We start from the raw sequence: 72,089 nt of genomic DNA, 5'->3' as shown, positions 1-72,089 counted from the left end.
TTGCCTTCACTACCACCAATGCTAGCTCATTCCAGACACCCAACACAACTCTGTTAATAACTTGCATTGCACATCTCCTTTGAAATTTTCCCGTTACCTTAAATGCATGCCCTCTAGTATTAGATATTTTGACCCTGGGAAAAATGTACCAGCAGCATACCCTAACTCCACCTCTCATAATCTTATCAGGTCTCCTCTCAGTTTCCACCACTCCAGAGAAAACAACCTTGGTTTGTCCCAACCTCTCTAATACACATGACATCCAATCCGAGAGGTCCTGGCAAACCTCTTCTGCACTCACTTAAAAGCCTCCACATCCTCCCTATAACGGGTAAATCAAAAATGAATACAATACTCCAAATGTCTCCTAACCACAATTCTATCAAGCTGAACATACCTTCCTGACTCCTGAACTCCATATGTTAAAGATATGTTCAAGAATCTGACAACAGAAAGATAAAAACTGGCCTTGAGCTTTCTTGGAGATCAATGTTCTGAGCTTAGGAAGAGCTTGGATCAGCCTGGGCAACAGTGGTCCACTAACAGTGATGGGAGGGAATGTTTCCGGTATCAGATAGGTTGCTGATCATAGCACTTCATTCCTTTCCTCACAAGTGTATCCTGCCCCATCTGAGTTTACTGAAATATGGCTCATTAATCCAATGCCAAGTTTCAAATTGCCGTTGCTCTTCAATGCCAAGAGATGATGGAGGTAAAGGCCAGCTGATGTAGTCAAAATGTATATACGTAGTCAAGATGTTCTGAGGTTTTATACCATCAGCCAAAATTTGATGAACACCTAAATCCTAATGTTAACAGATCAGTGAGAAATCAGCCAGTACTTAATATTCAACTTTTTAATTCCACTTGTGAACTAGCTTAAGTCCTGTCTTATAGCTAATTTCATTTTTTGACTTGGCTCCAATCGCTATGAAGACAGAGATAATGATTTAATCATGAAATAATAGGTGGGAAATTGTTATCGAGTCCCTTTAGTCATTCATTTGCATGAATAAAGAATTAATTGTTAAGATGAGGATCTCAATATAAATTATAAATATATATCTCAGTATACTACATGAATTTCTTCAGCATTCTTAATTGCCTCAGTGCTTCAATTAACAATACAATTACTTCATTTCCATATTTCTTATGACATAGAAGTTTGACCCTTTGGGTCCATGCTAGCTAACTGAACAATCCTATTCCTTCACTGGAAAGTGACTGCAGATGCTGGGATCTGGAGCAAAAGGAACTGCAGTTCCTCCACCAGCTTGCTTTATGCTCCATCCCTCCTCTAATTTTCACTGTACCCTACTCTCCTTACATTTCCAACTTCTCCTTCCAGATTCCATCACTTGCCTATACTGGGGCAACTTATATTAGGTCAATTAATCTACAAATGATCAGGTCTTTGGCATGTGGGAGGAAACCACATTGGAAATAGGTGAGAATCCAAGGGGGGAGAGGGTGGGCCTCATCCCCACAGAACTAACCTTTCATCTCATATGAAAAGGTCAAACATGGCAGAAACATTGCACTGTCTCATAGATGCCAAGTCTGGCTTCCCATGCACATGGCACTAGATGCTAGAATCTGTACTGATGTTGCTCTCAATTACGATGTTCGGGGTATACCAGTCTTCACATGACATCAAAGGTTCCTGCTCAATATGTGAACATCTTTGGGCCTCAGCCACAATGCCCAATTCATCAGGATGCTCACAGTCTGGGTAGATGTGCAGACTGAGTAGAGAACTGCATAGAATCCTATAAGAGCAGCGAACTGCAACTGTGATATCAAGAACATTGACTCTGAAAATGATCCATTGGGTAAGATCGCGAGCTTAACCCTGACGGGCAACCATGTCCAGACATTTGTTCCCACAAATCCCAAAAGCCAAAACCATTGGATTCATTTCTCCTTGTTCATTTGAAGGTCAGAGGATTGCTCCTGGAAAGCTTGAGTGATAAGCTCTTCTTTTGGCAGGGGGTGGGGATATACTCCCCTGCATCTGTTTGTATGAATACCCAGTAAGACCATGGCAAATGCCCTATACTTTCAGGATGCAAAGTTGTCTCCATCACCACAAAGTTCAGAACATCCATAGACCTCTGCTGCTTGAGATTATAAGTATGACTCTAACAATATGTAGTCCAGTAATCTACCCCACAAACCTGCCAAGTAATTCCATTAATGCATGAGTTGCTTAAGCTGGTGTTCTTGTGCCAGAGGCAACAATGTGAGCAGATATCAAAGGGGAGCTGCCAGCTAGGCATTCCTGTTATCTTTACTTTTTATTCAGACAGTCACATGCAAGCTTTGTTCTCTCAAAATTTCACTCTTAAATGCCTCTCACTTACCAAGTACACCTTTGCCAGAGAACAGCATGTCCCAATCCACACTTGCCAGATCCTTTCTGACCATAAGACGTAGGAGCAAAATTAGGCCATCTGGCCCATTGAGTCTGCTCTGCCATTCAATCATGGCTTTTTCTATCTCCTCCTCAACCCCAGTTCCTGGCCTTCTCCCTATAACCTTTGATGCTATGTCCAATCAAGAATCTATCAATCTCTGCCTCAAATACGCCCAACAACCTGACCTCCACAGCTGCATGTAACAACAAGTTCCACAAATTCACTACCCTTTGCTAAAGAAATTTCTCTGCATCTCTGTTTTCTATCCTGAGGCAATGCCCTCTTGTCCTAGACTCTCCCACCATGGAAAACATCCTTTCCACATCTACTCTGTCTAGGCCTTTCAACATTTGCAAAGTTTCAATGAGATCCATCCTCATCCTTCTGAATTCCAGTGAGTACAGAGCCAGAACCAACAAACGTACCTTGTATGATAACCCTTTCAATCCTTGAATTACCCTTGTGAACTTCCTCTGGATCCTCTCCAATATCAGCTCATCTTTTCTAAGATGAGGGGCCCAAAACTGTTTGCAATGCTTAAGGTGAGGCCTCACCAGTGCCTTAAAAAGCCTCAGCATCATATCCTTGCTCTTGTGCTCCAGACCCCTTGAAATGAATGCTAACATGGCATTGGTCTTCTTCACTACCGACTCAGCCTGAAAGTTAACCTTCAGGGTGTTCTGTACAAGGACTCCCAAGTCCCCCGGCATCTCAGATTCCTGGATTTTCTCCCCATCTAGAAAATGGTCCCTACATTTATTTCTACTACTAAAGTGCATGACCATGCATTTTCCAAAACTGTATTTCATTTGCACTTTCTTGCCCATTCTCCAAATCTGTCTGAGTCCTTCTGCATCCTACCAGTTTCATCAACACTACCTGCCCCTCCACCAATCTTCGTATCATCCGCAAACTTGGCCAAAAAAGCCATCATCCAAATCATTTATATATAGCATAAAAAGAGGTGGTCCCAACACCGATCCCTGCAGAACACCACTAATCACTGGCAGCTAACCAGAAAAGGATCCTTTTATTCCCACTCACTGCCTCCTACCAATCAGCTAATGCTCTAACCATGTTAGTAACTTTCCTGTAGTACCACGGGCTTTTAACTTGGTAAGCAACCTCATGTGTGGCATCTTGTCAAAGGCCTTCTGAAAGTCCAAGTATACAACATCCACTGCATCCCCTTTATCTCTCCTACATATAATCTTCTCAAAGAATTCCAACAGGCTCATCAAGCAAGATTTTCCATTAAGGAAACCATGCTGACTTTTTAGTATCTTGTCCTGTGTCACCAAGTACTCCATCACCTCATCCGTAACAATTGATCCCAACATCTTCCCAACCTCTGAGGTCAAGCTAACTGGTCTATAATTTCCCTTCTGCTGCCTTCCTCCTTTCTTAAAGAGTGGAATGACATTTGTAATTTTCCAGTCCTCTGGCACCACGCCAGAGTCCAATGATTTTGAAAGATCATTTCTAATGCCACCACAATCTCTAACGCTACCCCTTTCACAACCTTAGGGTGCAGTTCCTCTTGTTCGGGTGACTTATGGACTTATGTACCTTTAGGTCTTTCAGCTTATTGAGCACCTTCTCTCTTGTAACAGTAACTGCACCCACTTCTCTTTCTTCACACACTACAACATCTGGCATATTGCTAACGTCTTCCACAGTGAAGACTGATGCAAAATACTCATTTAGTTCATCAGCCATCAGTTATCATTTCTCCTGCCTCATTTTCTAGTGGTCATTTTACTCTTATTTTCAACATACTCGAAAAAAATTTTACTGTCCACTTTGATATTATTTGCTAGCTTGATTTTATATTTCATCTTTTCCCTTCTAATGGTTCTTGTAGTTGCTCTCTGTAGGTTTTTAAAAACTTCCCAATCCTCTATCTTCCCACTAATTTTTGCTTTGTTGTATGCCCTTTCTTTTGCTTTTACAATTTCTTTAACTTCCCTTGTCAGCCACGGTTGTACTATTTTACCATTTGAGTATACCGTATCTTCATTCTCAGAATGCACATGTCCTGCACCTTCCTCATTTTTCCCAGATATGTATGCCATTGCTGCTCTGCTGACATCCCTGCCAGCAGCTCCTTCCAATTTACTTTGGCCAACTCCTCTCTCGTACCACTGTAATTTCCTTAACTCCACTGAAATACTGCTGCGTCAGACTTTACTTTTTCCCTCTCAAATTTCAAGTTGAACACAATCATATTGTGAATACTGGTTCCTAAAGGTTCTTTCACCTTAAACTCCCTAATCGCCTCAGGTTCATTACACAACAACCAATCCAGTATAGCAGATCCCCAGTAAGCTCAATGACAAACTTATCTAAAAAGCTATCTCTTAGGCATTCAACAAACTCATTCTCTTGAGATTCATTACCAACCTGATTTTCCCAATCGACTTGCATATTAAAATCTCCCATGAATACCATAGCATTGCCATTTTGACTCGCCTTTTCTATTTCTTGTTGTAACCTATGGTCCACCTCCCAGCCACTGTTGGGAGGCCTGTATATAACTGCCATCAAAGTCCTTTTACCCTTGCAGTTTCTTAACTCAACCCACAAGCATTCAACATCTTCCGATCCTAAGTCACATCTTTCCACTGATTTGATGTTATTCTTTACCAGTACAGCCACACCACCCGCTCTGTCTACCTTCCTATCCCTCTGATATAACGTGTAACTCTGGACATTCAGTTCCCAACTACAACCATCCCTCAGCCACGATTGGCCACAATATCATACTTGGCAATCTATAATATTGCAACAAGACCATCCACCTTATTTCTTATAATATGCGCATTTAGATACAACACCTTGAGTACTGTATTTGCTATCCTTTCTGATTCAGCATCCCTAATAATCTGATGCTCAGCCTGTTGGCTGCAACAAAGTCCCATCACCTGCCTGCCCTTCCTGACAATCTGTCTGCACGCTATCTTTACTTTTTTACCATCCGTCCTATCCTGAGTCCCTTCACTCCGGTTCCTCCCCACCCCACCTACTTAGTTTAAACCCTCCCCATCAGCTCCAACAAACCTGCACGCGAGAAAATTAGTCCCCCTCAGGTTCAGGGTTCAAAACCCGTCACTTTTGAACAGGTCATACCTCCCCCAGAAGACAACCCAATTATCCAAGAACCTGAAGCCCTGCCCCCGCATCAACTTCTCAGCCATGCATTTATCTGTCAAATCGTCCTGTTTCTACCCTCACTGGCGTGTGGCACTAGAAGTTATTACCCCGAAGGTCCTGCTTCTCAGTTTTCTATATAGCTCTCTAAATTCTCTTTTCAGGACCTCATTGCTTTTCCTTCCTATGTTATTGGTACCAATATGTACCAAGACATCTGGCTGCTCCCCCTCCTTCTCCAAAACGTTATGGACGCAATCTGGGATGTCCCTGACCCTGGCACCTAGGAGGCAATATACCATCCGGTGATTTGTTCATGTCCACAGAATCTCCTGTCTGTTCCCCTCACTATCGAGTCCCCTATCACTATCACTCCATTCTTCTCTCTCTTTCGCTTCTGTACCACAGACCCATGCTCAGTGCCTGTAACCCAGTCTCCGTGGCATTCTCCTGGGAGGTCACCCCCCACAAAGGTATCCAAAGCAGTATACTTGTTTTTGATGGGAATGGCCACAGGAATGCTCTGCTCTAACTGCCTATGTCCATTTCTCCTGACAGTCGCCCAGCTACTCACCTCCTGCAATTTCGGGATGACTAATTCTCTGTACTTTGATCAATTATATCCTCACTCTCCCAGACAAGCCGAAGGTCATCCAGTTGCTGCTCCAGATCCCTAACACGGTCTTCACACGGTCTGCAGAATGTGTCACTTTTCCTTCCTGTGTCATTGGTACCGACCTGGACCACGACCTTTGGCTGCTCACCCTCCCACTTAAGAATGCTGAGGCCTCGATCCGAGATGTCCCAGATCCCGGCACCTGGGGGGCGACGTACCATTTGGGAATCTCGTTCTCATGCACAGAACCTCCTTTCAGTTCCTCTAACTAACGAATCCCCTCTCACCACAGCTCGACTTTTCACCACTTTCCCTTCTGAGTCACAGAGCCGGACTGAGTGCCAGAGACCTGACCACCGTGGTTTTCTTCTGCTAGGCCAACCCACCAACAGTCTCCAAAGTAGTACTCTTGTTGTTGAGGGGGATGGCCACAGGGGTACTCTACGTTGACTGTTTGAACCCTTTCCCCGGTGATGACAACATCCCAAATAAGAAATGCAAAAAATTCAATATCAAGCAGATGATCTTTTTCAATAATGTTAATCCCAAGTTAAATAACTCAATAATTCATTTTCAGAATATTGTCATCAGATCTCTTACATCCTACTGAGAGAGGAGAGAAGGAGAGTTTAACTTTACACTTTAAAGACAGTACCTGTGGCAGTACAGCACTCCCCCAATACTACGTTAGAAAGCCAGGGTTTATGTTCATACTTTTGAAGTGGGACTTCAACAGAGAACTAGGCACATTAGTGGGAGCACTGCCAGCTGAACCAAGGGATAAAGCAAATTGATCCATGCTGATCCATTAGTTACTGTAACCACCAGTGGACTGGGTGAGTATGACTGGAACCAGGGCCAGCTTCAGTCAGCTAGGCTGATGACAGGTGAATTCAGACATGTTCCTAACCCCTCACACCATAAACTCAGAGGTATTATTGGTTACACGGGTATTACTGTCATTCACACCCCATCTCACCAGCCCCATCAAAGCTCCGGCAAATCATTGGGGAAAAGGAGAGAAACAAAATGGAGTGGACTTAATAAAGGACGAAGATCAGTGTGCAAGCCAATGGCTTAGAATGTGGTGGAAGGAACAATCTCCTGAAACAAGCCGTTAAGTCAACTCCTCACCTTACCTTTTAGTTCAGAACCGTTCTTCCCTTTAAGTACATGGGCCGCAACTGGACAGTGGGAAATCTGAGGATTTAAGGTGTGAGAGATGAGAGAGAATGAATTAGCTCCAAAGTAATGGCAGGAAAAGAAAGGCTGGATTGAATAAAAAAACTGTGAAAAACAGAGATACAATCTACACGCTCGGCATACTATGTTCCAAAGGAGATACCATAGAGCCTATTGTTCTGTTCCTGAGCCTCAAGGACTTGGTTTGATGTAACACGAAGATCACCATTTAAAAGGGAGGATCGTTGATGTTAACTCTTTCCACAGCTGTCTGGTCTGTTGAGTATTTCTAGCACTGATTTTGTTTTGGATTGCAAGTTTCTGCAATATTGTGTTTTGTATTAAGCCATAACTATTTGTGAATACACTGGGCCTGACAGAAAACTAACAAAATAGTTCAGCATTGTATAAGTTAAAATGAGGATGAGGTGGAGCAGATATCCAAGAGGAGCCAAAGGTAAAACAGTGCAAACTGTCAAGAAGCCAGAACAATTCTCAAAACCAAGTGTTCCCACCTTGGGGTCCACAGTCCCCTCGGTTAATGTAGGGGTCCATGGCATAAAAAGGGTTGGGAACTCCTGCTCTAAACAAAGTTTACTCGTTCTGCACTCAAAGTTCCTCAAGTATTTGCATGGTAATAGTAGAGAAAGTGATTAACCCAGTTGTGATTTCAGTAGCGTATTCAAGGTAAAAAAAAATAGCTTTACCAGAGGGGAATTATTTAAAAAAAGAACGATTTGAATAATTAAGAACCTTTCATTTTATCAGAAAGGACGTGGAGTATGCCTCTCTCCATGGCGCCCCTGCAAATCATTCCATTCTTCACACGCGTTTCACTACAGACCTTGATATTTAAATGCACAGACTTAGCCAGGCATCTGAATAGGGAAGGATGCTGAGTCTCTGCTGCCAAGACATGACTTGCTGCTAGGCGACTTTTTGTTTAGAGTAAGACATTTCATATAAAACCCTTTTGAAGTGACAGGAGGTGCATTTAAATACACAAGAGAGAATGCTCAGGGACAATCCCAGCAGGACCCAACATCACACAACCGCTCCAAGCTCACTGGAGCTGTTCAAAAGCAGACGAATGTCTCATCATATGCCTTTCATTACAATTTTGATCCTTTAAAATTTCAAATCACATTGTACATTTTTTAGCATTAGCCATCAAGATAGATTTCTGTGTCAGAGAGAGGTTTGGTGTCCCATATCAATTAGGTCCACTGGTAACAGCCAGTAATTAGAAGGAAATTTCATTCATTAATGTGAACACTTATTTTTGAGGTAAAAGACCAGTCTGCCACCTTGTGATGCTGTTAATGTTAATCTCTTATGAAGTAACTAAATACAAAATGAAGCAGGTAACCGGGCTTGCTGGAATAGAGTTTTTTTTAGTGCATGATCTTCGGTTAGCTGGGTAATATGCCTCATAGATACTTTTCATGTAAGCTTTTAGTTAACTCTTTCAGAGACCCCTACAGTCAAGGTAGCACAGAGGAAAGCAACAGACCACTATCCGACAGTTCCAGTGATTTAAGTTCATACTAACCTCTGATACTGTTTATGTGGAATGAGTATGCTTTCTTTGTGACCATGCATATTTCCTCTGGGTGCTCTAGTTTCTTCACGCATCTTTCTCTCTCTCTCTCCCTCTCTCTCCCTCTCCCTCTCTCTCTCTATCTCTCTCTCTTTCCCTCTCCCTCTCTCCCCCCTCCCTCTCTCTTCCCTTTCCTCCCTTCCTCCTCACCCCTCTCCCCTTTTCTGTCTGTCTGCCTCTCTCCCCTCTTTTCTCTCTTCCCCTCTCCCTGTCTTTCCCTCTCCCTCTCTCCTTCTCCCTCTCTTTTAAAAGGCAAATTGCATTCGGTTAATCTGACTCCTTTAATGAAGTAACTGAAGAGGTTAGTGAATGAAACACAGTGGATGTTGTTCATACAGAGCATAAGAAAACATTTTTGCACAGCACCGGAATCAAGACTGCTTAACAAAATTGAGGGTCTATGACATAGAAACATTCAATATCTCCTGCCCAAAATCTCAAAGAGCATCTAAAACAAACATAATCTAAACTATATTTCAACTTCATCTAAATTTCTCAAAATATTATTTATCTTCGTTAAATCCCCCCTCAACATGGGCTGCTCCAAAGAAGAACATCTCTAGCATTTCCAACCTAACTCCTGAGATGAGATCTGTCATCTCTGGATGCCTTCTGGTGAAATTCCTCTCCGCTGAGAAACTTCACATCCTTTCTGAAGTGTAATGACCATGAAATGACTTGCTGAACCAGAAACTAATCAAGGTTCAACAGAACTTCTCTGTTCATTGCTGTTTATTTTGGCCAAAATCCCACATGCATTGCATCTTCAAGTATCCAAAATGCATAGGTTTATATTGTTGAGTTAATGTCTGAGCTCAGAATTAACCTAGAAGTAGATACTTTACAGGTGTTTGCTCTAACCCAGAGCAACTGCTTAATGACCTGGGGGAATCTTTGACCTAAAATTCAATCTGTACATTTCCAGAAAAAGCAAAGTGTGAGACATCATATCATTCCATAATCTGTTTCATGAATTTCTTTCCCTTGAGGAACTACACACCATTAAAGCCAATTTGTTTCAATTGCTCACAAGCATTCTCCTCATCCAGAAGACCACACAATGCCCAGGGTGACACTCCTGTGGAAGCACTGTTATTCAGACAAGATATGGAGACCTTTTTCTAGTGAATTGGGTGGATATAAGTTATGTGGTAACAAAACCAGAAGGTAAGTACATGGCTCCTTCTGGTATGCTGGCACACATTCCATTCTGAACCACTGATTGTTCATCTCAGAGCACAGGTGAGTCTTTGTCATTAGTTTTCATTGCTTGTTAAATGGTTTGGCAACTTCCTTTCCCCTATGATCCTTGGATGTGGAGAGAATATTTTCTAAAGTTGGTGAGTCTAGGACCAGTGGGCACAGCCTCAGAATATAAGGACATCCCTTTAGGACAGAAATGAGGAATTTCTTTAGCCAGAGGGTGGTAAATCTGTGGACTTCATTGTCACAGATGGCAGTGGAGGCCAAGTCATTGGTTATATTTACAATGGAGGTTGAGTTTTTCTCAGGCCATAAGACCACAAGGTGTAGGAGCAAATTAGGCCATTCAGTCAGCTGAGTCTGCTCCACTATTCCATCATGACTGACTTATTATCCCTCTTAACCTTATTTCCCTGCCTTCTCCCCGTAACCTTAGTCACCCAATTAACCAAGAACCTATTAACCTCCACCTTAAATATGTTCAGTGATTTGGCCTGCACAGCCATCTGTGGCAATGAATTCCACAGATTCCCCACTTCCAGGAATGTTTCCTCATCTCTGTTCTAAATGGACATCCTTCAATTCCGAGGCGGTGCCCTCTGGTCCTAGACTCCCTCACTTTTGGAAACATTCTCCACATCCAGTTTATTTCGGCCTTTCAATATTCGATAGGTTCCAGTGAGACCCCCACCCCGCATTCTTCAAAACTCCAGTGAGTACTGGGCCAGAGCCATCAAAAGCTCCTCAAAATTAGCCCTTTCATTCCTGGAATCATTCTCCTGAACGTCATCTGGGTCTTTTCCAATGCCACCACATCTTTTCTTCGATAAGGGGCCCAAAACTGCACACAGTACTCCAAGAACAGTCTAACCAATGCCTTATAAAGCCTTAGGATTACATCCTTGTTTTTGTATTCTTGTCCTCTCGAAATGAAGGCAAACTTTGCAACTGCCTTCCTTACCACTGATTCAACATGCTTATTAACCTTGGCAAGCGGACTCCCAATTCCCTTTACACCACTGATTTTTGAATTTTCTTCCCATTTAGAAAATAGTTAATGGCTTTATTCCTTCTGTCAAAACATATGAACATACACTTCCCTGCACTATATTCCATCTGCCGTTTCTTTGCCCATTTCCACAATCAGTCTTAGTCCTTCTGCAGACTCCCTGATTCTTCAACGCTACTTGCCTCTCCACCTATCATCATATCAGCTGCTAACTTGTCCACAAAGCCTTCAATTCCTTCAACCAGATCCTTGATATATGACGGGAAAAGGAGTGGTGCCAACAACAACCACTGTGCCACACTGCTAGTCACCAGGAAAGGTCCCCTTTACTCCCACTCTTTGCCTCCTGCCAGCCAGACAATCTTTTATCCATGCTAGTACCTTTCTCAGCATACCATGGGCCCTTATCATGAAGCACCTTGTCAAAGGCCTTCTGAAAATCCAAATAAACAACATTCACTGAGTCTCCTTTGCCTATCCTGCCAGTTATTTCCTCATGTACCTCCAAGTACTCTGAAGCTTCAGCTTTGATAATAGACTCTTACATCTTTCCAACCACTGAAGTCAGACTAACTGACCTAAAATTTCCTTTCTTCTGCTTCCCTCCCTTCATAAAGAATAGAGTGACATTTGCAATTTTCCAGTCCTCAGGAACTATTCCAGAATCTAGTGATTCTCAAAGGTTCAAAGGTTCATTTATTATCAAAGTATACAATTCTGAAATTCTTCAACTCTCTGGGTAGCCATGAAACCAAGAAAGAAAAGAAAGGCAGCATGATCATCAATCCCAAAATCCCACCACCCCACACAAAAAAAACAAACAGAAATAGAGCAGGCACGTCAACCCCCAAACCCCTCCTCCCACACAAAAATCAAGCAAAATGCATCAGACACATTGACCTCCAAATCCCTCCTCCCACAAAAAAAAAAATGAACAGGACTGATTGGGCACATCGATCCCCAAAACCCTCCTCTCGCATAAAAAAAAAGTGGATCAGGGACATCAGTCCCCAATTCCCTCCTCGTGCACAAAAAATTAACAAAATGGTTCAGGCACGTTGACCAACAAATCCCTCCTCCCACACAAAAAAAAAACCAAAATGGATCAGGCATATCAGCCCCCAAGTCCCTCTTCCTGCACAAAAATTGAACAAAATGGAACAGGCACATCCACCTCTAAATTCCTCCTCCCACTCAAAAAAAATAAACAAAACTGATCAGGCACATCGACCTCCAAATCCCTCCTCCCACACAAAAATCAACAAAATGGATCAGGCACATCGATGCCCAAGTCTCGCTTCCTGCACAAAAAAATCCTGAGAAGATCAGGTGAAAAAACACAGTATTTAAAAAATATAAGACTGAAAAAAAGATTTTATAGTCCAAGTCCACATCCACAGCGCAGAAAAACCTGAGAACACTGCGGTGCCAGTGACAGACCTTTTCCTCTCCGGTACAGAACAATCAAAAAACAGGCAGCTGGCACTCCCTCTGCACTCACTTTGACGCATCAGTTGTCCTCGTCACTTTAGTCGGCAAACAATGGAAGCTTTAATCGGCAAAATGGAGCCAAACATCCGCTTGCAGCCCATCCTGCATCCCGCCCGCTATGAGGTTCACGTATACTGTCTCTGCCTCTTGGAATCCTCTCGGAGACTGCAGAGCGCTGGAAAACCCAAATGGTCTCCAAACTTCTGCACTCACATTGCTGTCTCAATTGCCCCCATTGCTTTAATCGGTGAACAAAGGAAGCTTTAATTAGTAACATTGGCTCACGTGCCATCCTGCAGGGTTCTTGCCATGAGGTTCACTCTCACTGCCTCTGCCTCCCTTAATCTCGGAGACTGCAGAGCACTGAAGCTCCTGAACAATCCCCAACCAGCAAAATGCAGTCTCCAATTGTTCCAGAATCAAATTCAAGATGAAAAACAAAGATAAAAGAAGTGAAAAATATGGTTCTGTGATCTATCCAGAGGATGTCAACCAAAGGAACATTGTACACAGACTTCTGGTCAAGATGGTGCCTGCATACAACGCTTCTTTGGTTGACATCTTCCGGATAGATCAGAGCACCATATTTTTCTGATTCAGTAAAGATGACTAATTATGCCTCCACAATCTCTTCAGCTACCTTTTTCATAACCTGTCCATCTGGTCCAGGTGACGTATCTACCTTCAGACTTTTCACCTTCCCAAGAACCTTCTTCTTAGAACATTAACTTCTGTCCCCTAACGTTCTCACATTGCTGCAATACTGCTAGGTCTTCCATAGTGAAGACTGATATAAAACACTTATTCAGTTCCTCTGTCATTTCTTTCATTAGTAAGGACAACAGAGGTTATAAGAAGAAGACAGAAGAATGAGTTTGAGATATGCCATGATGGAATATCAGAGTAGACTCAATGACCCGAATGGCTTTATTCTGCCCCTACGTCTTATTGTCTTATGGTCCTATGATGAATGATGGAATATGACCAGTCCCGCCATTGGAAAGTATACAACTGGGTTTTTAAGCTGGGGTGAAAATTGTGGTCTGTGCTTTCACCTGATCTGCTAAATAATAAATTTACCTCCCTGTGGTTCTGCCACCCGGCACCATCAACAACTGTTAGCATTTCTCAATTTCTCTCACATTTGGGAACATGTTAAAATACACAAAGCTATAAATGATCAATTAAACAATAGAAAGTAGAAGTTATCATTGAAAACTAAAATAACTAATAACATTTAGAAGTAAATTTAGGAGTTAAAAACCTATTTTGAACTCAATTATTTAAAAAATAATACTTACCGTGTTCCCTCACATCATTCCTCTGATCGGTAGCATATTAAATATTTCTGTAATATTTGAGTAATATTGTAAATCTATTATTTGATTAAGTATTGTTTGTTTGTTTGGATAATTCATTAAGCGTTATATGTAAGAAGTACGTGAATGGCATATGTTATTACGTCACGAAGTCATATGTGTGCAACTCCCTTAAGAAAAACCAAGTAGACACGTTTTCCCAGCTCCAGTGTTTTTCTTTTGATTAGTTTCCGGACTTACAAAATGCAGCACTACCCATTGAAATGAAGAGATTCACGTGGTTAGCCTTAGTGAACGCACTTCTCTGCTAAGGTAGTTTGGGTTCAAGCAAAGCATGAGTCCTGATTATGTTGGTTCTTCATGGTAAGATTCTGTCCTCTTTTTCTCTTGTTGATAAAAGATACTTTGAACAAGATAGCTTTAAAATTACTATTAAGTGATCTAATTCATGTGCCACTCATAGAGCAATAGAGTCAAACACCACAGAAACAAACTTTTATTTCTATCTCTGTGTTTTTATTGGACAGATTTAAGTTTTGTCTTATTTGGTGGCCTAGGGTTCTTGAACTCCAGGATGCGCTGCACCTTCTCTGCAATAGTAACACCTGATTCGGCATTCTGATATTGTTTTCTCTTGTACCACCTCAATGCACAGTTGTAATGAAATTATTTGTATGGATGGCATGCAAAACAGATTTTCACTGTACCTCTGTGCATGTGACAATAATAAACCAATTTTCCAATTTACTTGCATTTTTCATTGTCTCCAGTTTTATCTCACTCAGCCTTTGCAAACCAAAACTGAAGAATCTGAGATAAATAAAGAAGAGAAAGTCTGCAGATGCTGGAAAACCAAATCAACACACACATACAAAATGCTGGAGGAACTGAGCAGGTCAGGCAGCATCTATGGAAACGAACAAACGGTCGATGTTTTGGGCCGAGACCCTTCATCAGGGCTGAGAAGGAAGGAGGAAGATGCCAGAATAAAAACATTGGGGGAAGAGAAGGAGGCTAGTTGTAAGGTGATAGATGGGTGGGAAAGGTCAAGGGCTGGAGAGGAAAGAAGCTGATAGGAGAGGAGGGTGGACCATAGGACAAAGGAATGGAGGAGGATCCCGGGGGAAGTAATAGGGAGGTGAGAAGTAAAATGTCAGAGTGGGGAATAAAGGAAGGGTAGGAAGGTGTGTGTGACGGGGTTCTTTACCAGAAGGAGAAATTGATATTCATGCCATCAGGTTGAAGGGTACCCAGAAAGTGTGGCTTCTTGAGGGTGGTCTCATCTTGGCACAAGAGGAAGCCATGGGCTGACACGTGGGGATGGAAATCGGAGTCAGAATCAAAACGTTTGGACACCGGGGCAGGACTAAAGGGGGTTTGCAAGGCATGTTCTTTACACAGTGAGTGATGGCTGCCTGGAATGCACTGCCAGTGTGCTAGTGGAAACAGGTGTGAAACAAGTGCTTAAGAGGGTTTTAGACAGGCGATGAGGTTGTGGCTGGTGGGAAAGGGGTGCCTCGTCTGGGAGCTTTGGTTATAGTGCGGTTGAGGAGCCTATTGGTGTTGACTGGGTTGCAGGGTGGAGGGGGAGATAGTTGATGAGTGGTGTGTTGGCACGGGGGCATTGGGGAGTGTTCAGGATTTAAGAGTGAGTGTTGTTATTTTGAAGGAGTGAGGGCTTCAGGATAGTTGCTTGGGGCATTGAGTGTGATATTAGCATTAAGGAGTTGGAGTTTCATCTTTGTGTGATTGGATTTCTGTCCTTGAGTGTAGCAAATGCGTCTGAGACCAGTCTCCCAGGGTTCATTTCTCTGTTACTCTCGCTTCATCAGGAGACCATGAGATCATTTCTCTGCAACCATCTAGGTGTGATTTCCCTCACTTCCACGTCAGTCTGAATCAGCCAGGGGGTGGGGAGGGGGTCTGCCTGAAAATGGTTTTGAACTGCCTTTTCCCCTCGTACCACTCTCGCTGCCACTATGAACCTGATCTAATCCCAGTTCCTGCGGCAGCCTGTCTGCCCATTTCTGGTGTGGCAGTGTCCTCTAGTGGTCCTTTCCTGTTAACTCACCTCATGGTCCACATTTGTCTCAAATCCCCTCTTTACTGTTATGCCCTACAACCCTATGGTCCCTCACCTGCAGGGCTGAGTTCCTTATTTGTGAAAAAGTGCGGTTACTTGTGCATAGGGTTGTGTTGTAGCCTCAAGACCCAACACTTTTTTTCAACAATGCAGCTGGTAGTCAATTCCACATGATGTTTCGAACATCCAACTAATTTGAGTTAAAGTTGAGTTTATTGTTTTAGGCACAAATACATGCGTGAACAGGTAAAATTAAGACTTACTTGCAGCAGCATCACAGATACATATGGAGCATCATATGAACAGTATTCACCAGGAAAACATAATTAAGCATAAATGATATACAAATTTTACAAGAAAGAGCACAATTAGAACAAAAAGGCCAGTTTTGTGGAAAGCGTTCATATTTGCTAAATAGTTTTGTCAGTTTGTTGAAGGTCCAAGTGGTAAAAAGGAACTGTCTGTTCTTGAACCTGGTTGTGTGACGTCAGGCTTCTGTACCTCTGCCTGAGGATAGCTCCGAGGAGATGGATGGTCCCAGGTGGTGGGGATCTTTGATGATGGATGCTCTCTTCTTGAAGCAGGACCTCATTAAATGCTGGCAATGGTGGGGAGGGATGTGCCCATGATGTACTGTGCTGAGTTCAATTCCCTGCAGCTTCTTGTGTTTCTGTGCACTACTGAACCAGACCATGATGCAACCAGCCAGGATGTTTTGTTAGTGTTCAGAAACACAATGAACCTCCTTAATCTGCTAAGCATTTGGGAGACCAGCAGGATGCATGGGATGACTTTGTTGGCTGCTGCAGGGCTGCAGGCAAATTCTACCAGCTGGTACAAACCATTCCTTCGTTCCCCCTCTCCCCACCCACTCTCTCAGCCTGAGCTGTAACAGTCAGGGGCTGGGTGGAGCCGAGCAGAGGCGGGAGTGTGGAGCAGACTCACACACTCAGTGAGACCGGTTTGTGGCCACTCTTTCTGCGATCTTCACCCACACCCTTCCAACTGATGAAGAATTTGGTTTATGATCTCTTTGCTGTAACCCAGTGACTGTCTGCACTTCACCTGACTACTGGTTATCTTTTGCCTTTCCACCACTACTATAGAGTCATAGGAAAGTACTGCACAGGAACAGGCCATTCAGCCCATCTAGTTCATGCTAAACCATTGAAACTGCCTACTACGCCAGGACCATAGCCCTCGATACCCATACCATCCATGTACTTCTCTTAAAAGTTGAAATCAAGCTTGCATGCACCACTTGTACTGGCAGCTCATTCCATACTCTCATGACCCTCAGAGGGGAAAATGTTTGGATTGGGACCCTATCTTGGTTTGGTTAGTTCAGTAGGTTTGTGAGCCTGACTTTGAGAAGTGTCACCTCTAATGTTATGGTGTTGTGCATGGGTTTAGCCCTTGGGATTGGCTTTAGGATTCTGATGTTCAGGCAGAGAAACAAACGCTCCTCTTCACTTCAGATTCCACATGCTTGGGTTCAATATTTTGCTGTGAACTGTCTTGCTTGGCTTGGAATTTTCCACCACCCTGGCCCTTGTCGTCATCCTTTCCAGGTATCATTCTGGGCTTTAGTACAAAGTCCATGATGTTTTTGTTTAAGGAGAGCAAGTAGTGATGATGGTGAGCTTCACGTGCAAGAGGCTAGGGGTTAGTCCATCTGTCTTTGAGGAGTGCCAGGGTTGACTGGGTGTCATAGATCGGAGGAATTGGAGTTCTGTGGGAGTTATAATTCAGGGGAAGTTGGGGTTGTGTGGTGTGCTGATGATTCAGGGTAGATGTGCTGAGAGAGCACTTTGGAGCACAGGGATAATGTCTCTGGGGTTGCTGGAAGCATCTTGACTTTCTTGGAAGTTTGTAAAGGTTTGGCATGACATCAAATACTTTGACAGACTTCTACAGATGTGTGGTAAAGAGTTTATTAACTGGTTGCATCACAGCCTGGTGTGGAAACATCAAAGCTCTTGAACAGAGAATCCTACAAAAAGTAATGGATATGAACCAGTCCATCATGGATAAAGCACTCCCCACCATTCAGCACATCTACACGGAGCCCTGTCGCAGGAAAGCAGTATCCACCACCACCCAGGTCATGCTCTCTTCTTCCTGCTGCCATCAGGAAGAAGGTACAAAAGCCTCAGGATCCACACCACCAGGTTCAGGAACAGTTATTATCCCTCAATCAGCGGGCTCTTGAACCAGTGGGGATAACATCACTCAATTTCACTGGCCCCAACACAGAAATGTTCCCATGATCTATGGACTCACTTTCAAGGACTCTTCATCTCATGTTCTCAATATTTATTGCTTATTTATTTGTTTGTTTGTTTGTTTGTTCATTTATTTCCTCATTTGTTTTTGCACATTGGCTGTTTGCCCACCCTCTTTCATTGATTCTCTTGTGGTTCTTGGAGTTATTGAGTATGCCCACAAGAAAACAAATCTCAGGGTTGTCTATGGTGACGTATATGCACTTAGATAATAAAGCTGCTTTGAACTTTGAACTTTACGAGTGATACTGGGTGACAGTCACCCTGATCTTCTTGGGCTCCGGTATGATTGATGTCTTTTTGAATCATTATCCAAATTTAACCTTTTCTATCCCCCAACTATAGATCTATATGATATGGAATAACTGATTAAGCAATCTTCTGAAGGAGCAAATTCCCAAAAATTCTCGGAAATAAAATTTCTTCTTAACTCAATCCCAAATGGACAAGCCTTTGTCCTGTCACTGTGTCCCTGGTTCTAGCTTCAGTAGCTAGAAAAATATTATCCTCTGTTTGAGGTCATTGGCAATCCAAAGATCATAAAATCTGCAGATGCTGGAAATCAAAGCAACACACACAAAATACTGGAGGAACTCGGCAGGATAGGTATCACCTATAGAAAAGAGCAAACAGTCAACATTTCAGGCCAAGACCCTTCATCAGGATTGGCAATCCAAGTTACTTTTGAGTACTCTCTTTCATAATTAATTTTACATACTAGGCCCAGGACAGAACCTCTAAAATGATAACACCTATAAATTTAAATTTGCTGAACTTCTCCACCTTTGATCCTGTGGAAATGTACATTATGTGTAGTAACAAAAATGGCATTTTTGTCTATAACAAAATGGAGCTTGTATTGTACCAGAGTGCTTTGCTACTATTGTTCGTGTAACATTATGCCGATGGACGTTGAGTATATGACAAACTGCAGAAAGAGAAGCAGATGCATTACTGGAAGAATGCCAAGTACACTGATTAAGCAGGTGAATAGAACGCACCCTGACCTTGAACTGATGCACAGTAGCCAACACTTGGGTATAGCAGAGTGACTATATTGTCTGTTGTTTTTTTGAAGCTATCGCCAGCTCTTCTGCGGTGATGGTCCACCCTTGCAGGAAGTAAATGCACTGAGTTAAATCCACACTGAGTTAATTGTTGTTTGTTATAAGACGTAGTGAAAAGTTGCCCAATAGAACTTGGAGGTCCCGCCAGGAACACATGCTTAGGCGTGGGAGCAGAAAGGGTGGGGGCGGTTCAGTGACTGCCTGCTCCTGGGGTGCTCTGGCGGAAGAGTGATTACCAAAAAGCAAGTTTGCTTTTTGCTTTGTGTGACCTTCCCAAGTGAGTAGGAAATAATGGGTTCTGCTCTGCTCCCGTTCTAAACACTGCAATCGGTGCTACTGTCCACTGAGTGGATTTGTTCCTCTCTCCATGATTCTGATGCTTACGGCACAGCGACGAGAAATGTATGGGTATCAATCATTAGATGTGTTCAGTAAGAATGTCAGGAACATCTATAGCGTCAGGGATGCACTACATTTGAACGGTAAAAATGTCATGGATGCGCCAAATCCATACGGTAAGAATGTCAGAGACACCGAAGGTCTGGTGTCAGGGACACACTGGTAATGGTAAAAAGTGTAACAAGAGTGGGATTTGTAAAAATTGAGCTCATATGTTTAATCCCTACAGAATGCTGTACCCAATTTCCCTCAGGATCAATAAAGTATATCTATCTATCTAATGCTGTAATGAACAAAAGAAAGAGAAAATACAGTAAATGGGGTGAGGAAGAGACACTGGCAATTGGTAATAATGGGACAAGGGGAGTCCTTCCCTGTCCCAAATAAGGAGACACCAGAATGGTAAATGTTTAATATATCATAGAATATATCATATGGGAAGGGATCAGAGAAGGAATTACAAATGGGGAATCAAAAGGTGCATATCGACTTGGATAGCAGGAGAACTACAGGCCATGGTAGAAGAACTGCCCAACCCGGAGACAAGTTTGAAAAAAATAGAGGGCTGTGGGTAACCCTAGGCAATTTCTAAAGTAAGTACATGTTCGGCACAGCATTGTGGGCCAAGGGGCCTGCATCGTGCTGTAGGTTTCCTACGTTTCTATGTTTCTAAAAGCTATTCAGAAACCTAAAACTATTGTTTTATATCAGAAACCTAGTATGATGGATTGGGAAACATTAATAAGGGGATGGTTAGCCCCAAATTTGAATTTTATGATGTAAAATTTTAGTGCTTTCAGGAATTTAGTGCAACAAAAGAGATGGGTATTGACTTCAAGAGGACACCGAGCGACCATTCTCCGCTGAACATCGACAACTCCTCCGTAGAGATCGTTCAGAGCACCAAATTTCTTCGTGTTCACCTGGTGGAGAATCTCACCTGGTCCCTCAACACCAGCTCCATAGCAAAGAAAGCCCAGCAGCGTCTCTACTTTCTTCAAAGGCTGAGGAAAGTCCATCTCCCACCCCCCATCCTCACCACATTCTATAGAGGTTGTATTGAGAGCATCCTGAGCAGCTGCATCACTGCCTGGTTCGGAAATTGCACCATCTCGGATCGCAAGACCCTGCAGCGAATAGTGAGGTCAGCTGAGAAGATCATCGGGGTCTCTCTTCCCACCATTACAGACATTTACACCACACACTGCATCCGCAAAGCAAACAGCATTATGAAGGACCCCACGCACCCCTCATACAAACTCTTCTCCCTCCTGCCATCTGGCAAAAGGCACCGAAGCATTTGGGCTCTCACAACCAGACTCTGTAACAGTTTCTTCCCCCAAGCCATCAGAATCCTCAATACCCAGAGCCTGGACTGACACCAACCTACTGCCCTCTACTGTGCCTATTGTCTTGTTTATTATTTATTGTAATGCCTGCACTGTTTTGTGCACTTGATGCAGCCCTGGGTGGGTCTAGTGTAGTTTTTGTGTTGTTTTACGTAGTTCAGTGTAGTTTTTGTATTGTTTCATGTAGCCCCATGGTCCCGAAAAAAGTTGTCTCATTTTTACTGTGTACTGTACCAGCAGGTACGGTCGAAATAACAATAAAAACTGACCTGACTTGACTTGACTTGAACATCATAACAATTCCAGGCCAGGATCTGCCACTATACCAATTGAAGATTTTTATAAAAATATGTCTCATGAGTTGACCTTTTTTATTTGGCTGGAGGGGCCAAAGTTGTGGTGGGTTCTTGGAGAGTAAGGTTCTCACAGCAGCACTGAACAACAGCTGCAGCAGCTCACATTTTACACAATAAATCTCTTCCAGGCACATCTAGAGAAAGTAAAAAGGTATGATATGAATCCTAGTCCCCTATGCTGACATTCACCGGGTCTGATTTTGGGCCATTAGTGCTTGGGAAGGACTGAATGCAATTCAGGCTGAAGAGCATTTGCAATAACACTAATTGTAAGTCCCATCGTCTGCTCTTTCAGCAGTGCTGAATATAGTTAAATTTTCTCCATAATTTTAAACCAATTAGCCTTTTTAGGAAAGGCAGCATGTATTTTTGGGCCTTCCAGCCAAATGAAATAGGTAAGATGCTCACAGCTGAGCCACATAAAGTAAGCACCAACCCTAATGCTCCAGCTGCCCCTCGGGGTATAGTACCCTCTTTCCCTGGGGGCTGAAGGAAGGATTGATAGATCATATACGCCCCTAGTTTATTTCAAGCTATAAATCAAGTTTGTGAACAAAATATGATATGTATTTTACAAGATCGAGGGAAACTAGTGAAAATGGAAGGACTTCATACATTACCTTCCGATCGACTGTTCATGCATTTACTATTGGGTTTTATAGAATTACTGCCATGTGAAGGATATGAATATGTATTGCTCATTATTGATGTCTTTTTCACAATGGGTTGAAGCTTTTCCCTGTAGAAAGAATGATGCTGCTACAGTAGTGAATTGTTTATTGAAGGAAATCACCTTGAGGTTCAGGATCCCTTGGAAACTATCTGACGACCATGGTACCTATTTACTGGGAACGTAATAAGAGAAGTATGTAAGGCCATACAGATTGACCAACATTTCCTTTATAGCTACCATCCTCAGTCGGCAGGCTTAGTAGAAAGGATGAATGGAATGATTTTAAAAAAGCTTAGTAAAACATGTGGGTGATTGAAAGTTAATGAGGTGAGTAAAGTCTTTTACTAATCGAAAGAAACGCCAAACTTGTGATAAACCACAAAAACAGCATGCTAGAGACAGTGACAAGTCTAAAGAGTAAATCTTTGCATTAACATAATGAGCGAAAGAACACAGTAGTTGAATAGATCTGCATTGTATGAAGTTTCAAAGCGAACTAAAAGAAAATATTAAAGCGCAGCCATGAGTTCAAGTGGGCAGTCCTGTTCTTGACACTTTGAGTGATGCTGCTAGTGATGCCATGACTGGTCCTCCGCACTGGGAAACACCTCATTCTGAAGCTCTTCCCATGGAATTACAGCTCACAATGAACAGTCTCTGTACACAGCGCCACCATCCGAATTCAGCAGAATTACAGGACTCCGTGAACAGCGACACCAACGGAACTCCGAGGAACTACAGGCTGGACATGACATGGACTCTACCTTGCCCCCTAGTGACCCATGTGAGAATGACAGTGATGTAAGAAAAAGATTGGAAGTTCTGTTACATGAAACTATTGCTAATTAATGTATTGTCAAGCTCGTGGCAGATCAATCATCTATTCCTCAACAATCTGTTAAAGGACAAGAAGTGCTCAGGCAACCCTATAACTCATAATGAAGAACAACTGAAAATGTTTTAAACTTTAAAGGTGACATTATGTTCTGCACCTGTATTAAAAAATTCCTGATATAGCTGGACAATTCGCTCTGTATGTCGACAAGAAGCACATGACAACAGTCTTAATTCAAGAACGTGTAGACTGACAGCATCCTGTTGGTTCGTACTCCGCCAAAGATTTGATTCCATACACTGATGGCTCCTCAATGACTGAGAAAGGGATTCAAATGGTTGCTTCTGGAACTGAAGTTTTGGCATCAGGTCACATGTCTCTGCAACTGGAAGGGCAGGGGTCCCCATCTGAGGTAGATGTATGGAATTGACAAATCCTCCCTGTCTGCTGAACCCTTATTGGGTTTGTGGTTACCAGGCCAACCCCTGGCTGCTGGGCATGCTCCCTGAGCATGAGGGGAAGTGGAGAGAGCCATGGTCCTGGAAACAGTGCTTTATCTTGTCAATGTTATGTTCCACATGTGCACTTGGCATCACTACCTCACCACCCTCTGGTCTGCAGCACCAGAAATCCATAACCAAGGCTGAGAAATTCTGGATAATTGCCTTTCTGGGATATGGGACTGTGAGATTGTCCTGGGATCTGATTAATATGGCATCAGCTTTGGAGAAAATACCGTATGCAATCACATATGATTGCTACATACAGTAGCATTACAAAACAGAATGGCTTTGGATTTTATTCTATCAGAAAAAGGGGCCACTTGTGTTACTGTACTCACATACCTGATGAATCAGAAAATATAACTGACTTGCCAAATCACACTGGAGAAGCTACCAAAAGAGATTAAGAAATTAGGGGATCAGTATCACAATGATTACACCCCAGGAGGTGGATAGTGGCCTGTCGACGTGCTGGGAGAATGGTGGGCAACTATTCTACATTGTGGTATAACCATGTAATAATGGCTTTTATTCTTTTATGATTTTTCTGTGAAATAACAAGACGAAGGAGAGGATATTCAAGAAAGCAATGGGTATGCATTGAAGTGGATGGATAAAAGGGAATTTTGGTTAGGGCTTTGAGACAGCATCATTGTTTTATATACATACAATATATATGCATATATCAATTACCGTGTTTGGTGAAATGTAGTGTTGTCATGAAATAACAAAAAATGAGGGAAGGTGGAAATGTATTTTACTTGTAGTAACACATTCAAAATGTTGGAGGAACTCTACAGGCCAGACAGCATCTATGCTACTTGTAGTAACAAATTTCGGCGGGAGGAGAAGATGGCAGCACACCGCACATGCGCAGCTCTCCGGTGAAAAATGATATCGTATCCGTTAAATAGGGGCTGTGGACAAATCTGATTTGATGGAGAATGGATGTGAAAGCACAGAGGAACATCTGGAGAAATTTCTGAAAGGCCCGTCTGCTGCTGTCATTACTGTGTGGTCGGGAATCTTTCGGAGGGTAGGCCTCACAATACCCGGCCTTGCCTGCTTTTGGCAACCGAGAAGGAGGTCGAATCGATTGGCAGAGATGCCACTCAGTACTCGGCGTCGGAGAGTTGATCGGAGCTCAAAGTTTTCGGATGACACAGAGTCGGATTGTGGTCGGCATAGCAGGGAGTGTTTTTCTTCCTTCTCCAGTCTGCGTGGGACGTGGGACATCTGAGAAACTTTGAACTTTACTGTGCTCACGGACTTTCTTCATCAAATTATGGTATTGTTACACTGTTTGTAACTATATGTATAATTATGTGGTTTTGTCAGTTTTTTCAGCCTTGGTTTGTCCTGTGTTTTGTGATATCACGCCGGAGGAAATAATGTATCATTTCTTAATGTACGCATTACTAAATTACAATAAAAGGGGACTATGTGTCTTCATAATCTAAAAGTTTGCAATTTTGACTGAAACAGAGTGGGACCTGTATTTTAGCAGAGTGCTTTGCTAATACTGTTTGTGCAACATTATGCTGATGGATGTTGAGTACATGTCAAACTGCAGGAAGACAAGCAGACATGTTACTCGAAAAATGCTGTGTCAAAATACCAAGTTATCAGAAGATTGAGGCCAATAAGAAAGACAATGGGGGAACATTCAGAAATGCTAATGGGAGATGAGAGAGATTAACGAAAGGAGACACCGTTCCGAGTATTGTCAGAGACCGGTTGCTTTGAACCTGAACCTGAACAGCTCTCTCTGAAGCAGAATTAAAAAGGGAGCCAGTAGGCTATTGTGTGGAGGAGGGAGTGCTAAGGATAGAAAGGGAGACCAAGTACTGTGCCCGCAGATGAGGAATGGGGGATGGTGCTAAAAATTTATGGGGATGAGAATCTTAACCTGGCCCACAAGATACCCCTCGGTGGACATTTTGGGGGGAGGAAAACAGTCGGCGGAATCATGAAAGGGTTCTACTGGCCACACAGGAGGAAGGATATTATTGACTATTGTAGATGTGAGTTGACACAGTTACCGGCTTTTGATATGCTAACAGCTTGCCACGATAGGTGAACAAACTTAGTCGGTGTTATCACGAAAATTAATGAGGCTAGGGTGCCACCTGATAAGGGGAAAACCCATTTTGAAAAGGTAAGTATGGTACAGACCAGATGGGAGAAGTCTATTGTTTTGGCCAGCTTTGCTGATAAGGTCTCTCCCTTAATCCCCGAACAAAGCCACCTGTTAAGAGAGCTAATTAAACGGCACACACACATATGTCTGGATGCCCCGAGGCAATGCAAAGAGCTGGGACATGATGTTGCTGTCACATCAGGTCAGCCTAGTGAGCAACACTCCTATAGAATGATTAATTCAGTGACAAAAGGGCAAAAGAACACAGAAGTGTACATTGATGATTTAGTGGTCTGGAGTGACACGTGGGAGGAGAATATTGTGGCAGTAGAGGAGTTATTTAAACGGCTGTCCGAAGCCAACCTGACAGTGAACCTCGCAAAAAGTGAGTTCGGCCACGCGAAGGTCACGTATCTGGGATTTGTGGTAGGACAGGGGCAGCTGGCTCCGATGCAGGCTAAGGTGCAGGCTATCTCTGACGTCCCAACCCCGACAGACAAGAGAGTCCTGAGAAAGTTCTTGGAGATGGTGGGGTACTATCGGAAGTTTTGCAAAAAAAAAATTTTGCGGATATTACCCACCCTCTTACTAAGCCCTTGCCAAAGAATGCTAAGTTGGTGTGGGACGACCCTTGTTATCTGTGTCTGGGACGAAAACCACTGAGAAGTTACACTGATCATAATTCATTAGTGTTTTCAGCCACTATGAAGTTTGCTAAATTGGAGCCTAGTTTTAGAGGATTATTAAAATAACACATATAAAAGGAACGGAAAATGTGATTGCTGATTGTCTGTCAAGGTGTTGGCAACTTAAAGTTCTCTGTGTTAGCCAAATAGCTGATGAACATGTATACTTGTGTGTATCTAATAATGTATTCATGCCTATAATTTTTACCCAGTAAAAATCCTTTGAAGGATAGGGGTATGTGACAAAATACCAAGTTATCAGAAGATTGAGGCCGATAAGAAAGACAATGGGGGAACATTCAGAAATGCTAATGGGAGACGAGAGAGATTAACGAAAAGGAGACACAGTACCGAGTATTGTCAGAGACCGATTGCTTTGAACCTGAACTGTTTGAAGTTTGATGGACAGGCAATACCCCAGCAGGGGGATAAAAGGAACAGGTTCGCTAAGGCAACAGACACCACACACCACGACACCACGAGATAACGAGACCCTGGAAAAGCGGTGTGCCCCCACAAGTTGGTAGGAGTTTTGGAGGTCTGCTCACGGGACCAACCATAGACGCACGGGGTGAGAAGGTACAATTAGCGGGAACCTGGTGTGTGTGTCCACCCTTGCTTGGGTGCCGGGTTCACCGCAGAAGAATGATTGTATCCGGAATGGAGGGGTCACGGTTGGTGACCTCAGAAGACATACAAAGGGCTCGCCCGAAAGCTAACTGCGAGGAATATCAAAGGTCTGTTGAATCCGATTTGAATATCAACATTCGCTCTCTCTCTCTCCCCAACGGCACAACAGCGATTACTGCAAACTGAACTAAACTGAACTGAACTCTGTGTCACTTGAGACTGATCATTTTACCCCTAGACTGCGATAGAGCTTGATTGATCCTATTATCCTAGTTCTGTGTACATGTGTGTTTTATCATTGCTAACCCATTGCATTTATATCCTCACGTTTAGACTACTGTGTTGCTTATTTCTTTAATAAAACTTTCTTAGTTCCAGTAATCCAGACTCCAACTAAGTGGTCCATTTCTGCTGGTTTGGCAACCCAGTTACGGGGTACGTAACAATGCCAAGCACACATATTAAGCGGGCGAATGATATGCACCTTGACCTTGACTGGACAGTAACCTAACACTTGGGTATAGTGAAATTACTATGCTCTATGTGTTTTTGAAGCTGTCACCGGCTCTTGTGTGGTGATGGGCTTCCTATGCAGCAAGTAAAATATATGCACTAATGTTTGATCCACCCTGAGTCATTTGTTGTTTTTTATGAGACGTAGCAAAAAAGTACAGTACCTGACAATCCCCTGACGATGACTGGCTCATGGACCTTCGGCTTCCTCTTCCAGAAGTCAATAATCAACTCTTTGGTCTTGCTGACATTGAATGAGAACATGTTGTTGTGACACCGTTCAGCTAGATTTGCAGTCTTCTTCCGATATGCTGATCCATCATCACTTTTGATTCAGCCAACAACAGTGGTGTTGTCAGGAGACTTAAATATTGCATTGCTGCTGTGCTTAACCACACAGTCATACGTGTAAGGTGAGTGGGGCAGGAAGCTAAGCACACAGCCTTGTGGTGCAACTGTGCAGATGGATATTGTGGAGGAGATGTTACTGCCAATTTGAACTGAGTGCGGTCTACAAGTGAAGAAATCGAGGATCCAATTGCACAAGAAGGTATTGAGGTCAATGTCTTGAAGTTTATTGATTAGTTTTGAGGGGACGATAGTATTAAATGCTGAGGTGTAATCGATAAAGATCATCCTGATGTATGTATCTTTGCTGTATAGATGTTCCAGGGTTGAGTGAAGAGCCAATGAAATGGCATCTGTTGTGTACCTGTTCTGCCAGTAAGCAAACTGGAGTGAATCCAAGTAATTTCGCAGGCAGGAATGCTAAGTTTCATCACCAACCTCTGAAAACACTGTGGATGTTAGTGCTACTGGACAATAGTTATTGTGGCAGGTTACCATATTTTTCTTAGGTACCAATATAATTGAAGACTGCTTCAAGCAGGTGGGCACCTCAGTCTGCTGAAGCAAGAGGTCAAAGGTGTTGGTGAAGATTCCTCCATGTTTTAATGGTCAAAGCAAGCATAGAAGGCATTGAGCTGATCTGGAAGCAAAGCCCTGCTGTCACCTATGTCATTTGATTTCACGTTGAAGGAGATGATAGCATTCAAACCCCACCGTAGCTGTCGAGCATCCTTCCTTGATTCGTTTAGACCAGCATTGCCACTTTACCCATTAGAAGTCCTTCTGGAGATCATACCTGGACCTCTTGTACTTTACTTGGTTACCAGATCTGAATGCCTGTGATCTGGCCCTCGACAGATTTCAGAGCTCATGGTTTGCCCAGGAGTTCTGTTTGGGGAAGAATCCGAATGATTTTATGAGGGCACACTTGTCCATGACTGCTTTTACACAGTCCGCGACAACAATGGTATATCCACTCAGATCAACAGATGAATCCTTGAACATGACCCAGTCCACTAACTTGAAGTAATCCCTTGGATGTTCCTCTGCCTCCCAGGACCACCTCTTCATTGTCCTTATCCCTGGAGCCTTGCCCTTTATCCTCTGCCTGTATGCAGCCAGGGGATCAGATTTCCTGAAATATGGACAGGGCATTGAACAGTATTCATTCCTGAGCTTAGTATAGCAGTGGTCCAGTGTGTTGGGACCTCGGTTGCTACAGGTTATGTGCTGATGGTAACTGGGCAGATATTTCTTCAAAGTCTGGTGAAGTCTCTGACTATGATTTGAAATATGTCAGAATGGACTGTTTCTTGTTTGGTGACGGCAGCATGCAATATCTCAAGTGCCTGATTATGTTTGGCAATGGTGGTTTGTAAACTATGGTCAGGATCATCGAGACACCCGAGGTAAATAGAACCGACAGCATGTAATCATTAGGTGTCTCATGTCAAATGAAGATGAGTACAACAAAACCACCACATTGGAGCACCACTGAGAGTTTATCATGAAAGAAACAACATCTCCCTTTGCCTTTCTCGAATCAGAAGTTCAGCTCATCTTGTGTATTGAAAAGCCTTTAGGTCTGTTGGTGAATCTGGCATGCTAGGATTAAGTCCTGTCTCAGTAAAACACAGAGCACAACAATTTCTCATTTCCCTCCACTGCAGCAATCTTGCCCTATGGTCCTCAATCTTCTTTTCCAGCAACTGCGCATTTGCTAAAAAGATGCTGGATCATGGAGGTATATTCCATTGTGTTTCCGCTGGGCTTGGAGTCCTCTGCCCCCTCCCACCATGACTGCCTCGCCTCCGTCTACGGCAATGAGCCTCCATCCACTTAATTGTGCCATACTTGCTTGCTTGAGAGTTAAGTACGCAGAGTCCTTCAGAAGATGGTGAAATCTGTAGCTCATTAAGTCAGTTCAAAAGTATGTTGCTTAAAGGGAAGTTATGTGCCGCAGATTGTAGTAATAGTTAATCAAAAGAAATATATTTTGAAGTTTTGTAAGCAGCCTGCATAATGTAGCCATGGTTCACTGGTGCTATCTTGTATATCCCTTTGAGTTTATAAGATTGAGGGGTGATGTTATCCTAACATCTGACATTAACCAATGGCAAAGTCAAAGAAAAGTAAGGGGCTGATCATTTAAAACTAATGTGCATCGAAATTTTTTCTTGCAGAGGATGGTGAAATCTGTTGCATTCTCTGTCCCCAAGAGAGGTGGAGGCCAGATCATGAAATATATTTAAGGTGGAAATAAGTAGATTATTTGGAGATCAGGGAATTAAAGGCTATGGGGAACTCCCACAGAAGAGGAGTTGAGGCCAGCATAGATTGGTGATGATCATATTGAATGGAGGGATAAGGCTTGAGGGGCCTGGTGGGCCCTTCCACTCCTATTTTCTTGTGTTCTTGAGTTCAAATATATATTTAGGGTTAAGTTTGCAGAGTATTTGGGTTAGTTTCCTCGATCTATGGAAAATCCATAGAATTAGATATTTTATATTTGACCAAGTATAATGAGGCAAAATAAATGGATGGTCTCAAAGCAACATCTGGGGGAAGAGTGATCATAACATGACAGAATTCCATATTCACTCTGAGTGAGAAACTTTGGTAAAAATGTATTGTAGTATGACTAAATGAAGGTAATAAAGAAATGAAGTCAGTGTTGGCTAAACTGGATGTGGGAAAAGGGCTCAAAATATAAGATATTAGATAAACAGCAGCAGGAATTTAAGTGATTTCATAATTCTCAATAAAAATATTTTAATAAGACTAACAGACTCTATGACAAAGTAAACATTAATCAAGTATATTATTACTGACTTGGGTGATGTGAAGTTTGTAGCTTTGCAGCTAACTGTGGAAGTGGAGGGTGGTATCAGGCTAAAAGAAAATACATACAATGGTGCAAAGGTGAGTGGGAGTCCAATGTGGAAGAACAGTGGTACAATTAGGAGCGCTGCTGCTTCACTGTTCCAGTCACCTCGGTTCAATCACGATCTCCAGTGTTTGTGTCTGTGGAATATGTATGTTCTCCCTGTCACCACAGTGAATTCCTGACCAGTGTCTCAGTTTCCTCCCACATGTCAAATCAACTCTCCAGAGTGTCGATGGTAGGGTTGATGTGGATGTGAGAATATAGGTTTGATGAAAAATTATACGGTAATCCGGTTACTCAGAGGTTCAAGCGAGACTCAATGGGCTGAACACCTTCATATCAAAACGATATCTGGAAAAAAGGTGTGTTCAGTTCCAGCTGGACTGAGGCAGATTAAGTGACTGCACAAAATTGCAGGAAAGGGTTTTCTGTGGCGAAGAGATGTGAGGTTTGGAAAACAGTGTCCTGGAAGTTTGGAGACTAGGCAGTGTTCTTGAGCAAGCTGTTCCTGGCATCCGTGAATCCTTTAGTTTACCTCAGTGTGTGTGTGTGTGTGTGTGTGTGTGTGTGTGTGTTTGAGGGGGTGTAACATAGCAAAGGGATAAAGTTAGGATTCAATTATACAGGAAAATAAATTGCATTTTCATGGACCTTTCAAGACAACTGCATCATCTTCATCCTTGTATTCTGAGAATCCATCTGAGGTACTCCAGTAGATCCTTGGCAAGGATCCTCAAGGTATATAATTTGTCCGTGGGACAGATACAATCAGAAACATGGCACACAGTATAATGTTCATGTTGGCTCCTCAAACAGCATTTCCTCCCGTCCATTCCCTGACCATTATCTTCATTGCTATTGGATATACTTTTGAAGGCCTTGATTGATTCCATCCCCACCACTCGTACTGGTTGTGTAGATTATAATCACTCTATGCTAAAAGTTTTTCTTCCTACCTCTCCTGTACCTTTGCCCAGCTCTTTGAATTTGACTTTCACTTTCAATTTGAATGTGAATTTGATTTGCATCTACATTACTTTCAGTATAAGGCAAAACTTAATTGTTTAGAACATCATTTGATGCGAGATATGGATTGCAACCATCGTATGAAGTAACCTATTTTATTTGATGGTGTCTAAAGGAAACTATAATAATGATCTGCAATACTCACTCTCAACGTAAAAAGCAATTTTATCAAATGAATCAAATTGTTATACAGCATTGCTTCATCTGCTTCCTCTCTGGTAAATGTTGATGTTCAGAGAATGTGAGAAGTGGCTCTTTGAAGTTCATTGTAATTATTGTCTGAACCACTTTGTTATATTTGGTGTGGTCTGAAGAACTTGTTTGCTGGCCTCATAAATAACTTATTGCCAATGCATAATGTAGTTTTCACAAGTGAATCAGTTTGTTATAAGAAGTATTCTAATCTACTTCAATTTAAGTAGTAGATTGGATAGAGCACTCACTGAACGAAAATTAGAAACACAAGAGATTCAGCAGGTGCTGGAAATTTTGAGCATCATGCAGAAAATGCTGAAGGAACTCAGAAAGTCAGACAGCATTATGGGACGGAGTAGATAGTCGATGTTTCAGGCCAAGAACCTTCATCAGGACTCATTTGTTCCAAAAGATCAGCTGTTGTCTTCCTTCCATAGTTCCTGTCTGACTTATTGAGTTTCCTCAGAATTTTCTGTGTGTTCCTTAGCAAAAACTGTCTAAACTTCTTCACTGCAGGTCTAGTATTAAGTGTTCCAGCTTATCTGATGGAATCTAGAGGAAACTCAATGTCTGAAGAATGTCCATGAAGATTTTTATTAGGAGGCTTCTAGCAAAGTCTTCTTCTAGAGTGATACTCCATTGCTTACGTCACTGGATTGATATGTATTTTGTGGTTCCATTGGTTTCACTGAGAATTCAGTATGAAGTTTTCTGTTTTGTTTGGTCTGTTCCAAAGTGACAAAGCCACCACTGCCAAAGCTCATTCTCGCAGTGTGCAGTGACTAATAAGTCCGTTAGATCATTTCTATCCCTCTAACAGGTTCCGTCACCAGGTTTCTCCCTGTGCATCTGCTTGTGCTGAATAGAGACCTGTTACATCTACAACTCAAAGTTCTAGCTCAACAGACCTCAGATATTTAGCTCAATCACAAACATGATTCTGTTGATTAGTGGTATGAAGGTCTCTGCTGGATTTGGTATTGTCTAAAGGACTTCCATTAAATGTTTGAATTTTCAGTTATGGGGCAGCAAAGTGGTGCACCTGGTAGAGTTCCAGAAACCCAGGTTTGATCCTGACTTTGGCTGCTATCTGTGTGGAGTTTGCCTGTTCTCCCTGAGATGATATGGGCTTCCTCTGAGTGTCCCACTTTCTAACTACATCCTAAAAGCTGATTGGTTAAATGGCTGCTGCATATTGCTCCCGGTGCACAGGTCAGTGGAAAAATCAAGTGGTGGAGGGGAGTTGATGGAAATCATTTGTATCAGCTTTGTGGCACCATAGGATCTCTGAGTGCTTCAGTTTCCAGTCTGATGTGGAAAACACAGAACATTAGATCTGTTATTGTAGAAATTAATATTCCAATGAGTTTGGATGCAGTTTCAAATAAGACCATGAGGCTGAAGGTACCTTAACCAAGTGAAGCAATGACCATTCACAACTGATACTCAAGTATCCCATTGAATCTGTATGAAGCAAAATGCATTTCCAACCTCATTGAATAGCCCCGGTTCTTCATATCGTTTTGATCCTAAATACATACCTGTGCCTTTAAGTGAGCACTTGAAGATCTTTAAGATTTCTTCATGAGAAGAGCTTCTAAAAATGAAGAAATTTCAGCCCATGAGGTTACTTTAAGGTGAGACAGTGTGGAACGCTAAAAGTGAAGGAATAACATTTCTTTCCAAAGCATTGGGGTAATGATAGCTCAATTTATCCAACGTGATTTTTTTTTAATTTTTGAGCATATTTTTGTTGCAATGCCTTGCTGAATGTAGGAAATGCTGTTGCTACCTACTGTTTATAGAAGACAAAGTCGACATTCTGTCTCAGGGAAATGGGTATCTAGAAATCATTACTGGTTCCTGCATGCAAGGTAGTGAAACTGCCCCAGCAATTGGTAAGCATAGGACTAGTTCCAGGGTCAGATACTGTACAAAGGGAAAGTGCTGATGGAGTGGACTGAATGGCTTCTTGCCCTCTTATAACTGCAGATTAAAATAGCATTGGAACAGGTCCTTCACCCCAACTGATCCATGCTGCAAATGGTGTAAGCCTCATTTGCCTGTGTTTGGTCCATGTTCCTTTAAGACCTCCCCATCCATGTACTAATCCAAATTACGCTTGAGCGTTGCCTCAACAACTTTCTCTGGTAGTCTGTTCCGTAGTCTACTTGCCACCCAGTGAGATTTTCATGGCTTTTGTCCTCACTCTATTGTTTCTCCTTCACCTGTTTAATGTCGGCAAGAAGGAGAGGGGCCATTCTGGTTGGGCAGCAGAATAGGATATAGAATCAGCGGGAGAACAGGCTGGCTCACAGATGTGGGGTGCTAACAAAGAAATCTCAATCAGTCCTGTTTTGTTGCCACTTAGCTCACAGGAATGGCATGGTTATGATTGCTTTTGTCTGCAGTATTGGGAACTATTGGATAAGTAACCACTTGAGACTGGGATAGTTCTTATCCCAAGATCCAAGCTTTAAGACAGTGTGGCCCCGATAAAGCTGTGATGGATTAAGAATGGACGTCTCATGGAGGCTGAAAGTACAGATGGAACTGACCAATGTGGTGACCTCGGATATCTTGATGTTGAGTGAGTGAGGTTCTACTTGTATTTGTGAGGTGGGGTGTTAGTGGTCATATGGTCAGTGTGTGGCTGCAGTGTTAGAGAAGCCTGCAACGGCAGCACGTGCTCATGATCCATTTGCCGTCCATGAGCTGATGAAGAATCGACTGAGGCAACAAGCAATCTGCGGGATGAACTCAGCAGGTCGAGCAATATCTGTGGAAGTGAAGAGAAGATGGAGTGCATTCTTGAGTTAAGGAATTTCCAACTATAATGGTCAATGACAAACTATGAGAGAGGACATTTATCAGATGGAATATATACAAAGGTAGGATGTTGAGAAAAAAAGATGACCTTTCACTGAGAGCTCTGCGTTAATCTGTCAGACAGATAACTAAACTTTTATGATGCCATAAATGTGCTTGAGGGCCACTTTCACAGTAACGTAATGCTCAGATTTATGAGGCTCATGAGGAGTCTTTTAGGTCCTCTTGCAACAAAGACCGCCTGGGTGCCTGTGAAGTTTCTTACACACCTATCTCATCCATGAAGAGGAGGATCATTTCGGTTGGCTGCAATCATCATGAGGGGTTGGATTGCTGGTGAAGCTCTGAGGTTTCAAAAGAGCTCAAGGACTTTCAGAACGTCTTGGTGGGTTGCAATCATCTCTATCATTTAGGCATTCAGCAGGGGCCATTAAAAGAAGCAAGGCAGGGGTAAGTGGAGCAGCCATTGTAAAAAGTGACCATTATGTGAGTGGGCCAGTGTTAGAGTGGGCCAGTGTTAGAGTGGTCAGGCTTTGACAAGAACAGGCACAGGCTGGAACTTAGCTTGAGAAGTTAGATGTGTTTGCAGGATGGTTATTCAGACAGTGGAATGCTGCTCCTGTGAGATGTGGGATCTCAGGGTACCTAACAGTATCCCTGATAACTACATCTGCAGGAAGTGCACACAACTTCAGCTCCTGACTGACAAGGTCAAGAAACTAGAGCTGGCTGGACTCAGGACCATCCGGGATGTTTGAAAACCTCATAGATGAAACTTTTACTGAGGTGATCGCACCCAGAGAACAGGCTTCAGTTGGTAGATGGGTGAACATCAGGAGAAGAAACGGGAGTAAACAGTCAGTACAGGGTTCCCCTGTCGTCATTCTCCTCACAAAAGGTTTGGATACTGCTGGGGTGGTGACCTATCAGGGCTGAGCAGCAGCCATCAGGCCAGAGGCATTGTGGCTGGCACGAACACACAGCAGGGAAGAGTAAAGTCAGGTAGTGCAGTAGTGATAGGAAACTCAGTGGTTAAGGACAGGAGATTTTGTGGCCTCAAAAGATAAGCCAGGATGTTGTGCTGCCTCCCAACTGCTAAGGTCCAAGCTCTCAGAGTTGTGTATATTCTGTAGCTAGAGGAAGGATGAGCAACGTGAGGTCGTAGTGTACATTGGCACCAATGACATAGACAGAAAGGGGGAAGTGGTCCTGCGCAGTAAGTACAGGGAGTTGGAAGAGGTCGACGAGCAGGACCTCCAAGGTAGTAATCTCTGGATTATTCCCCTACCCCATGCTAGTCGGGGCAGAAATAAGATGATAGTACAATGAATGAGTGGCTGAAGGAATGGTGCAGGGGGTAGGTTTCAGATTTCTGGATCATTATGATCTCTTCTGGGGAAGGTATGACCTGTACAAAAAAGGATGGGTAACCCCTGAATCTGAGAGTGACCAATACCCTTGCGGGCAGGTCTGCTAGTGCAGTTGGGGAGGGTTTAAAACTAATACGGCGGGGGCGGGTGGGGTGGGAACCAAAGTGATAGGGCTGAGGATGGGACAGTTGGCACACAAATGGATACATTGTGTACTGAGTTTTTGAGGAAGGATAGGGCAAAATTTCAGTCAGTAGGATGTTTTGAAGTGTAGCATGGGGCAAAAATGTAAAAGGTGATGAATACAGGACTGATGGTGTTATATCTGAACGCACATAGTGTGCAGAATAATGTAGATATGGTAGCACAGTTAGAGATCATGTCAGGAGTTACAGTAGCCAGGGTGTGGGACATAAATTGAGAGATAGAAGGGCATGTAATATGGGAGATGCTACAAAATGCCGATAGATTGGGAAAATTAGGTTGTGCTGGATCCCAAGGAAAGGAATTCACAGAATGCCTATGGTTTCTTAGAGAAACTTGTGGTTGAGTCCACTAGGGGAAAGGCAAATCTGGATTGGGTGTTGTGTAATGAACCAGATTTGATTATAGAGCTTAAGGTAAAGAAACCTTCAGGAAACAGTGATCATAATGTGATAGAATTCACCCTGCAGTTTGAGAGGGAGAAGATAAGGTCAGATATATCAGTATTACTGTGGAGTAAAATGAACTACAGAAACATGAGACAGGAGCTGGACAAAGTTGATTGCAAGGAGACACTATCAGTGATAGCAGAATGGCAATGGCTGGGGGTTCTGGGGGGCAATTTAGAAGTGCAGGATAAATGCATCCCCTAAATGCAGGAGCAATCTAATGGGAGGATAAATCAACTATTGCCAACAGAAGTCAACCAAAAATGCATAAGGAGAACACAGAAGAAATATGAAAGTAGCCAATAACATAAAAAAAACCAAAGGTTCTTACAGATATATAAAGTGTAAAAGAGAGACGAGAGTGTATATTGGTCCATTGGAAAATTACCCTGGAGAGGTAGTAATGGGGAAACAGAAATGGTGGACAGATTTAATAAGTATTTTTTGTCAGTCTTCATTGTGGAAAACACTAGCAGTATGCCAGAAATTTGAGAGTGTCAGGGAACAGAAGTGAGTGCATTTGCTCTTACTAGGAAGGTGCTTGGAAAGCTGAAAGCTCTGATAGTAAATAAGTCACCTGGACCAAATGGACTACACACCAGGGCTCTGAAAGAGATAGCTAAGAGATTGTGGAGGCATTAGTAATGATCTCTCAAGAATCAGTGGATTCTGGAATAGTTTCAGTGGAACAGAAAATGGTAAATATCACTCCACTCTTTAAGAAGGAGGGGAGGCAGAACAAAGGAAATTATTGGCCATGTTGGATCCAACTCATTAATTCTTAGATTAGGCTGTTTAATTGTTATTTTCCTTGCAGTTTAACAATTAATTATCTGCTTGTATTTAAGTAGCTCTTAAACAGTTTAATATGCCTTTAGTGCATTAGTTCCCAACCTGGGGTCTGTTAATTAATTGCAGTTATCCATGACATAAAAAAGATTGGGACCCTGCTCTAGTAAAGATACAAATTATAATTCTAGAAGCTTCTTTGTTCTGTATTAAGTGAATAAATGCTTTTGTATTGGTTAATTTGGTATTGCAGTATTGAATATGTGATTTCTAATTGGTTGATACTTATCTATAGATTTTTCCATCAGCTCTCCAGAGATCAATTGTGCAACAAGTTTTGTGCTTCTTTCCTGACTTCTTAAAGAACCTTGGATTAAAACACCAGAATCCTACAGACAGTCAGTCACAATTCAGCTATCTGAAAGATGCTGGAGTCCATTATTAAGGATAAGGTTTTCACGGTATTTGGAGGCATGTGATAAGGTAAACTAAATTCAGCGTCATTTTCTTAAGTGGAAATATTGTCTGACAGATTTGTTGGAAATTCTTTGAGGAAGTAACAGGGAAGGTAGATAAAGAGTCACTGGGTGTGGTTTACCTGGATTTACAGAGCGCCTTGGACAAGGTGCCGGAGATGAAGCAGCTGAACAGGATAAAAACCCATGGCATTACGGGAAAGATACGAGCATAGATACAAGATTGATTGACTGGCAGGAGGCAAAGAGTGAAAATAAAGGGGGCCTATTCTGATTGGATGCTGGTGACTAATGGAGTTCAGCAAGGGTCGGTACTGGGATCTCTTCTTTTCACGTTATATGTCAATGAAATGAATGACGGAATTGATGGCTTTGTGGCCGACTTTGCAGATGATACAGAGATAGATGCAGGGACAAATGGTGTTGAGGAAGCAGGATGAGTTAGACAGTTTGGGAGAATAGGCAAAGAAGTAAAGTGTAGGGAAGTGTATTGTCATGTAATCTGGAAGAAGGAATAAAGGCAGATACTATTTTCTAAATAGGAAGAAAATTCAAAAATCAGCAGTGCAAAGGGACTTGGGAGTCCTTGAGCAGGATTCTCTAAAGCTAAACTAGCAGTTGAGTTGGTGGTAAGGAAGGATAATGCTATGTTAGGATTCATTTCGAGTGAACTAGAAAATATCCTAAAAGCAAGGATATGATGCTGAGGCTTTATAAAGAATTGGTCAGACTGTACTTGGAGTATTGTGAGCAGTTTTGAGCCCTTATTTAAGAAAAGATGTGTGGGCATTAGAGAGGGTCCAGAGGAACTTCAGAATGATTCCGGGAATAAAAAGGTTACTGTATGAGGAGCATTTGATGGCTCTGGGCCTGTACTCGCTGGACTTCAGAAGAATGTGGAGGGATGCTATTGAAACCCAGAAAGAGTGGAGGTGGAGAGGATGTTTTCCCTAGTGATGGAGTCTAGAACCGGAGGATACAGCCTCAGAATAGAGGAACGTCCATTTAGAACAGAGACGAGAAGGTATTTCTTTAGCTAGATGGTGGTGAATCTGTGGAATTCATTGCCATAGACTGTCATAAGGCGGTGGCTGGGAACGGACCCAAGTGCAAGACACAGACACTGAAGTACTAGGGACAGGACTAGGATGCAGGCTGAGGGCAAGGACATGGACACGAAAACTGGGAACCCAGAGCAGGACTGGACAAGAGAGCTAGGAGCCCGGGCTTGGACTCCGAGCCAGAGACTTGACAAGGACCTAGTACCTGGGTCTTGCCTCTGGCTCTGACCCCAAAACTAGGCAAGGACGAGGCTTGGCAGGCAGGCCGGAAGAGGCTGGAGTCTTCAGCTTGAGGCTTGAGGCTAGAGGCTAGAGACTTGAGGCGAGGCTTGGCAGGAGGCAGGAGGCTGGAGCCTTCAGGCTTGAGGCTAGGCAGGAGGCTGGAGCCTTCAGGCTTGAGGCTAGGCAGGAGGTTGGAGTCTTCAGGCTTGAGGCTAGGCAGGAGGCTGGAGTCTTCAGGCTTGAGGCTAGGCAGGCTCCTCCTGGGCAGGGCACGGTTCTCCTGGGCAGGGCACGGTACTCCTGGGCAGGGTGCGGATCACCACCCGACGGAGGCATGGGACAGGAAGGGACAGAACTAACCGCAGGTAATGGCAAGACGGCCTGGCTTACCCGACGGAGGCAAGGGACAGGAAGGGACAGAACCAACCGCAGGTAACGGCAAGGTGGCCTGGCTTACCCGACGGAGGCAAGGGACAGGAAGGGACAGAACCAACCGCAGGTAACGGCAAGACGGACTGGCTTACCTGGGCAGAGGCAAGGGACAGGAAAGGAGCTAGGTACAGGGTGGCTCCAGGATAAGACTGCAGGCGAGACGGGGCGAGAGTTACCAACAAGGCAAGGCAAGGCTTCAGGCAATGCAAGGCGAGACAAGAACTTCAGGTGAGGCGAGAGTTACCGGCAAGACAAGGCAAGGCTTCTGGCAAAGCAAGGCGAGATGAGAACTCCAGGCAAGGCGAGAGTTACCGGCAAGACAAGGCAGGGCTTCAGGCGAGGAAACAGAAGGCAGAGGAAGGGATACAAGGAGTAAGGACAAGAACAATCCAGCAGCCACACGCTGGTCTCTGGAGGTATTTATGCAGCCAGCCCCAACGAGCATCAGCTGCCTCAATTAGAGCTCAACAAGAACAGAAACAGGATAGACAGGAAAACCTGAAGCAAGGGTCGATGGACTGGACCGTGAACCGGAATACAGACTTCACGGACCGGACCATGACATAGACAGCTCTGGAGGCCAAATCATCGAGTATTTTTTAAAGTGTAGGTTGGTAGGTTCTTGATTAGTCAGGGCGTTTAAAGGTTACGGGGAGAAAGCAAGAGATTGGGATTGAGAGATACATCAGCCATGATGGACTGGCAGAACAGACTCTGCGCACCAAGTGGCCTAATTGTGCTCCTATGCCTTATGATCTTATAGTCTTAAAAATAGGTAAGTTAGCTTTGAACACAGCAAGGAAAGGACAGTTGATATTACTCCATGATCCAAAACAAAGGATAATTTCATCCAAGAAAATTACTTAAAAGGGAACAGAAGTTTGAAATATTGTTAACCCAGAGCTGCAGAGAGGAACTGCACAAAATTCAACATAGATTCTTGTTAATAAAATCTTTTTCCCCTCGGATAGAGCCGTCACATAAATCATTAATGTTAAAAAGTTACCACACAACAGCCAAAGCATTGATTTGTAGATGAACAATTGAAGACCAATATAACTGAGGAAGTGCAGGAATTGACCTGAGGTGTCAACAGTAACTGATGGAGTTACTTCAGTGGAGCTGAAGTGCCTCAGGAAAGCTTATCGCCATCATTTCTTTTATGGGAGGTTTCAAGAACAGCTGCCAGTAAACAGATTTCTGAGAGTTTACTTGGCAAATGATCTTGGAATTTGAATCCATAATACTGATGAAGGCTATAGGTTTTTCCTCCATAAAAAGACACACAAAGAAGGAATTACAAATTATATTTTAAAATGGCATCTAAAAGATTGAGGCCTGTCATGGTGTTTCATATTAAAATATACTCTTACTGATGGCTGTGGTACCAACAGCTGAGATATTGGTTAACTTTGTACTCGAATGAAGAAGGTTACATATTGTAAATGTCCCAGGGAAAATGATCAATCAGAACAAATTTGTTTTCAGCATGAGTTCAGTAAACTCTTCCATGTTCACTGTCCCATCACCTTTAGTGTCCGCTTCTTCGATCATCTCCTGTAGATCTTCATTTGAGAAGTAAACACCTGCAGACTTGCAGGCATCTTTGAGATTGTCAAAAGTGATCTTCCCATCACCGTCTGCAAGTAATCTTATTAAAGAGCCACTTAATTTTCCATAGATTGCATATGCTCAAATCTGGAGCAAAAGGAAAACTGTTGGAAGATCTCAGTGGGTTGAGCAGCATCTGTAGGGAGATTCCTGATGCAGGGTTTCAGCCTGAGGCATCAGAAATTCCTTTCCTCCCACAGGTTTGGTTTGGCCCACTGAGTTTCTCCAGCATTTTCTTTGTTATATTTTTTGTTTTTGTTTTTTTCTTTAATTTTTTCTCTCTGGAACAAAACTAAGCATGAAAAACCATGAGGGACAAAGATTTGATTGGTCAGAACATTTGCTACTCACAAAACTGTTTAACTGCTAGAAGCTTGAAGCAACAAAATGGTAATTGTACCACAAAATCTGGTGTGGAGCTTCATAAAATGTTGCCAAATTATCACCAACTTGTTGGTATTTCCCCAGAGTTAACAGGGAACATGCTATCTCACAGCCATCGAGAGATACAGCAAGGACACAGGCCATTCAGCCCTTTGAGTCCATGCTGACCATCAAGTAATGTGTACTGGGCGGGACTGGCCCCAGCTGTGACCTTATTCCCTAAGACACACGCTGAGCATAGCAGAAAGATGCTCCACAGCAACATCTATGCAAGCTTACAGCTTGAAAATTAAGAAAACTCTAAAATGCAGGCATGTGAATTGCAACTCCTATTAAGTATCAAATTATCCTATTTTACAGCAAATAATAAACGTATTAACAACTAGCTGTTCTTTTCATAAAATATACACATGTCAACAAGCAAGTTACATACAAAATCCAAAAGGAACTTAGCAGGTCAGACAGCATCTATGGATAGGGAATAAACGGTTAACTTTTTAAGCCAAGATCAGTCATTGAGGATGAAGGGAAAGGTTGGAAATGATTGTGACAACTGTGATGTCCTTAGAGAATGGGACAGTCTAACATATTGTATGTATAATGTAAAAAATCAGAAACTTCATGCACTTTTTTCATGGACATTTTAATTGTGTTGTGTTCAATAATGAAAATAAATTAAAGAGCAGAAACAGGCTGTTATATAAGAATTCATGGAATGCTTGGGAAGACAAGAAGGGGAGCAAATCTCCAATGCCTGAGTACAAAAACATGGATATTTGAAGGTTGACCATTCACTTCAGTTACGCACGTAACCTGTTGGCTCTTACTCTTCACCTTGAAATAATGTTAAGGTCACTTAAAGAACAAAAGGATGTTTGACTTTTTTAAAACAGAAACAGTCAGAATATTTGCAATGTAAGAGGACTAGGTATTTGGAAGAATAAAAATGACCATGGAAAATGTACAGTTCTTTCAGAGAGCTGACGCAGAGGGTATGTGAAAGGACTCTTTCAGTCCTGAGTTCTGTGACTCTGGATACATTCTCTTGACTACAAATAATGCATCTGAGCAAAAGATGACATTATATTTGTCAAAACCTATGCAATATTTTCATTGCTGCAGTTCCACTTCTCATCAGTTTTGTGAACACATCATTCAATTATCTACAGATAAAATCTGTCTTGATAACTCACCACAATCAAAGAGATCAAATCCCTGTTTAATTTCCTCAAAGACATCTCTGGCATCTCCCTGATATTCTATCACAATCTGAAGGAAATCATGGAAACTCACATTGCTGTGGGAAAACAGAAAGACAGCAAATTGAGATGTGTTTGCACTCACCAATCTCTGTGCTACTTTCTTAGTAAGGGCAAGCCACCAGGTGATAGAGCAGTGAAACAGGAAGATCCTATAAACTCTTCTCAGGCTTCCAGCCGGGTACAGGTATCCATTATAACCAATGTTTCGATGATAAAGACTGCCATCTTCACCAGGGTATTCACACCCCCGTAGTCTGGTCCAGTGGTATTTATAACCCCATAGTCCGTCCCTTCTGATTGGTCGGTTCTCATCCAATCAAGTTTCTGCTCTCCCACCTTGCTTATAATCAAATTCCAGTTCTTACATAGAGCGAGACTTTCGTCTTTGTTAAAATTCTCTTCCTCTAGTTTTACTTCAATGGGTTCTTTTAGCAGGCGGTCCCAAAAACCATTAGTGTGGCACAGTAGTTTTGTGCCACTGAAGTCAATCCTATGGCCACTGCAAATGCAATGTTCTGCCACCGCCGATTTCTCTGGGTAACACAAACTGATACACCTCCTGTGCTTCTTGATTCTGGTTACCACTGTGTGTCCCTTCTGGCTGATATACGCTGCACAGCATTCACAGGGAATCCTATTTACACCAGCCGACCCGAGTCCTAGGTCATCTCTGAACCACGTAAGCTGTGATTTGAGCTTCCTAAGGGTTTGTGGGTGGTATTAACACTGTATTTCTTCAGGATCCTGGCGTTCCTTCTAGAGACCGTGGAAATATAAAGAAGACTGGCAGTAGGAACGGGTTCCTCCTTGTTGTTAGGTTTCCTGGTTTTTGTGTCAGCCTTTTTAAGGTCCCAGTCAAATCCTTTACACAAGTTCCTGACTAACATCATCTTCTGGAACCTCCCATGATGATGTCACAGTGAGATCACCTATGCATTGATTGCACCTCCAGCAGACATCAGCGTGTTCAGAAAAAATATGGAGTCACTGAGCTAGCTAGGATATAGCACACAGTCAGGCTCTTCAGACCATTGAAAAACTCCAACCACCAGCCATCTGTTCACTGTAAATCTGCATTATTCCCATTTTTTACGTTCTCCACCATTTGCATCAACTCTCCTCAGATTTTACCACTCATCCACACATGGGGGGCAATTTATAGTGGCCGGTTAACCTACCAATCCAGGTGCCTTTGGATGTGGGAGGAAATCGGAACACCCGGAGGAAATCCACATGGTTACAGGGACAACACAGAAGCTGAGGAATTCTGGGAGGTAGACCGCATCACTGGGGTAATGGACAATTGACGCTGATGTTTCAGGTTAAGGCACTTTATCGGAACTGAAAATAAAAGGGAGAGCCAGTATAGAAAGGTGAAAGGAAGGGGCGGAACAAGAGCTGGCTGATGATATATGGATGCAGCTGAGGAGCCGTGGCAGACATATTGAGGAAGAGAATGTGGAGATAGTAATAGAGGCTGCGAGGTGCTAGGTGGAAGCATCAAAGGGCTGAAGGTGATGGAATCTGATAGGTAAGGTCACAGGGAGAACATGGAAACTTCACTCAGTTCTCCATGTGACCATACTGATTCGATCTGCCCTCCCCACTTCCCTCACTTGAGTGCAATATTAAAGCAGGGTTTCTGGAGCTGTGAGATATCTGCTCTACCAGCTGTACCACTGTACTATTTAATGGATGGATTATATATCAAATAACATACAGTATAGGTGTTCAACAAAATAAAAAGTGCAGATAAACATGCTTAACAGTTGCAGGGAAAAATAGCCAATAATCGCTACACTTACTTTTCTTTTAAATGCCCCAGATTGCTCAGCATTTTCCTCAGTTCCTCCTGGTTGACACCAAAACCAAGGATCTGTAGAGCTGCATGAACCTCAGTTGAATTAAGATACCTAGGTTAAAGTGACTGATTAAAATACATTTTTTATTGTTAAATAAATTAACACCCACAAGTTCATGTATAGCCGTTGATCTGAAAATAAATTGTTGGAAATATGTAATTCTGATGAAATGTCATCAATTATATCCTTCTCTTTTTTTGTAGATGCTGACTGACCATTGAATATTTCCTAGGATTTCTGCTTTTATTGCCAATTTCTGGCATTTGCAATCGTTTACTTATAAATGTCCAAAAATGTTTTGCCTGATTAGAATTTAACTGAAAAGTATTTTCTGGTGCATTGGAATCAAACATGAAGCATCCGTTAAATTACAAGAGACATTGTTTACAGTGAGTAAGAGCTCCCTGGGGCTTGGGATATAGCTTATCTCACATTGGAATGTAATTCCAACTAGTTATCCAGGTCCCTCTGATATTCTTCCTCGGGATTTTGGTATCAGCTAGCTAGGTAGTCTTTGACAAGCTCCTTTCCAATTCTCTGGGACCCTGCTTCCAATTTTTCTTTAAACTTACTTTGCTGGTAACATTTTTCCATAAAGGGAATTGAAATTTGTTGGGACATTGATCTGAATAACATCCGATAGTTCGTAAATTTGAGATTTTACACCACAAAACTCCTGAGAATGCCAGATTACCAGAATTTCACTATTACAATAAATACATGTGTTGCTGAACCAAACCCAAACCCAAGCTTCTTTGATCCACTTAACTGCTTTAATCACATGCAGACTGACCGGATTCATTAATTGGGACCTAGGAGTATCATACAATGGAGCTGGAAGAACACAATAGGTCAGGTAGCATCTGTGGTGAGAAATGGACAGTCAATGTTTCAGTTTGAGAGCCATCTGAATTCATGATATAGGACACAGTGGCCTGATGATCATCACAGAGGCTTGGTCTAGTGGAAGGTAAGAGGACGCGTCCAGGAGCTGCTGTCTGATTCCGGCATCTGCAGTCTCCTGTGCACCCAGGAGCATGATAACCAGGGGAAAACATTTCAGATTGATCCTGTTGAATTTTCTGATTGGTGAATTTTTCTTCACCTGTTACTCCTCAAACGTTACCTCCCTGTTTGTCCACCTGGGATAATTCCATGTTGGTACACAGCCTGGCTACCCAACACTGGCTGTAACATGGACATCATAGTATTGGAAATTAAAACAGATAATGTTGGGAAAACTCAGCATCCACAGAAAGTGAAATAGTCAATGTTTCAGATCTGGGACTCTTCATCATTGATTCTTATTCTTGGCTCGACTAAGATGTCGTTCAACTTTGTGACAATCCTTTTTGGTTTTATTTTTATGAAGTCATATAGCACAGAAAATAATTTCCCATAGCCCTACATGTCCATGCAGCTCATTATCTCTCCATCACATTCATCTGGTTGCCAGGCTTCACAAACAGCACTCCCATGATCAGTTCAGCTGCAACCAACCAATGAGATGACCTTGATCCATTATTCTAATTGTTTGCATGCGGTCATACAAGCACAAAGTTACCAGCACAGAAATACCAACCAGCCATTCATACCAACTAGAATTCCCCTCCAGGTTCATTCCATCTGCCACTGTGTTCTAAGCCTTTTCAACCCATGTGCCTGTCCAAACATCCTTTAAAATTTGTTACTGTACCTGCCTTAACCAATTCCTATGGCAGCTTGCTCCATTTACAGTACATACCACTATTTGCAGAAAAAGCTGTCCTTCAAGCCCTTCTTAAAACTCTCCCCTCTCATCTTAAACCTATGCCTTCTGGTGCTTGACTCTCCAACCATGGGGAAAAACTGAGTGCATCCATCTGATTTATGCCTCTCATGATTATTATCTGCACTCCTATGATATCACCACTCAGTCTGCTATGCCCCAAGCAAAAGAGTCTATCCTGTCCAACCTCACCTTATAACTCATCCCCTCAAGTCATATCAACATCTTTGTAAATTTTGTTCTGCACTCTTTCCTACTGTATACTAGAGTGACCAAAACTGAGCACAGTACTCCAGTGGAGCCTTGCCAGTGCCGTGTACAACCTATACATGACCTGCTAGCCTGTATAATCAATACACTCACTGAGGAAGGCCAGTGTGCCAAAAGATATCTTCACCACTATGTTTACCTGTCACCACACTTTTAGGGAACCACATACCCAAACTTATAGGTCCCTCTGTTCTGCTACACTGATAAGACAATGCAGTGTCATCATTTGTTCTAATGATCAAAACGTTTCCATGGATGGCTTCCAGACCGTTCGGGCTGACTGGAAGTGCACTGAGAGCAGTAAGTGTAAAGGAGTTGGGGGCTTACTGTTCTGGTTAACAATGGATCGTGCAATGCTGGTCATATTACAATCGAGGAACGTGTTTGTAGACCGGATATTGAACTTTTTGCTGTTGGACTCCGGCCATATTCCACCAAGATACAATACTGGGCGTCACGGGAGGTTGTTCCTGCCTGTGGCCATCGAACTTTGCAGCTCCTCCCATAGAGGGTCAGAGACCCTGAGCCAGTAGGCTGGTCCTGGACTTATTTCCATCTGGCATAGTTTGCATATTGTTGTTTGTTTGTTTGTGGTTTTTTGTATTGCTATATTTACGCTCTATTCTTGGTTGGTGCAGCTGTAACAAAACCCAATTTCCCTTGGGTTTATCTATCTATCTATCTATCTATCTATCTATCTATCTATGTACTGTATATTCATTCCTGATTTCACCAGACATCCTGTGAATTCTGGCAAAAAAGGCCTGTGATACAAGACATGGGAGTAGAATTAGGTTATTCAGCCCATCAAGACTACTCTCCTATTCCATCACAGCTGACTTATTATCCCTCTCAACCCCGTTCTCCTACCTTCTTCTCGGAACCTTTGACACCCTCAAGAGCCTATTAACCTCTACCTCCCAATGAGTTGCCCTGTAGAGCTACACAGCTATATGTGGCAATGAATTCCACAGATTCACCACCCACAGGCTAAAGAAATGTTTCTTCATCTCTGATCCACCTCATCAAGGATGTCCCTCTATTTTGAGGCTGTTCCATCTGGTCCTAGAATTCCCCAGTGTAGGAAACATTCTCCACATCTACTCTATCTAGTTTACTCTATCTTTCAATATCACTAGTTTTCAATGAGATCCCCATTCATCCTTCTAAGCTCCAGTGAATACAGGCCCACAGCTATCAATCACTCCTCATATGTTAACATTTTCATTCCTGGGATCATTCTTGTGAACATCCTCCGGACCTACTCCAATACCAGCATATCTCTTCTTAGATAACAGGCCCAAAACTGCTCACAATACTCCAAGTGCAGTCTGACCAATGCCTTATAAAGCCTCAGCATTACATCCTTGTTTTTGTATTCTAGTGCTCTCAAAATAAGTGCTAACATTGCATTTGCCTTCCTTATTACTCTCTCAAACTGTAAGTTAACCATTAGGGAACCCTGCACAAGGACTGCCAAGTCTCCTTGCACCTCAGATTTTTGAATTTTCTTGCCATTTAGAAAATAGTCTAGGCCTTTATTCCTTCTACCAAAGTGCATGACAAGCACTTCCCTACACTATATTCCAGCTGCCACTTCTTTTCCCATTCTCCCAATCTGTCTAAGTCCTTCTGCAGACACATTGCTTCCACAACACTACCCAACCTTCCATCAATCTTTCACATCATTCACAAAGCCATTAATACCTTCATCTAAATCACTGACATATAACTTGAAAAGAAGCAATCCCAACACTAACCCCTGCAGAACACCACCACTCACCGGCAACCAACCGGAAAAGGACCACTTTATTCCCACTCTTTGCCTCCTGCCAGTCAGCCAATCTTGCATCCATGCAAGTATCTTTCTGGTAACACCACGGGGTCTTATCATGATAGGCAGCTTCATGTATGGCACCTTGTCAAAGGTCTTCTGAAAATCTAAATAAACAACTCCCACTGACGCTCTTCTGTCTATCTTGCCTGTTACTTCCTCAAGGAATTCAAACACATCGGTCAGGCAAGATTTGCCCATAAGGAAATCATTCTGACGTTGGCCTATTTTGTCATGTTCCTCCAAGTACTCCAAAATCTCATCCTAATAAAAGACTCCAAGATCTTTCCAACCACTGAAGCCAGGCTAACTGGCCTATAATTTCCTTCCTTCTGGTTCCCTCCCTTCTTAAAAAGTGGAGTGGAATTTTCAATTTTGAAAACCTCTAGAACCGTTCCAGAGTCTGGTGATTCTTGAGAGATCATTACTAATACCTTTACAATCTCTTTCAGAACCCTGGGGTGTAGTCCATCTGGTCAAGCTGATCTAATGACCTTCAGAATTTTCCACTTCCCAAGAAGCTGCTTCTTACTAATTGCAATTGTACTCACTTTTGCCCCTGACACCTTCCTTTTCTGATATTCTGCTAGTGTCTTCCACAGTGAAGACTGAAATAAAATTCTTATTAAGGTCTTCCACCATTTCTTTGTCCCACATTACTACATATGTCATTACATGTGTCAACTTACAGTGATCCAATATCCACTCTTGTCTCTCCTTTACTCCATAAATAACTGAAAAACTTCTTGTATCCTTTTTTTATACTTTGTCTAGCATACCTTCATATTTCATCTTTTCTCTGTTTATGTCTTTTTAGTTGCCTTCCATTGATTTTTTAAAAGCTTCTCAATCCTTTACCTTCCCTTTAATTTTTGTTATGTGATATGCCCTCTCTTTTGCTTTTATGCTATCTTTGACTTCCCTTGTCAGCTACTGTTGCCTCATCCTCCCTTTAAAATACTTCTTCATCTTTGGGATGTATTTTTCCTGCAGCTTCCAAATTTCTCCCATAAATTCCAGCATTGTTGTTCTGTTAGTGTTCCCTTCTAAACAACTTTAGCCAGCTCCTCTTTCATGCTCCCGTAGTTTCCTTTACTTCATTGTAATACTGCTACATCATTTTTTAACTTCTCCTTCTCAAACTGCAGGGTGAATTTAGATTAGATTCTGAGGACGCGCAGTCCTCTTTTATTGTCATTTAGTGATGTATGCATTAAGAAATGATACAATATTCCTCCAGTGTAATATCACAGAAACACACGACAGACCAAGACAGAAAAACTAACAAAAATCGTATAATTATAACATAGTTACAACAGTGCAACAATACCATAACTTGATGAAGAACAGGCTATGATCACAGTAAAAAAGTTCGAAATCTCTCGGAAGTCCCACATCTCACGCAAACAGGAGAAGGAAGAAAACTCTCCCTGCCATGCCCGACCACAGTCCGACTCTGAGTCGTCCGAAAACTTCGAGCCTCCAATCAGCCCTCCGACACCGAGTACCGAGCATCATCTCTGCAGAATGCTTCAACCCCAGCCTTAGTTGCCAGCAGCAGGCAAAGCTAGGAATTTTGGGGCCTTCCCTCCGGAGATTCTCAATCACACAGTAGCAGCGGCAGCGAACCGAGCATTTCAGAAGTTTTCTCCGGATGTTCCTCTGTGCTTCTCACGTCTGTCTCCATCAAATCAGAATTGTGCATGGCCCCTACTAAACAAATACAATATCATTTCACTGGAGAGCTGCGCGCACTGCATCGCCCAACCATCTTCTCCCAAATTCTATCATAATATGATCACTGTCTTCAAAGGGTTCCTTTACCTTAAGCTCCCTCACCAAATCTGTATCATTACATAACACTAAATCCAGAATTTCCACCTCCCTTGTGAGCTTAACGACAAACTGCTCTAAAAAGTTGGGTGCCATGCACAATCCTGATTTGATGAAGACAGACGTGAGAGCACAGAGGAACATCTGGAGAAACTTCTGAAATGCCTTCTTCGCTGCCGCTGCTACTGTGTCATCCAGAATCTCCGGAGGAGAAGGCCCCGAGTTCTCGGCTTTGCTTGTTGCTCAGCGACCAGGGCGGGGTCGAGAGGCTGGTCGGAGGCTCGAAGCTTTCGGACGGACTCAGAGTCGGCTGTGGTCCGGTGCTTCCAATGCATTGGCAGTTGTCGGTGCCTGGAGGTTTATGGCAGAGAGAGTTTCTCCCTTCTGCCGCCTGCTATCGGGGACTATCAGGAGTTGATCGGAACTTTGAGACTTTTTTTTACCGTGCCCATCGTCTGCTCTTTATCAAATTATGGTATTGCTTTGCACTGCTGTAACTATATGTTATAATTATGTGGTCTTGTCAGTGTTAGTCTTTGGTTTATCCTTTTTTTTGTGATATCACTCTGGAGGAGCATTGTATCATTTCTTAATGCATGCATTTCTAAATGACAATGAACGGGGACTGAGTGTCCTCATAATCTAAAAAAAAAGCCATCTCTTAGGCATTCTATAAATTTCTTCCCTTGGGGTCCAACACCAACCTAATTTTCCCAGTCTACCTGTGTATTGAAATTCCCCATGACCATCGCAAATCTCCCTTTTGATATATCTTTTCTATTTCCAACTTTAGTTTGCAGCTCACATCCTGGCTACTGTGCAGAGGCTTGTGTATTACTCCTATCAGGGACTTTTTACACTTCCAGCTTCTTAACTCTACCCACAAGGATTCTACTTCTTCTGATACCACAGTATATCACCTCGTTCTAAGGATTTGATTTCAATTTTTACCAACAGAGCCACACACCCCCTCTGTCTACCTGTCTATCCTTTTGATACAATTTGTATCCTTGGATGTTAAGCTCCCACCTGTCCTTCTTTCAGTCAAAACTCAGTGATGGCCACAGCGTCATATCTGCCAATTTCTAACTGTGCTGCAAGATCACCTACCTTATTCTGCATACTGTGTACATTTAAATATAACACCTTTAGTCCCGTGTTCATTACTCTTTTTGATATTAGCCCCCTGTTACCTTTTAACTCATCCTACTGACTACAATTTGGCCCTGTCATCTGTCTGACCCCTCATAGTCTCAGTACACACAGTTGTATACCAACTGCCCCATTCTCAGCCCTATCACTCTGGTTCCCTTCCCCCTGCCAAATTAGATTAAGCCCTCACTAACAGCTCTAGCAAACCTGCCTGTAGGGATTTCAGTCTCCTTCGGGCTCAGGTGTAACCCATCCTTTTTGTACAGGTCACCCCTTCCCCAGAAGAGATTCCAGTGATCCAGAAACCTGAAACCCTGCCCCCTGCACCAGTTCTTCAGCCTCACATTCATCTGCCAAATCATCCTATTCTCACCTTCACTGGCACATGGCACAGGCAGTAATTCAAAGATTACTACCCTTAAGGTCCTGCTTTTCAGCTTTCTACCTAACTCCTTATATTCTCTCATCAGGACCACATCCCTTTTTGTAGCTATGTAATTAGTATCAACATCTACCATGACTTTCCACTGTTCACCCTCCATTTAAATGATGGGGACCTGATCGGAGACATCCCTGACCCTGGCACCTAAGAGGCAACATATTATCTGCATGTCTCTTTCATATCCTCAGAATCTGCTGTCTGTTCCTCTAATTATCTATCACTACTAAACTGCTCTTCTCCCCCCGCCCCTTCCTTGCTGAGCCACAACAACAGACTCTGTGCCAGCGACCAGGTCACAATGACTACCCCTGGTGGGTGGCCCCCCAAAAATATCCATATTGGTATACTTATTATTGAGGGGAACTGCCAGAGAGGTACTCTGCACTCACTGCCTATTCCCTTTCCCTCTCCTAACAGTCACCCAGGTACCTGCTTCCTGCACCCTGGGGGTGACTCCCTCCCTGTGGCTCCCAGCCATCACTTCCTCAGTCTCCTGTACGAGCCGAAGGTCACTGAGCTGCAGCTGCAGCTACTGAGTGTGGTCTCTTTGTGCAAATATACGTAGTTACTGGGGAGACAGGATGTCTCCCAAAGTTCCCATATCTCACACAAGGAGCATACCATTAACTCTGGAGTCAATCACAGCGCATAAGTTATGTACTAAAAGAAAAAAAATTTACGAGAAACTTAATTAGTTTCAGTGCACTAAGCCTGTTATTGCCGAAGCCTATTGAGCCAAAGCCTGACCACTCAAACAATAGCTGCTCTGCTTACACCTCACCTCTTTTTATTGGCCCCTGCTGAGTTCATATATATATAACATTAAAGGTTAACTTTTGGAACGTCCCATACAAATGAAGTAGGAATTCTTATGGATGAAAACATGGTAACAAAGTGTTTTAGGACATTGGGCAATATCAGAAAGAGTGCTCCTTGTTAGATTCAGAGGACAACCATTTGATTTTGCAATTATACAGGTATATGCACCAACAACAGATGGAACAAATGAAGATATAGATAAATTCTATGAAGAGCTTGAACAAGCAAAGAATGGATGCAAATCTCAAGATATTGTTACTGTCATGGGAGATCTAAGTGCTAAAGTAGGACAAGGTGCTGATGGAAATACCATAGGAAAATTTGGACTAGGGGAAAGAAATGAAAGAGGTGAGAAATGGGTAGAATGGTGCAAGATGAATAATCAGGTCATTATGAATACCTACTTTAAAAACCATCGAAGACGCTTGTGGACCTGGAAAAGTCCAGGTGATAACACTAGAAATCAAAATGACTTTATTACTATGAACCAAAGATTTAGAAACCCAGTGACTCAATGCAAAACATATCCAGGTGCAGACTGTAATTGTGACCATAACCCAGTAGTATGTCATGTAAAAGTAAAGCTTAAAAACTAAAGAAACAAAAACGTGAAAAATCCCTTGACTACTTGCAATTAGTTAAAGAAGAAAACTTAAGACAAAAATTTACAATTGAAGTAAGGAATAGATTTCAAAGTCTAGAAATAGAATCTGTTGAAGATGACAGCAATCATGCAGAAATGAAATTTAATTCTCTAAAGGACGCCTTGGTAGAATCAACTAAGTCAGTGATTCCTAAAAAAGGAAAAAGCACAAAGAATAAATGGATGACAGATGAAATCAAAAATCTAATGGAAGAAAGAAGACGGAAGAAAGCAAATCCTATTGAATATAAGTCCTTAGATAAAATTTAAAAGCTTATGTGAAAAAGCCAAAGAGGAATGGTTAAACCAAGAATGTGAACAAATAGAAAGAATCCCTATTACTGATCCAAAAAGGTTACATCAACAAATCAAGAATATCACTGGTAAAAAGCTCCTCTGTTCTTCAGGTGGATGTTTGAAAGCAAAGGACGGTACCATTATCATGGAAAAAGATGAGATTATGAACAGATGGACTGAGTATATTCAGGAATTGTTTGAAGATGATCAAGGCAAAAAAACAGAAATTAAGAAAAACATTGAAGATCCAAGTATTTTAAAATCTGAAGTCCGTAATGCAATGAATAAGATGAAGAAAGGAAAGGCGACAGGTCCTGATGAATTAGTAATAGAACAAATTATTGCCCTTGAAGATTATGGAATTGAAAAATTTACTGATTTAATCAATGACATTTATGAGACTGGAATAATACCAGAAGAGATGAAAAAATCAGTATTTATCACTCTTCCTAAGAAACCTGGAGCAATAGAATGTGAATCACATAGGACCATAAGTTTAATGAGTCATATCACCTAGATACTTCTAAGAATTTTGATGACAAGAGCTAAAAGTAAGATACAAGCTGAATAGGTAAAGAACAATGTGGTTTTGTGAAAGACAAAGGTACAAGAAACGCAATATTGATGTTAAGGATACTATCAGAACGAGCTATTCAAGTGCAAAAAGATTTGTTTGTTTTACTGGCTACACAAAAGCATTTGATAAAGTGAAGCACAATAAGTTATTTGCAATATTACAGAAAACTCCAGATCTAGATTCGAAAGACATCCGCCTAATCAGAAATCTGTACTGGGAACAAACTGCCACTGTAAGAATAAATGGAGAAATGAGTCAGTTTACGAAAATCAAGAGAGGCGTTAGACAAGGGTGTGTTTTCTCCCCTGATTTATTTAATGTGTACAGTGAAACAATATTACAAAAAATAAGAGACATCTTGGGAATCAAAGTTGGCGGTGAAAACATCAATAATTTCAGATATGCGGATGACACTTTGTTAATTGCAAGTATGGAGGAAGAACGACAAAACTTAATTGACATAACTGTTGAAAAAAGTGCAAAAATGGGTCTATCTATCAATTGCAAAAAGACAGAATGTATGGTGATAACCAAAAAGAAGGAGAATCCTATCTGCAGGCTGAGAATAAATGGGAAAGACATAAAACAAGTAAAGAACTTTTGCTACTTAGGAAGCTGGGTGACATCAGATGGCAGGTGCGACATGGACATCAAAAGAAGAATAGGGATGACAAAAGACAGCTTTATGAGAATGAAGAGTATACTGACCAGTACTAAACTAGGTATGACAACCTGCCTCAGAGTACTGAAATGTTATGTTTATCCAGTTATGTTATATGGCTCAGAATGTTGGACAACATCTAGTAACATGAGGAATCAAATTGTAGCAGTAGAGATGTGGTTTTTGAAGAGGATGCAAAGAATATCATGGATGAAACGAATATCTAACGAGGATGTCATGAACAGAGCAAACACAAAAAGAGAAATAATGTATGAGATCATGAAAAGGCAAAGAAACTTCATTGGACATGTGATTAGGAAAGAGGAGTTAGAATGCATGGTAATTATGGGAAAGATTGAAGGGAAGAAAGCAAGAGGAAGACAAAGACAAATGATGATGGAGACAGCAGCCAGAGAATTGGAAATGAACACCATTGAATTGATCCACTTGACCTGAAACAGGAGTGTGTGGGCCATGGCAGTCAAAGCTCAAACTGGGCATGGCACCTGATGATAATGATGAAAGGTTAACTTGCAGGTTGAGTCAATGGTGAGGAAGGTAAACGCAATGTTAGCATTAATTTCAAGAGGATTAGAATATAAAAGCGAGAATGTAATGTTGCAGCTTTATAAGGCATTGGTCAGAACACACTTTGAGCATTGTGAGCTCTTTTGGGTCCCTTATTTAAAGAAGGATGTGTTGGCATTGCAGAGGGTTCAGAGGAGGTTCAAGAGAATTATTCCAGAAATGAAAGGGTTAACATATGAGGAGTATTTGATGGCCCTGAGCCTGTACTCACTGGAGTTTAGAAGGATGAGGAAGATCTCATTGAAACCTGTCAAATATTAAAAGGCCTAGGTTGAGTGAATGTTGAAAGGATGTTTCCTGTAGTCGAGGAGTCTCAGACCAGAGGGCATAGCTTAGGACATCCCTTTAGAACAGAGATGAGGAGGAATTACTTCAGCTAGAGGGTGGTGAATCTGTGGAATGCATTGTTACTGATGGCTGTGGAGGTCTCGTCATTGGGTATACTTAAAGCAGAGGTTGATAGTAAAGGCATTAAAGGTTACAGGGAGAAGGCAGGAGATTCGCGTTGAGAAAGATAATAAATCAGTCATGATGGGATATCAGAGCAGTCTCACTGGGCTGAATAGCCTAATTCTTATGGTCTTTTGGTCATTTTCACCAGATAATAGATTTAATGTGACACAGTGAAAATTAAACAGTGATTTATGTATAATTTATATTCTGCGTGTTATCTATACCTACATGCCTGTGATGCTGTTGTGATGTTTTTCATTGTATCTGTACCTCACCATACTTGTGTACGTGAAAATAAAATCATCTTTTATTTACATTTAATTAATCTATTTAGAGATACGGCACGGAACAGGCCCTTGCGGCCCAAAAAACCTCACCGCCCAGCAACCCGGCAATTTAACACCAGCCGAATCACAGGACAATTCACAGTGACCAATTAACCAACTAACTGATAAGATGTGAGAGAATAGGACCAATTATGTGTGACAGTGGAAAAGTGTGTATGGAACCAGAGGAGATAGCAGAGGTACTTAATGAATACTTTGTTTCAGTATTCACTACGGAAAGAACCTTGGCGATTGTAGAGATGACTTACAGTGGATTAAAAAGTTTGAGCATATAGACATTAGGAAAGAGGATGTGCTGGAGCTTTTGGAAAGCATCAAGTTGGATAAGTCTCTGGGACCGGATGAGATGAACCTCAGGCAAGATGTGGGAGGCAAGGGAGGAGATTTCTGAGCCTCTGGCGATGATCATTGCATCATCAATGAGGACGGGAGAGGTTCTGGAGGATTGGAGGGTTGCAGATGTTGTTCCCTTATTCAAGAAAGGGAGTAGACATAGCCCAGGAAATGTGTGTCTTACTTCAGTGGTTGATAAGTTGATGAAAAAGATCTTGAGAGGCAGGATTTATGAACATTTGGAGAGGCATAATATGATTATGAATGGTCAACATGGATTTTTTAAAGGGAGGTCGTGCCTTACGAGCCCGATTGAATTTTTTGAGGATGTGACTAAACACGTTGATGAAGGTAGAGCAGTAAATGTAGTGTATATGGATTTCAGTAAGGTATTTGATAAGGTACCCCATGCAAGGCTTAGTGAGAAAGAAAGAAGGCATGGGATCCAAGGGGACATTGCTTTGTGGATCCAGAACTGGCTTGCCCACAAAAAGCAAAGAGTGGTTGTAGACGGGTCATATTCTGCATGGAGGTCAGTGATCAGTGGTGTGCCTCTGGGATCTGTTCTGGGATCCCTACTCTTTGTGATTTTTATAAACGACCTGGATGAAGAGATGGAGGGGTGGGTTAGCAAATTTGCTGATGATACAAAGGTTGGGGGTGTTGTGGATCCTGTGGAGGGCTGTCAGAGATTACAGCGGGACATTGATAGGATGCAAAACTGGGCTGAGAAATGGCAGATGGATTTCAACCCAGAAAAGTGTGAGGTGGTTCATTTTGGTAGGTCAAATATGATGGCAGAATATAGCATTAATGGCAAGACTCTTGGCAGTGTGGAGGATCAGAGGGATCTTGGGGTCCGAGTCCATAGGACACTCAAAGCTGCAACGCAGGTTGACGCTGTGGTTAAGAAGGCATACGGTGCATTGGCCTTCATCAATCATGGGATTGAGTTTAGGACATGAGAGGTAATGTTGCAGCTATATAGGACCCTGGTCAGACCCCACTTGGAGTACTGTGCTCAATTCTGGTCACCTCACTATAGGAAGAATGTGGAAACCATAAAAAGGGTGCAGAGGAGACTTACAAGGATGTTGCCTGGATTGGAGAGCATGCCTTATGAGAATAGGTTGAGTGAACTCAGCCTTTTCTCCTTGGAGCAGCAGAGGATGAGAGGTGACCTGATAGAGGTGTACAAGATGATGAGAGGCATTGATCGTGTGGATAGTCAGAGGCTTTTTCCCAGGGCTGAAATGGCTAGCACGAGAGGGCACAGTCAGGGGTAAGTTTTTTTACGCAGAGAGTGGTGAGTGCGTGGAATGGGCTGCCGGTGACAGTGGTGGAGAAGGATACGACAGGGTCTTTTAAGAAACTCTTGGATAGGTACATAGAGCTTAGAAAAATAGAGGGCTATGAGTAACCTTAGGTAATTTCTAAAGTAAGGAAATGTTCCGGACAGCATTGTGGGCCAAAGGGCCTGTATTGTGCTGTAGGTTTTCTATGTTTCTACTTTTCTAACCGTTACATCTTTGGACTGAGGGAGGAAACCAGAGCATCCATAAAAACCCCACACAGTTCACGGAATTGAACTCTGAACTCCAGAATGCCTCGAGCTGTAAATAGTGTCACCTTAACTGCTATGCCACTGTGGCACCCCTTGAATTGAGCTAGCTGTTTACACAAAGAGCTTTAGGTGCCTGGAAATGTGAAAATGATATAAAAATGGACAAAGATATGATAACAATGGCTAAGACGCACTTAGATATCAATTAATTTGGGACAGAAATCATGGGTCGTAGGGCCTGTTCCTATATTAAAAATCTGTTATCATACTCACCCCACTTTATTTGTGTCAGACTTGTTGAACACCATCCTGAGATCTCTGATGTCCTGGGGTGTTAATTCCTGCTGGATTCTGCTAGGTAACCTTCCACAAACCATTTCTTGACTCTCCTCTTTCCACTCTTGAAGAAAAGCCAGCAGCTGCAGAAGGAATTTCAGAGGTTAGGAATCCCTAATACCTTGGGCTTCATGATATAACCTACCTGTTCAGAAACTTGTATTTCAAAACATAGAAAGATTGAAAGCCTACAGCTGTGCCAAACATGTCCTTACCTTAAAAATTACCTAAGGTTACCCATAGCCCTCTGTTTTTTTATGCTCCACGTACCTATCCAGAAGTCTCTTAAAAGACCCTATTGTATCCGCCTCCACCACCGTTGCCGGCAGCCCATTCCACACTCACCACTCTCTGCGTAAGAAAACTTACCCCTGACATCTCTTCTGTACCTACTTCCAAGCACCTTAAAACTGTGCCCTCTCATGCTTGCCATTTCAGCCCTTGGAAAAAAGCCTCCGACTATTTAGACAGTGTCTCTACTCTACCAAGCTGCCTGAAAGTCGTAAGACACCTGATGTGGATCCCTCAGCAAAGGAAAGCCGTATTGATCACTTAACCATCACAGGTAAAATCCTCTCCCCATCGAGCACATCTACAAGGTAAGCTGTCGCAGGAAAGCAGCATCCACAATCCAGGCCATGCTTTTTTCTCATTGCTGCAATCAGGAAGGAGATACAGGACTATCAGATTCCACACTACCAGGCCTAGGAACAGTTATTACCCCTCAACCATTAGGGTCTTGAACCAGAGTATATTATTTCACTCACTCCAATACTGCGCTGATTCCACAACCCGTAAAGTCACTTTCAAGGACCCTGCAACTTATGTTCTCAATATTTATTGTGCGTATTTTATAATATTATTTTGTCTTTTTTTTTCTTTTTTTGCACAATTTATTGTCATTTGCACAATGGTTGTTTGTCAGTCTTTGTGTTTGCAGTTCTTCATTGATTCTGTTGTGTTTCTTTGTATTTACTGTGATCACCCAAAAGAAAATGAACCTCCGGGTTATACATGGTGACATATATGTACTTCAATAATAAATTTACTTTGCATTTTCAGCTTTGCAATGAGACTCCCAGCATGTGAGTTGTCTGTGACATAATAGGATTTCATCAGGGGGTGAGAGTCTGGAGGTGGAGGAGTGAGGAGGCAGAATAATCCCCACCCACAATAAAAACTACAACGTGACTTTGATAGTCAGTAAAGTCTTAGCTAATCAAACACACAATGCTTTTGATACTCAGTATTCATTTTAACTTATTTATTGGGCTAGAATGAATAGAATGGGCCATTCAGCCCCTTTGTACCTGATCTGCCTTTAATACCTGACTGATCTGTTACTTCACAGCCGTTCTCTAGCTGTAATCTCATTTCTCTTGTTTCCCTTAATATCCAAAAACCTACTGACTGAAAATACTGTGTGACTGAGCTTCCACAGCCCTCTTGGGCAGAGAAATCCAAAAATTCCTTATAGCCCCTGGAGCAATGACATTGCAAAGAGGTGTGGGCACATCCTGGTACATCGCACAAACCGGTCTCCCCCCCCCCCCCCATTGATTCTGTCTGCATTCTCTGCTGGCTCAGGAAAGCAGCCAATATAATCAGGGACCCCCCTCTCCTCTCAGTCATCCTCTCTTGTTCCCCTCCCATTGACGGCTGTCCATCGATTTTCAATGTTGACTGAGGCCTGGGCAAGGTTGTATGGAAGACCGGCAGTTGCCCATGCTGCAAGTCTCCCCTCTCCACGTCACCGGTATTGTCCAAGGGAAGGGCACTAGGGCCAATACAGCCTGGCACCGGTGTCATCGCAGAGCAGTGTGTGGTTAAGTGCCTTGCTCAAGGACACAACACGCTGCCTCAGCCAAGGCTCGAATGAGCAACCTTCAGATCACTAGACCAACACCTTAACCACTTGGCCACGTGTCACAATTGAGAAGATACAAATGCCTAAAAGCACATACCACCAGGTTCAGGGACAGCATCTATCCCACTGTTAAAAGACCCTTGACCCTTATTTGATAAAGATGAACTCTTGATATCTTAACCAATCTCATCATGGACTTTATTTGTCTGTCTGCACTACATTTTCTTTGTAACTATATTACTATATTCTGCACTCTGTTACTAATTTCCTTTTGCCTATGTCAATGTACTTCTACAGAATGGTATATCTAGATGGCAGACAAATATTTTTCACTGTATATTGGTATCTGTGACAATAATAAACCAATTACTTGTTCTTGTTCTGGGGTACGTCACAACCATGGGACACAACATCCCTGCATCTACCCCAGTAAGTATTTTCAGACCATGGCCAGAGTCAATGGTCTGAAGAGTTTGATATAATAGGCCTAGTTCTCCTTGGAACCCAAGGAGGACATGAGGAAAGAAACTATGAAGCAGCAAACTGTTGAGGTGTAGAATACACTGCTGGCTTTCAGGTTGGATTGCTATCTACAGTAGGAGAGACAGCAAGTGGACAATGACTAGATTGTCTCAGTCCAAAGGCCTGGCTTCAGACTGCTCCTTCTCGCAACCAGCAGAGGTGGAACAATTGCTAACATCATATGGTCATGAAGTCAAAATTATGTAACAGGGGTCTTTTCATCCAGTAAGTACCCATTTACCTGTACTGCATCCATAGCCTTCTATGCTTTGGAGTTTCAAGTGCACATCTCGATTTTATAAGAATACCTGTCTCCAGCATCACACCATTAGTTCCAGGTGTCAACTGCTGTCTGGGTGAATAAGTTCCTCCTCAGACCTCCTCTAAATCTCATACCCCTTAGCCTAAATCTACATCCTCTGCTTTCAGAATTCTCTGTTATGGGGACAAGCTAATCACCATTGACACCAGCTACAGTAGGCCTCAGTTCGATAACTCCTCATCCTCCTCCACTCCAAGAAAAACAAACTCACCTTATCCTTGGTAGGATGGGGTAAGAACAGACGTGTGTGAAAAGGAAGAGATGTAGTTGAGGGCACCGTTGAAGTTGGAGAAAGGGAAGGCCCTTTTGTTTGAAAAGGGAAGACATTTCCTTCTTTCTAGAATAAAAAGCCTCATCCTAAGAGCAGATGTGTCGGAGATAGAGGAATTGAGAGAAGGGGGTGGCGTTTTCAGAAGTAATCGGATGGGAAGAGATATAGTCCAGGTAGCTGTGAGAGTCCATGGGTTTATAATAGACATCAGTGGATAAGCTGTCTCCGGAGATAGACAGTGAGATCGAGAACAGGAAGGAAGGTGTCGGAAATGGACCAGGTAAATTTGAAGGCGGTGTGGATGTTACAAGTGCAGAGCAAGGGTGGACCCAAATGCAGGACACAAACACATTTCGTAGGGTTAAATAAATTGAGTTTATTACTCATTATAAGCAGAGCAAAGTGGAAGCGGGAATAAGCGTAAAGGACAAGGACTCAGGCCCTGGACTAGGCTGGGACTCAGAGTCTGGGCTAGGACTCGGAGCACGGACCTCGGAGCCCAGGACTCGGAGCACGGACCTCGGAGCCAGGACTTAATACTTGAAACCTCAGAGCTTGGACTTGGAACTCAAACACAGGACATAGAACACTGAGCCGGGAATCCTCCTTAGACACAGGACGGAGTCGGGACTCTTCTTGTCACAGGGTCAGGACCCTTCCAGGGTACAGGGCCGGGACCCCTTTCAGACACAGGACATGGATACGGAGACCACACAACGATGGACAGTACTATAACTGGGCACAAGTACGCTCCGAGCAGCGGCGAGCTCTTGACTCATCCCGACGGGTTAACTTTGACTGACCTGCTCTGACAAGGGAAGGCAGCTTGCTGGCACTTGCTTCGGGAGGAGACTAGGCTTGCTCCAACAAGAAACTTAGTTGGCTCCGGCCAGATGACATTGGCTCGCACTACCTTCGGAGACTTCGTTAACGCTCTCGAGCCGAATGGCTGAAAGCTGGAGACTTATAAACTGTCAGTTCAGTCGAGAGTAAATTGCCTTTAATCACCAAGCCCGAGGGACATGGGAAAACAAGGAATTAAAGGGAAACAAGGAGTCAACGATCCCGACCGTGACGCAAACAAAGGAAGTTTAGAGGGAACCCAATCCGGACCATGACAGTGGAAGTTGGAAGCAAAGTGGATGAAGTTGACGAATTCAACATGCGTGCAGGAAGCAGCACCAATGCAGTTGTCAATGTAGCGTAGGAAATATGTGGGACAGTCACCAGTGTCAGGAAAAGTGTGGGACGATCACCTGTGTAGGAGAAGTGTGGCACTCTGGTGCCCCTACCCCCCTTTCTTTCTATCATGGCCTTCTGCCTCTTTCACCTATTTACTTCCCAGCTCTTTACTTCATCCCTCCCACTCTTGGCTTTACCTATCACCTTGTGTTTCTCTTTCCCCTCCCCCACCTTTCAAATCTACTCCTCAGCATTTTCTCTCCAGTCCTGCTGAAGGATCTCATCCCGAAATGCCGACTGTATTTTTTTCCATAGATGCTGCCTGGCCTGCTCAGATCCTCCTGCATTTTGTGTGTGTGTGTTTCTCAGATTTTCAGCATCTGCAGATTTTCTCTTGTTCAGCCTTATCCAATTTCTCGTCATTGAAATGCTCCATGCAAGGCAACATCCAAATGAATCTCAGAGCGAACTTCATACAGTTCCATTCAGCATACTTAGTAACCTGTTGAGGAAACTTAGTAATCGGGTTAAGGGGAGATTTTCATATCCTTTTATAATCCCCCATTAATTTTCCCTATGATGTGTTGTTCACACACTCCTATCAACTCCCCCCAGATATTTAACACCAACCTACACAACAGAGGCAATTTATAGTGACCAATTACCCTACTAATTCACATGCATTTGGGATGTGGGAGGAAGCCTGCACAGTATCTTCCGGATACTGTACCATCCAACTCCTATCCAGTGTGAAAATGAAAAATGAAACAGTAGATGTTGCATTTCTAGAATAAAAGCAGAAAATGCTGGAAATACTCAACCGCTTAGACAGCTGCTGTGGGAAGAGAAACAGAGTTAATATTTCAATCAGGGGCCCTTTGCCAGTGCTGACAAGGTGATATGAGAAGTCTGTAGCTTATCAAGTTCCTTTTGCTTCCTGCTACACCCACAACATGCTGGTGGAACTCAGCAGGTCAGGCAGTCTAGGTTTCAAACGTCAACTGTTTATTTCACTCCACAGATACAGCCTGACCTACTGAGTGTTTACAGCATTTTCTGTTTTTATTTTTGAGGCTCCACATTTCACCCCCCCCCCCACTTCACTGTCTTTTTCCTGTTTTAGGTACAGAATCCAGGAATGTGCCTCGGCAATTCCACCATTTTGGCAGAAGTCACCGAGGAAACAAAAGAGGTGGACAACAGAAGGAAGACGTTCCCCTTTGCTTAATGATTACTTTTCGGTATTGGTGCAACACTTTCAACAAATAAGATGGAAAGCATCAGTAAACACACAAGATTCTGGAAATTCAAAACAACACACACAAAATGCTGGAGGAACTCAGCAGGTCAGGCAGCATCCACAGAAATGAAAAAAAAAAAGTCGACGTTTCAAACTGAGACTTTCTTCAGGACAGCAATAGACTGGTTAGGGAAATGACAGTGATTAAGTCAGCTCTGTGAACCTGAGGGGCAGAGATAGGGTCAATGCATACAGTCTTTTTATCAGGGAAAGGGAGACAAAAAAACTAGAGTGCAGGGATAGTTTTAAGACAAGAGGGGAGAACTTAAATGGGACCTTAACGACATCACCTTCATGCAGAAGGTGGTGAGAGATGAAATGAGCTGCCAGAAGAAGTGGTTGAGAGAAGTACGATAACAACATTTAAAACATAATTGGGCAGATACACCGAGAGGATATGCCAGAGAGATTTGGGCCAAAACTGGGGCAAATGTGACAAGCATAGCTGGGTATCTTGGTCAGCATGAAGAAGTTGGGCCAAAGGACCTGTTTCTATTTTGTTTCTATTCTGTTTCTCTGTGACCCTAACACAATGAGGATCATGAACAACCTTACCTTCTCCCACAGAGGAACAGGACAAGGCACATCGGCTGAGTTAATGGAGTCAAGAGGACATCTGTAACTTCCTGAAGTACCCTGAGGCTCTTTTCTAGTAACTGATTTCTTCTCTTTCTTCACAATCTTTCTTTTCTTTGAAGGCATTTCTCAGTTTCACATAAAACCATAAGGAGCCTACTCAGGGCAACTTGTGATGCTTGGAGGAAACACTTTAAAACTTAGTTACTATTGGCAACCAAAGTCAACAAACTTGGCTGCTCCTGTAGGCAGTGTGGTCTGTCAGCAGAGGGTGCTGCTTGAACTGGAACCAGCTCTCTGCCAGCTAGTACGTGAGGAGATTGAAAAAACCAGCCTCTTTGTTCACTGAATTAAATAGGCAATTTTAGCTCTCTTAAACTCAGTTTGATTAATATTGTGTCATTTTAGCTCTCTTAAACTTAGTTTGATTAATATTGTGTCATTGAAAGATCTGCACCTTGTCATTGAAAGATCTGCACCTTGTCCATGCTCCGAGTCCTGGCTCCGAGGTCCGTGCTCCGAGTCCTAGCCCAGACTCTGAGTCCCAGCCTAGTCCAGGGCCTGAGTAGGTTATATCATGAAGCCCAAGGTATTAGGGATTCCTAACCTCTGAAATTCCTTCTGCAGTTGCTGGCTTTTCTTCAAGAGTGGAAAGAGGAGAGTCAAGAAATGGTTTGTGGAAGGTTACCCAGCAGAATCCAGCAGGAATTAACACCCCAGGACATCAGAGATCTCAGGATGGTGTTCAACAAGTCTGACACAAATAAAGTGGGGTGAGTATGATAACAGATTTTTAATATGGGAACAGGCCCTATGACCCATAATTTCTGTCCCAAATTAATTGATATCTAAGTGTGTCTTAGCCATTGTTATCATATCTTTGTCCATTTGTATATCATTTTCCTGTTACCTGTTGTGGTTTTTGTTTGATGTTTCTCTTCACTACATTTTCTCTGTAACTTTCACACATCATTCTGCATTGTTATTGTTTTACTTTATTCTACATCAATGTACTGTGTAATGATTTGATCTGTATGAACAATATGCAAAACAAGGTTAACATAATATCTTAGTACATATGACAATAGTACACCAATACTAATCCAATTCCAAAGGAACAGAAGAGACTGCTGATGCTTGAATTTGGAACAAAAAAGAAAATGCTGGAAGAACCTAGTTGGTTAAGCAGCATCTGTGGAGATAAAAATGCATGTCAACATTGCGGGTCAGTACCATATAGCAAGGTCACATCTTGACTCAAAGTATTGACTTGCTCTTTTTCCTCTACAGATGCTACTTAGCCTGTATTTTGATGAGTGGGGATTTGGGTGATACCTTGCTGCACTGACTATTACGGGAAGTACCCAAAAGTGCTTTAACATGTAACCTGGAAATAAAGGCCTTGATTTTAAAGGTTGTTTGTTCCATTTGCTACTTGACTCATGCTGTGGAATTTAAAGTCTTCAATGAGATTTTATTTAATCAATACAAAGTAAACCTGAGGAATTAAAGGTCAGGAGTGGCCCAGTTGTGGAAATGTAATAAGACCGTAAGATATAGGAGCAGAATCAGGGCATTTGGCCCATCGAGTCTGCTCCACCATTTCTGCTGATCCATTGTCCTCTCAGCCCCTCACTCCTGCCTTCCTCCCATATCCGTTCCTGCCCTGACCAATCAAGAATCTATCAACCCCTGCCTTAAATATACTTACAGACTTGGCATCCACAACTGTCTATGGCAACAAATTCCGCAGATTCACCACTCTCTGGTTGAAGAAATTCCTCCTCATCTCCACTGCAAAGGACATCCCTCTATTCAGAGGCTGTGTCCTCTGGTCTTAGACTCTCCCACAAAAGGAGACATCCTCTCCACATCCACTCCATCATCTACTTGTAAACCTGCTGGCTTATCCTCAGCTGTATCATACTAGTTCCCATCCACTGCCATAATAGTTTAAACCACTCCCAACAGTTCTAGTAATCCTGCCTGCAAGAATATTGGTTCCCCCTCGGATTCAAGTACAATCCACACCTTTTGTACAGATACCTTCTGTCCCAGAAGAGGTCCCAATTATCCAGAAATCTGAATCTCTGCCCCCTGCTCCAATTCTTCAGCCATGCATTTATCTGCCGCCTCATTCTACTCCTATCTTCACTGTCGCGTGGCACAGGCAGCAATCCTGAAATTATTACCCTTGAGGTCCTGCCCTCAGCTTCCTTCCTAACACCCTGTATTCTTTTTACAGGACTTCCTCCCTTTTACTATCAATGTCATTTGTGCCAATATATACCACAACTTCTGACTGCTCACACTCCCTTTTCAGGATATCGTGGACGCATTCAGAAACATCACAGACCCTGGCAAATGGGAGGCAAGCTACCATCCATGTTTCCTTTTCGCATCCACAGAATTGTCTATCTGTCCCCTGACTATAACGTCCCCTATTACTGATACCATCCTCTTTAGATCCCCACCCTTCTGTCTTACAGGGCCAGATTCAGTGCCGGAGGCCCGGCTGCTATTGCTTCCCCCAGGTAGGTCAACTGCACCCCCCCCCCAACAGTACTCAAAATGTAGTACTTATTGTTGAGGGGTGCTCTCCACCATCTGACATTCTCTCTTCACTCTCCTGACAGTTACCCATTTATCTGTCTCCTGTCGCCTTGGGGTGACTACCTCCCTGTAGCTCCTGTCTATCACTGTTTTACTTTCCGTAACAAGACGAAGGTCATCGAGCTACAGCTCCAGTTCCCTAACACGGTCTCTAAGGAGTTGCATCTGGATGCACCTGGTGCAGATGTGGCCATCACGGAGGCTGGAAGTCTTCTGGAAATCCCACATCTGACACCTAGAACAGAAAACTGGCTCATTAGTCACACCCCCTATCCGTTCAAGATTGAAATAAGAAATAAGGAATGAACTTACCTATTTACCTTACCTCCACCTGTTCTCAGCAAAGCCCTGTAGAGCCAAAGCCTCAATAGTCTGCCTCAGACTACTCCAATGACGACTGCTCCACTAGGCAGTACCTCTCTGTTATAAAGACTGAGTTTTTAAAGCTCTTTGCTGGACCTGCACGGTAACACTTCTGTTGCGTCTGTGCAGTATTCCAATCAACACCACTCGTCACCAGCAGCCAACCAGAAAAGGCTCCCTTTCTTCCCACTCTTTGTTTCCTGCCAATCAGCCACTGCCTTATCCATGTTAGAATCTTTCCTGTAATACTATGGCCTCAAAGCTTGTTGAGCAGACTCATGTGTGGCACCTCATTAAAGGCCTTCAGAAAATCCAAGTACACAACATCAACCAAATCACCTTTGTCTATCCTGCTTGTTATTTCTTCAAATAATTCCAACAGATTTGTCAGACAGGATTTTCCCTTGAGGAAACTATGCTGACTACAGCCGATTTTATCATGTGCCTCCAAGTACCACAAAACCACATCCTTAATAATCTTCCCAACCACTGTGGTCAAACTATCTGGCCTATAATTTTCTTTCTCCTTCTCTCTTCCTTCTTGAAGAGTTGAGTGACATTTGCAATTTTCCAGTCTTTCGGAACAATTCCAGATCCAGTGATTCTTTAAAGATCATTACTAATGCCTTCACAATCTCTTCAGCCACCTCTTTCAGAAGCTTGGGTGTACACCATCTGGTCCAGGTGACTTAACCACTTACACACTTTTCAGTTTCCCAAGAACCTTCTGCCTAGAAATGGTAACTTCTTACACTTCATGATCCCTGACACCCGGACCTTCCACCATATTGCTAGTGTCTTCCATAGTGAAGACTGATGCAAGGTACTTATTCAGTTCAACTGCCTTTTCCTTGTTCCCCATTACTACCTCTCCAGCATCTTCTTTCAGTGGTCCAATATCCACTCTCACCTCCCTTTTACACTTTGTATCTGAAGAAACTTATGGTGTCCTTTTTGATATTATTGGCTAGCTTACTTTTGTATTCCATCTTTACATTCTTAATGACATTTTTAGTTTCCTTCTGGTGGTTTTTAAAAGCTTCCCACTAATTATTGCTCTATGATATACTCTTTCTTTGGCTTTTATGTTGGCTTTGACTTCTCTTGTTAGCCATAGTTGTGTCAACTTGCTTTTAGAATACTTCTTTCTCTTTGCCTTTCAAATAGGAAAGGTACGTTGCATCCGGAGTTTCTCTGGTTAGTGGATGATTTCCCTCCACGCCTCTCTGATGTAGTGGGGAACCGCGTACGAGGCCAGTTACAGCAGTGGTTTGCCATTGCCTTCTATCGGATGAGTTTTCAAAGAGATCACCAGCTCGTAACCCAGCATGGATGGAAAACGTGCGGGGAAAACGGCTGGATTCGAACTCAGGACCTTTTGTCCCAAGGTCCGAAGCTGTTGCCACTACGCCACCAGATGGGTAGGCTTCCAGAAATTCCAGCTATTGCCACTCTGCTATCTCCCTGCCAGTGTTCTTTTCCGATCAAGTCTGGCCAATTCTTCTCTCATACCTCTGTAATTTCAGTTACTCCAGGGTAATACAGATACATCTGACTTTAGTTTCTTCTTAGTAAGGATGCAGTCCACAAATTTTATGGTGAATTCAATCATATTAAGTTCCCTTGCCCTAAGGGTTCTTTTACCTTAAGCTCTTTAATCAATTCCAGTTCATTGCACAATGCTCAGTCTAGAACAGCATTGGCTCAACCACGAGCTGTTTTAAAAAGCCATCTCAAAAGCACTCTAGAAATTCCCCATCTTGGATTCCAGCATCAACCTGATTTTCCCAATCTACCTGCACATTGGAATCCCCTGTGACAATTGTAACATTGCTCTTTTGGCATGCATTTTCTATCTCCCATTGTAATTTGTAGATTGCATCCTTACTAGTGTCTGGGGAGTCTATGTACTGTATACAAGCTCCATCAGGGTCTTTTTACCCTTTCTTAACTTAGTTCCTTAGCTCTATCCACAATGATTCAACACCTTCCTACCCCTTGTCACCTCTTTCTAATGATCTGATTTCAATTTTTACCAACAGAGCAATGCCAAACCCTCTGATTTCCTGCCTGTCCTTTTGATACAATGCATGTCCTTGGACATGAAGCTCCCAATTGCAACCTTCTTTCAGTCATGATTCAGTGATGCCTACAATATCATACTTGCCGATCTGTAACTGTACTACAAGTTCATCTACCTTGTTCTGCATTCAAATATAACACCTTCAGTCCTGTATTTACCCTTTTCGATTCTGTCTACCTTTTACATTTCAACTCCATCCTGTTGACTGCAATTTTGCCCTATCATCAGTCTCTCCTTGCTAGGAGTCTCACTGCACATTGCCTCTGTTTGTAATCCATTTACCTGATCTTCAGCACTATCACGCTGGTTCCCATCCACCTGCCAAATTAATTAAAATGCACCCAAACAACTCTAGTCAACCTGCCCACAAGGATATTGGACCCTGAGGAGCGATCCCAATGATCAATAAATCTGAACCCCTGCACCCCTGCGCCAGTTCCTCAAACGCACATTCACCTGCCAAAGTATCCTACTCTTACCCTCACTGGCACATGACACAGGCAGTAATCCAGAGAGTACTACCCTGGAAGTGCTGTTTCTCAGCTTTCTACCTTGCTCCCTAAAATATCTCTTCAGGACCTCCTATGTCATTGGTGCCAATATGTACCAAGACTTCCAGCTGCTCACCCTTGTCTTTGAGAATGCCACGGACCCGATCCGAGACATCCCTGATCCCGGCATCAGGGAGGCAACATACCATCCAGGTGTCTCTATCGCACCAACAGAACCTGATCTCTATTCCTCTGACTACAGAATCTCCTATGAACACTGCAGTCCTCTTCACCTCTCTGCTCTTCTGAGCCACAACACCAGACTCTGTGCCAGAGACACAGACTCTGTGGCTCCCCCACCCCCTTCAGTAGGTCACCCCCCTCAACAGTGTCTAAAGTTGTATACTTATTGAGGGGAACAGCCACAGGTGTACTCTGTACTGGCTGTGCATTTCCCCTCCATCTCCTGACAGTCAACCAGTTACCTGTCTTCTGCAATCTAGGGGTGACTACCTTCCTGTAGCTCCTATCCATCCCTCCTCATTCTGCTGTATGTCAAAAGTCATCGAGCTGCAGCTCCAGTTCCTTAACACGTTCTTTCAGGAGCTGCATCTCGGTGCACCTGGTGCAGGTGTGTTTATCTGGAAGACATCCAGTCTCCCAGACTTCCCACATCCCACATACTGTACAAAACACTGCCCCTGGAGCAATTCACACTGAACTACTATGCCCCAACAGGGATAAACAAAGAAGAACAGAGAGAGAGCAGCTTACAGGACAACTTACCTCACCCAAGCTTGATAAAACAAAGCCACTATAAAGTCTGGCACACTCAAAAGAATGGCCACTCTGCTTGCATTTGAATTATTTCTATTGGTCCTTTCTAATGAATATCCCTTCCTGATTGGCCGCTCCTCAAACTGCTGTGAAACTCTGCCTTTAAGATTTCGATTGCCCTCCTGATCAAAGGTGGCTCTTTTTACGCAGCCCTGAAGTGGATTGTCCAAATCAGATGAGTAATTTGTAGACATAAAGAACAAATCAAACTATGAACCTGAAAACGCATGTGAAGGTATGAAAATATCTATCAGGGAATGCATTTTTTAATTAACATACGAGAGGTGATTGATAAGTTCGTGGCCTAAGGTAGAAGGAGATGAGTTATACAGCTCTCGTTACATGCACATGCAGGTCAACTCTTTGAGTGATTATGCAGAACGTTTGAAGTTAATAACTCATCTCCTTCTACCATTAGACCACGAATTTATCAATCACCCCTGCTGTGGACACTTTCTGGAGGTCCAAGATCCATATGCTCCTTGACCGCTGGACTATGTGTGGAAATGTAAGAGGGGACTATGTTGAAAAATAAATGTGCTAGGTTTTCTAAAATTGATTCCTTCTACCATAGGTCACGAACTTATCAATCACCCCTCGTATCTCTCAGACATTTCATGTAGGAGAAGTTGTCAGAGACATAGAGAGAGATTCAGCACAGCGGTGGCTCCTTCAGCTCATTGAGTCCATGCCAACCATCAACAACTCATTTACACTAATCCTGTTCATTATCCTTCCCACATTCGCTTCAACCTGCCCAAGGTTCGCTAACAGCACAAGGGACAATTTAGCATGGCCAGTCAACCTACCAACCCACATTTCCTTGGGAAGG

At 42.8% G+C, this 72,089-nt stretch overlaps 1 protein-coding gene across 3 annotated transcripts; it reads right to left on the bottom strand.

The window, feature by feature from the left end:
• Positions 1 to 31,281: 31,281 nt before the first annotated feature.
• Positions 31,282 to 65,048, bottom strand: LOC140188542 (uncharacterized). Of its 3 annotated transcripts, none has more exons than XM_072244927.1 (5): positions 64,850 to 65,048; positions 58,768 to 58,913; positions 44,857 to 44,964; positions 42,983 to 43,086; positions 31,282 to 34,741 (listed from the first exon to the last, which is right to left on the bottom strand). In XM_072244927.1, exons 1-5 carry the CDS (start codon positions 64,994 to 64,996, stop codon positions 34,653 to 34,655), a joined length of 594 nt encoding a protein of 197 aa, XP_072101028.1. In that variant the 5' UTR covers positions 64,997 to 65,048; the 3' UTR covers positions 31,282 to 34,652. The 3 variants fall into 3 exon arrangements, with proteins under 3 accessions (XP_072101028.1, XP_072101029.1, XP_072101027.1); XM_072244928.1 differs by lacking the exon at positions 31,282 to 34,741 and adding an exon at positions 41,124 to 41,434; XM_072244926.1 differs by lacking the exon at positions 31,282 to 34,741 and adding an exon at positions 41,394 to 41,697.
• Positions 65,049 to 72,089: the final 7,041 nt, after the last annotated feature.

This window comes from Mobula birostris, chromosome 27, assembly GCF_030028105.1.
Source record: "Mobula birostris isolate sMobBir1 chromosome 27, sMobBir1.hap1, whole genome shotgun sequence".
Taxonomy (NCBI): domain Eukaryota; kingdom Metazoa; phylum Chordata; class Chondrichthyes; order Myliobatiformes; family Myliobatidae; genus Mobula; species Mobula birostris.
This window is presented reverse-complemented; position numbering and strand designations above follow the sequence as displayed.

Bases quoted from the DNA above. Each gene is read 5' to 3' on its own strand.
- LOC140188542 (XM_072244928.1), bottom strand. From the start codon at position 64,996: ATGCCTTCAAAGAAAAGAAAGATTGTGAAGAAAGAGAAGAAATCAGTT. The intron at 58,914-64,849 runs GTAAGGTTGTTC...TTCCTTCTGCAG, and splicing joins CTGTTCCTCTGTGGGAGAAG to CTGCTGGCTTTTCTTCAAGA. The intron at 41,435-42,982 runs GTGAGTTATCAA...GATTACTTGCAG, and splicing joins ATTTGATCTCTTTGATTGTG to ACGGTGATGGGAAGATCACT.